Below are 72,089 nucleotides of genomic sequence, written 5' to 3'. Positions count from 1 at the left end.
CTTGTAAAAATTTCACCGTACCACCCTTCCTCAAACAGACTGGTCGAAAGGGCGGTACAAACATTCAAGGCAGGCATGAAAAAGCTAACTGGCAGTTCCTTGGCAACCAAGCTAGCACGCTTTCTTTTTCATTACAGGACTACCCGTCACAACAACAGGTGTCACACCTGCGGAGTTATTGTTGAAACACCGTCTCAGGACGAGATTGAGTTTAATAAAGCCAAATTTAGAGGGGAAGGCAGAAAGGAGTCAGGGAAGCCAGAAAGCTAGACATGACTGGTATAATGGTGAGAGGAAATTTACTGTGGGAGAGCCGGTATACGTGAAGAACTTCACAGAAGGACCAAAGTGGCTACCGGGTGAACTAAGTGAGGTGAGTGGACCTCTATCTTATCACGTGGAGATGGAAGGACGGATCATCCTAAAACATGTGGACCATTTAAGGAAAAGAGAGACAAATCACCAAGATTTGGTTCCACCAGTGATCATGATTGGGTCTGCATTACCTGTTGAGGATATTCAGCCAGGACTGTTATATCTGATGTTTCTGTAAGAGTTGAGGATACAGAACTTCAAGTGCCAAACAAAGCACCTGTGGTTCCTGATAAAGAATCTGAAGTTGTGGAGCTGTGATGTTCCACATGTACCAGGAAACCACCTGAAAGGCTGAACTTGTAAATTCCTTACCCAGTGTAAATATTTTGTTGTCTTGAAAAATATATACTTGTAAATATAATACGTATAGCAGAGTTAAAGGGGGGCGAATGTAATAATTATGGTTTTATTTAGTATAATGTACCTTTAAGAATAATACGGCTAGGGAAGATCTCATGACCTGTGGTAACCAATAGGAGTGTAGCATTGCTATCTCAGTGGTTAGTAGAGCAGAGATAGAGTTTGATGTGAAAGCACATGTTTAGTTGCTGCTGAGTACCTTTGTAAATAAACTAAGAGTTTCCACCTAAGAAGTGTCTGCTGATCAACTCTATCAATCGTACCAACTTGGCCACCTCTCACAACAAACTGCCAACGAGGATCCACAGGATCCAACAGGAGGAAAAAGGAAGAGAATAGAATGGGAAGGAGGGAGAGAAAGGGTGGAGAGGGATTGAGAGAGAGAGAAAAGGAGATAGAGGGAGGGGGAGAACATTAGCAACGAGGGGAGAATGGGTGAGAAAGGAAGGAAGGGAGTGGAGAGAAAGTTTGGGAGGAAGATGAAAGAAAAATGTGGAGGAGAGAGAACAGAAAGGGTGCTGGAAGGGGAGAGAAAGGGAGGTGGGTGAGGGACAGAGTTGTGACAAAAATCAGGGGAGAAAGAAGGGAAATTGGGGGTTGAGGGATATTGGAAAGGAAGGTGGGAGAGAGGTAGAAAGAGGGTTATAATCAGGAGCAAGATTCGGAAGAGGGATATTATATTTTTATGACTTTATTTCCAATTTAAGCTTTTTTCATGTTTCAATTTATTTCGTGATCCTTTTGGTTTTCCTTTTTAAACTATTTTGCCCGGGGTGGATTCATAATTTTTCCTTTAGGGGGCCCTGTCACATTACATTCTGGCTCGGTATTATTTTCATTATGTCACATGCTGTTACAGGGATAGTGCCTCTCTTGCCACCTTGTAATATCTTGTGCCTTCAGAGTTTGGCGAGCACTCACTAATTTTGGTTTAGAGTATTGAGCTCTAGACCTCACAACATAATTTTAAAATCCTGTGCAAATAAAACAGAAAAGAATGTTCTGTACCTTTTAAAAAAGTTAGTTAGGAATAACAGTGAAGTACAATCGGGATTCAGTAGCATGATACAGAAATTAGAGAATTCGTTTTTAAGTGGTTGGGACTTAGAGACAGCGAGTAGGTTGAGGCACATGAGGGCGGGAGGGATTTTTCCCAATATTTTGGAGGTGGGTTTGGAGGGGAGAGCCGGAAAACGCCAAAAGAATTCGTCGGGCCGATTTCCCGACCTGTTACGGCCTCCTCGCATTTTTACCAGAGGCGGCTTCAGAGCGTTGACAACCACCTTGCCCAGCAGTGGTGGGAAGCCAGTTATGGAGGCAATTAGCGGTATTTCTGGAAGACCGTACAATATTCCCGCCGCGCACAGGACCCTCGCTGTATCTGCAGCTCGTCTGCTCACAGAAGGCGAAAGTACAACAGGAGGTCCCAACATGAGATTCATATGCAATGGTCACTTCAAAGGGCAATGTTGGCAACCCTCAGGGCATTCGAAGGCAAACTGGTTGTCGCCTGGCAGAGGGATCCCAGCGGATAGTGCTGGAGTGAAGAGTGGCTACCTGTCCCATCAGCAGTATGACACCTCCAACTTGTGCCACCCCCTCCTCCAATCACCTCAGCAGCACCAACATTCACAATGGGTCCATCGGCCTCCGTTCACTTTAGGCGTTCTGATTGGTCATCCTGTGTCCTTAGTCTTCAAGCTGCCCGCCTTTCCTGGTTGCGTGGTACTCCCGAAGGCAGATCACGCCCAATGTCCCACACGCACAAGTCGGGGTTCGAGTCCCAAACGTCAGTCCGACGTCGGAGACGGGAAAACTCACCCCCTATGGTGTTCCCCAGGGATCAGTTCTGGGACTTCGCACCATCCAGCTTAATGACTTGGATGAAGGAATAGCGAGTTGTGTATCCAAGCTTACAGATGACATTTAAGCGAGGAGGTACAGAAAAGTGTGAATGGGAGAAACACGTCACAAAAGATCATGGATGGACTAAATGAGTAGAGTAAAAACTATAGCTGATACAGTTAAATGTGAGGAAATGTGAAGTCGTGCATTTTGAATCTGAGAAAGAAAAATCAGTATATTTTCCTAATGGTGAGCTAGGGTCATGAAGTTGGACTCCATAGTGCTGCTGCAGAAGCCAAAACTGCAAAAACGTCAGCTGGATTATTTCATAAGAACATAAGAAATAGGAACAGGAGAAGACCATACAGTCCTCTGCCATTTTCAAAATGATCAATGTCACCTTGGGCTTCAACTCCATTTTCCTACACGCTCTTCATATCCCTTGATTTCCAAAGCAACCCAAAATCTGTCTATCCCAGCCTTAAATCTATTCAGTAATGGCACAACCTCTGGGATAGAGAAATCCAAAGATTCCCAACATTTTGAGTGAAGAAATTTCTCCTCATTTCAGTCCTAAATGTTTGGTCTCTTATCCTGAAAATGTGACCCGTTATAGATTCCCCAGCCAGGGAAAACATTAACTCAGTATTTACCCTGTCAAGCTCCTTCATAATCTTGTACGTTTCAATGAGATCACCTCACTCTTCCAAACTCCAGAGAATACAGACCCAAGTTACTCAGCCTCTCATCATAGGCCAGCTCTCTCATCCCAAGGACCAATCTAGTGAACCTTCTCTATACTGCCTCCAATGCCAGTATATCCTTCCTTAGATATGGAGACCAAAATTGAACACAGTATTCCAGATGTGGTCTGGAATTGTCTGGAATGCCCCATACAATTGTAGTAAGACCTCTTTATTCTTGTACTCCAATCCTTTTGAAATAAAGGCCAACATGCCATTTGCATTCCTAATTGCCTGCATGCTAACTTTTTGAGATCCTGGTACAAGTACAGCCAAATCTTTCTGAACATCAACATTTATAAGTTACATGACTTTTAGGAAATATTCTGCTTTTATATTCTTATGAGCAAAGTGAATAACCTCACACTTCGCCACATCATATTCCATCTGCCACCTTGTTGTCCACTCAATTAACCCGTCTCCATCTCTTTGTAGCCTCTTTGTGCCCTCCTCATAACGGACATTCTCACCTAGCTTTGTATCATCAGAAAACTTACACATTACTCTCTGTCTTTTTGTCTAAGTAATTAACATAGATTGTAAAATGCTGAGGCTCCAGCACTGATCTTTGCAGCACTCCACTAGTCACAGCCTGCCAACTTGAAAATGCCCCATTTATCCTTACTTTCTGCTTCCTGTCTGTTAACCAATCCTCTATCCAAGCTAATATATTACCCCCCTCACCATGAGCCCTTATCTTTACCGTATTAGCTACATTCTCAAAAAACTTTGTCAAACAGGATTTCCTTTTCATAAAATTATGTTGATTGTTCTAATCATACTATGCTTTTCTAAGTGCATTGTTAAGACTTCCTTAATAATAGAACCCAGCCCTTTTCTGATGACTGATGTCAAGCTAACTGGCCTGTAGTTCCTTGTTTGCTTTTTCCACCTTTTCTTGAATAGCAAATGTAACTTTCTTGAAGTTACATTTGCTAACTTCCAATCTGCAGGGACCATTCCAGACTATATGGAATTTTGGAAAGTCATAGCCAGCACATCCATTATCTTTGTAGCTATCTCTTTAAGAACTTTAGTATGTGGGCCATTAGCTATTGGGGATTTGTCAGATTTTAGTCCCATGAGCTTTTCCAGTATTTTTCTCTGTTGATATTAATTCCCTTAATTTCTTCACTCTTATCTGCCCCTAGATTGCCTTCTACTGTTTGCAACTTGTGTTTTCTACTGTGAAGACAGACATCAAATATTTGTTCAATGCTTCTGCCATTTCTTCATTCCCCGTGATAATTTCACCTGCCTCTGCTTCTAAGGGACCAATGTTTACTTTAGCCACTCTGTTTCTTTTTGACAAAATGCTCTTACAATCTATTTTTTATATTCCTGGCTAGTTTATACTCATAATCTATATTTTCCCCTTTTAAAAACTTTTTGGTGGCCCTTTACTGGTTTCTAAAACACTCCCAATCCTCAGACTTGCTACTACTCTTTGCAACATTCTAAGCCTCTTCTTTTAATCTACTGCTATCGTTAACCTCCTTTGTAAGCCCCGGAGCAGCCCATGCAACATTCCCTGACTGCCAGTGCACTAACCTGTATGTGCACTGGAAGCATGCAGAGTGGACATTTTGTGATGTCAAACAGCCTCTATCACTGACTCAGTGCATGATCTACCATTTTTGACCACACAGATCCAGTTATAGCCCTCTGTTAATCACTGTAATCACATATGTTCGTCAGCATATGGTATGCCCCATTAGAACTATTTAAAGGGCTAACCATCCAACTTTCAGATTACACACTTTTGACTTTATTTTGCTGGTGCAGAGTTAGTGGGAAGTACTGTGTTTAGTGTTACTGAAGGAGTTTTGCAAACTTTTGGGATTGCAAGGAAGTGGTGCTGAATCTTGACAATGAGATCAGAGGTGGTCTTTCAGGAGAAAGTCTGCTTCAGTAATGAGAACAATTATTGATGTACCTCTGGAGCTGCAGTAGTACTTAGAAATAGAACACAGCCAGCAGAGAAGGGAAACTATGCACTGAAGGAGGAGGAGGGCTCTCAATGGGGCTATCAAAGTCCACTTGGTGTGTAAACATTACCCAGGAGATACTCTGTGAATGCCTGCTACCTTTACAGCAGCCACGATGCATTCATTCTGTGGCAGTTAACTGTACCTGTCATCTTTAGCTCAACATGAAGACCCAGAGATGGCTGGGAATACTCGCTCATCTCCCTACCTGACCATATAAGAACAGTGCATCTATGATAAGGCCATGCAGCAACCAAGAATATCATTAGACCATAAGGAAGAAATAGCAGGAGTAGGCCATTTGGCCCATTGAGCCTGCTTTTCCATTCAATAAGATAACGGCTGATCTGATTGTAGCCTTAACTTCCCTTTCCTTCCTGTTCCGCCACAACCCTTGTAGGTCGAAAATCTGTCTAACTCAGTCTTGAATATATTCAATGACCCAGCCTCCACTGCTGTCTGGGGTACAGAATTCCAATGATTAACAACCCTCTGAGACAAGAAATTTCTCCTCATCTCCATCTTAAATGGAAGACCCTTTATTTTTAAATTGTGCCCCCTAGTTCTAAATTCCCTCATGAGAGGAACATCTTCTCAACATCTACGCTGTCAAGCCCCTGCAGAAGCTTATGTTTTAATATGATCTCTCATTTTTCTAAACTCCAATGAGTAAGGCCCAACCTGCTCAACCTTTCCTCATAAGACAACACCTTTATCTCGGGAACCAGCCTAATGAACCTTCTCTGAACTGCCTCTAATGCAAGTAAATCCCTCCTTAAAAAAGAACAAAACTGTCTGCAGTCCTTTAGGTGAGGTCTCATCGATGCCCTGTACAGTTGAGCAAGACTTCCCTACTTGTACACTTCATCTCCCTTACAATAATGGCCAGTATTCCATTTGCTTTCCTAATCACTTGCTGTACCTGCATGCCAACCTCTTGTGATTCATGTACGAGGACGCCCAGATCCCTCTGCACTGCAGCATGCTGCAGTCTCTCTCTATTTAAATAATATTCTGCTTTTCTATTCTTCCTGCCAAAGTGGACACCCTCACAATTTCCCACATTATACTCCATCTGCCAAATTTTTGCCCAGTCACTTAACCTATCCATATCCTTTTGTAGACTCTTTATATCCTCCTCACAACTTTTTTTCTACCTATCTTTGTATCATCAACAAATTTAGATACAATACAGTTGGTCCCTTCATCCAAATCATTAATATAAATTGTGAATAGTTGAGGACTCAGCATTGATCCCTCTGGAACTCCACGCTTGCCAATTTGAAAATGACCCATTTATCCTGACTCTCTGTTTCCTATTAGTTAGCCAGTCCTCTAGCCATGCTAATATATCATCGGCAACACTGTATGCATATGGGATCCTGAGCTGTATAAATAGGGGCATAGAGTGCAAAAGCAAGGAAGTTATGATAAACCTGTATAAAACATTGTTTTGGCCTCAACTGGATCATTGTATCCACTTCTGGACACCATGCATTAGGAAGGATGTGGAGACCTTAGAGAGGGTCAAGAAAAGATTCACAAGAAATGTTCCAGGGATGAGGGACTTCAGTTACATGGATAGATTGGAGAAACTGGGACTGTTTTCCTTGGAGAAGAGAAGAGGAGGTTTGATAGAGGTGTTCAAAATCATGAGGTGTCTGGACAGAGTTGGTAGGGGGAAAATGTTCCCATTGGTGGAAGGATTGAGAACTGGGAGACCCCAATTTATTGATTGGCAAAAGAAGCTATGGTAACATGAGAAAAAAAATGTACACAGCAAAGTGGAAACTGGAATGCACTGCCTGGGAATCAAATTCTTTAAAAGAGAATTAGATAATTATCTGAAGTGAAAAAATTTGTAGGGTTATGGGGAAAAGGTGGGGAAATGAAACCAGGTGAATTGCTCTTCCTGAAACCATGAACAGACATGACAGTGCAAATGGCCTCCTTCTATGCTATAACCATTCTATGATTCTATAATGAAAGATTGTTTTCTCTATTTGGCAAATTGATAATGAGGAAATATACTTAATATAATTCCTTGAAGGAAAAAGAGAGAAGTTAGAAGAAATGCTTTTACGCAGATGGTTTTTAGAAAGTAGATGGGGAGAAATTCTTTTGAGCGCAGACTTGTGTCAATTCCCTGGGATCAGGTAGCCTCATGGACCACTACCTGTGCAGCCTATGCTGTCTACCCCAGTAAATTAATGTAAGGCTGCATACTGTCACTAAAAGCAAATAATTTCTTGCCCAGAATTTATTTTTAGCTCAAGTGGCTACTGAGATGGAGCGGGTGAATTTTCACACAGTGAGTTGCATTGTTTTTACACCAGTGAAAAATGATTTGTTTCCTTTGGTGGCCAGGAGGGGTATTCTATGGACATCCAATGGAGGAGTCCTTGAGTGTAAATTCTAACTAAAGTAGGTGTAATAAGCAGTGCTGCATGGGCATTAAGACTTACACAGTAACAAGTTTGCACTTTGAGCCTTGCAAAAGCCAGCAATCCTGTAAAACTGGAAGGCCTTATTGTGTGATACCAGAGGTGCTGACTTCCCCAGCTCCCGTGCAAGTTGCTCGATGAATATATGCCAGTTCTGCTATTATAGGCAGCCAGAAATAACCCAGTGTCATAAAAATTGTGTGGTGATTATCTTCATAACCACTGAGATAGCAGTGCAGGCAGATGACCCTGACATTTTTTTAAGCCATTGGATGCGGGCGTCGCTGGCTAGGCCTGCATTTTTTTGCCATCCCTAATTGCCCTTTTATCTGAGGGCATTTTAAGAGTCAACCACAATGCTGTGAGTCACATGTAGGCCAGACCCAGGTAAGGACAGCAGATTTCCTTCCCTAAAGGATATTAGTGAACCAGATGGGTTTTTACAACAATCAACAATGGTTTTGTGTTAATTAATGTAATGTCATCATCAGACTTTTAATTCCAGATTTTTATTGGATTCACGTTCCACTATCTGCTGTGGTAGGATTCAAACCCAGGTCCTCAGAGCATTACCCTGGGTCTCTGGAATACCAGTCCAATGACAATACCACTATGTCACCACCTCACCCAAGAGTTGAGGCTACTGCAAAAAGCTGGAAAATCAGATTAAAGTGAATAACTTGTTCAAGAGCTAGCATTAGCACTTTCTGTGTTGTAATTTCTATAATTTGATGTCAGGAATGAGATACATGGTGCACTTATATTACAACTGTAATATCAGTACAAAGTAGTTTATAGCTTAATCCTATATTGTAATGCAGCCATCATCTTATGTAGATGGAAGGATGCCAACAACGGAAAGTACAGCCAAATCCAGGGTCACAATCTAAGCTGATTCAAGAACGCAGTGGATTAAATTGTCTAGATAAGGATCTCTGCTTTGTTTCAAGATCAGATCAGGCTGTAACTCTGGACTTACACGTCATGGGCAACGTTTTCCACATATGAACTACAGTTCAAGATCCCGCACCTGTTCACCTCAGTGGACAGAAAAATCACAAACATTCGATGAGTAGCAAACCTCAGTTTACTAGTTTAAGTTACACAGATTATAAAGTTGTAGTATAATGAGTTCTAGGCTCTTATAAGTACTGGATCAAAAAATTAGTTTGATAATACATTGAAGCACCACCTTCAGTGTAGCAAAGCATCTTGATAGATGGGGTTGCTTGACTATTAAAATATGTCACATTGAAATTAAACGAAGAATTTCATGTACACGGCCAATTTTATCCTAATATATGTATACGTTCATGTGAATACTTTGGCCCATTGTCTTTCCATTCAAACACCTACTGTATATTTATACTCATTTAATGTAATACATTAGTTGATTTGATCACAGATGCAAAAATGAACCTCGTAGACAAATGGTAGTTTTCAATGGAAATATCTTCACATGGGCCAATTTCACTTGGAGTCCATCTACATAAATTATTTGCATGAAGGCTTTCACAAGTTTATTGAAGACACAAGAATAGAGTTAGGAATTTAAATCAAATACATAGGCTAAACACCAATTTAGAAATAGTAACAGCAGGTTAAAACAATTAAGGGCAAGGAAACCTCCTGCTTATTTCCACTTATTGCCTTCCCTCAGCTGATGAATCAGTATTCTTCCATGTTAAACATTTGGAAGAAGCACTGGGAGTATCAAGGGTATGGAATGTTCTCTGAGTGCGGGAAATCAATGTATATCACCAATATTAGCTTAGTAGCACTACTAACCAAACTGGTCGAGTCCTGAACGACGTAACTCCCAGACAGGGTTTGTGCAGGTGGTGAGAGAACCAACATGAGGGAAAAGCCTACCTGACATCATCTTCACTAATCTATTTATTGCAGAGGCCACAATGTCAGTATTGGTAAGAGTGACAACCTCACAGTCCTTAAGGAGACAATGTCCCATTTTCACACCGAGGACACAATCTATTGTGTTGTGTGGCACTACCACTGTACTAAATGGAACTGAAGCAAAACAAATCTAGCAGTTTAAAACTGGACATCCATGAGGCACTGTCAACCATCATCAACAACAGAATTATATTGCACCCCAACTGTAATCTCAAAGCCTGGCATCTCCCTCAGTCTGACATTACCATCAAGCCAGAAACCAACTTTGGTTCAATGAAGAATATAGGACAGCAAGCCAGCACTAGCACCAGGCATATCTAAAAATGAGGTGCCAATCTGGTAAAGCTACAACACATGACTATATGCATGCTGATAGTGGAAGTAGCATGCTATTGACAGAGCTAAGTGATCCCAAAACCAATGGATCAGGTCAAAGTTCTACAGTCCTACACATCCAGTTGTGAATGGTAAAAACAAAATACTGTGGATGCTGGAAAACTGAAATAAAAACATAAAATGCTGGAAAAACTCAGCAGGTCCTGCAGCATCTTGTGGCGAGAGAGAGAGAGAGTTAACGTTTTGAGTCTGAAGAAGAGTTATACCGACTCAAAATGTTAATTCTTTTTCTCTCTCCAAGGTGCTGACAGACCTGCTGAGTTTTTCCAGTATTTTCTGTTTTTATTTTAGTTACAAATAGTGACGGACACTAAACAACTAATGTGATCAGAAGGCTCCCCAAAACTCATCATTCTCACTAATGGTGGACCCCAGCATGTGAATGCAAATGACAAGGCTGAAGCATTTGCAAACACCTTCAGAGGTGCTGAGTGAACGACCCATCTTGATCTCCTCCTGAGGTCCCCACCATTGCAGCTGTGAGTCTTCATCCAATACAATTCACACCACATGATATCAAGAAACAGCTGAGCACACTGGATAAAACAAAGTTTATGGCCCTGACAACAACTGTCTGTAGAACTGAAGGCTTATGCCCTTCAGGTCAAGCCACATCTCAAACCAAGCTGTTCCAATAGAGCTCCAATAATGGCATATACCTGACAACATAGAAAATTGCCCAGATACGTCCTATCCACGAAAAGCAGGTCAAAGCCTATCTGGCCAATTACCACCCCATCAGTCTACTCTCAATCATCAACAAGGTGTCATCAACAATGCCATCGAGTGGCACTTACTCACCAATAACCTGCTGTACAATGCTCAATTTGGGATCCATCAGGACCACTCAGCTCCAGATCACATCAAAGCCTTGGTCCAAACACGGACAAAAAAATTTGAATCCCAAAGGTGAAGTGAGAGCCATTGCCCTTGAATTCAAGGCAGTATTTGACTGAATGTAAAATCAAGGATCCCTACAAAATTGAAGGCAATAGGGATGATGAGAGATCTCTCCACTGGCTGTGGTTATACCTAGCACAAAAGAAAATGATTGTTGTTGTTGGACGCTATCATCTCAACTTCAGGACATCATTGTAAGAGATCCTCAAGGTAGTATCCTAGGCCCAACAACTTTTAGCTGCTTCATAAATGACCTTCCCTCCATCAGAAGGTCAGAAGTGGGGATATTTACTGATTACTGCACAGCGTTCAGATCCATTTGGAACTCAGATAATGCAATGGTCAATGCCCTCATGCTGCAAGACCTGGGAAATATTCAGGTTTGGATTGATGTGGCATGTAATGTTCACGCCAAATACGTACCTGGCAATGACTATCTTCAACAAGAGTACCCAACCACTTTCCCTTGAAATTCTATGACATTATCATCATTGACTCCCCCACCATCAACATCCTGGGGGGTCACCATTGACAAGAAAATTAATTTGTCTGGCCACATAAATAATTTGGCTACTTGACCAGGTCAGAAGCTGGGTATTCAGTGGTGACGAACTGACCACGTGATTCTCTAAAACCATTCTACCATCGACATGGCACTAGTCAGGCATGTGATGGAATATTCCCCACTTGCCTGGATGAGTGCTGCTCCAACAACATGCAAGAAGTTTGGCCCCATCCAGGACAAAGCAGCTTGCTTGATTGGCACCCCATCCACTACCTAAATGTTCACTCCCTCCATCACCTGCACACAGTGACTGCAGTGTGTAATATCTAGCAAGTTCCAGCAACTCACCAAGGCTTCTTTGACAGCACCCCCCAAACCCATAGTCTCTACCATTTAGAAGAACAAGGGCAGCCAGATGTATGAAACACCACCACCTGCAAATTCCCCTCAAGTCTCATGTCACCTGACTTGAAAATAAATCATCATTCCTTCATCGTTGCTGGATCAACATCCTAGAATTCCCTACCTAACAACACTGTGCATACACCCACACCACAGGGACTATAGCAATTCAAGAAGGTGACTCACTATCACCTTCTCAAAGGTCAATTGAGGATGAACAACAAATGTTGGGTTGGCCAGCAATGCTCACTTCCTATAAATGAATATCAAAAAAATGGCATAGCAGATGAATGGCTGGTGTTTGGTAGATATTTAGCATAATGGAATACATTTGGGTTTGACTAATTTCTGTCATAGTCTACAATGCAGGAATAGCCCCTAAATCTAGTGGGGCCCAGAGATACCTGTTGGTTATGGTGGGTTAAAAAAATGAAGGCCCACATGCTGTATTAAGACCACTAGAACAGCAAAATGTGCTTCAAAGTATATTGCTAGAACATTACAGAATGAAATTACAGTTACCAAAGTTGCACAAGATATTGACACAATCACTTTTAAGGTCCTGTGATGAGCTTTCGGATATAATGTTGGTTGATTGATTTCGGATTGACGAGAAAATCATGGGAAAGGGTTGCTGCAGCTTTGTCAATTGTAGCAGGTGCATTGGAAACAAGGGACGAGGGAACTTTGGGAAGAACACTGCAGAAATCCTCACGTAACCACCTGCAATCTATACCCCCACAATGTTGTAGCCGCGTTCCCAAGATAAGTATTGTTCATTTTGTTTCGACACCACGCGGACTGTATTTACGCTATTGTACATACAGTAATCTCATCCTATGATGTCCAGCATTGACAATTTAGAAAAGATTGAGTTTGTTGATACCTCTTAGAAAGAGTTAAACGAACCGGTTTCCCCTCCCAATTTTTTTTAACTTTCTGTTGTCAACGTGCCGCCCTCCCTTTTGTTCTCGTTGTTTCCCCTGAAGAGCCGATGGCTCAATCGGTGTGAGTTGTGCTTGCAGATGAAAGCGCCGCTCGGCGAAGCCGTAGTCAGTTAACATTCCGCACAGGTTCAGGAATACCGGTTGCGGCACATTTGCGATTCAGTAATGTTAAAAACAATCACCAGTTGAACTTCTATGAGACACCGATAATGATTTGGTACATTTCCCCGCTCCTTTATCCCTTTTATTTGCTTGTACCATAGGCCACGCCTGGATGTAGACATATGGGATGTTTGTGAACATATGCGTTCGTACATGTACCTTAACGAATACGTATAAAACAGATCCCACAGTATGTAATCATATTTTGGATCCAATTTATAAAAGCAATGCATTACAATATTCAGATGTACTTATGAAATAAAAACTTTTAAAGTATATGTTATTCAGAGATTTACTATGCACGATGCGATGCACATAAGTTATATGTGGTCTGATGTAGCAAACTGTTGTGTATGTGATGTCAGCATCTGCAATTGGTAAATGGTGGAATGTTACAACAAGCTCGTACGAGACAAATGCATACATGGACTATAGATCCAAAGTGATGTTTATGCATCCATTCTGCAAATGGATACGATCACCCACATACACATTTCAACCGTTACCGAAGCAATAGTGTAAACAATCGCTTCCCTGGAGAGAATCCCATCCAATCCGCCTGATGTTAACCGTCTTTTCCCTCTTTGTGTAGGGAATGTTTGATGAGGTGGCTGCCGCCTGCCGCAGGACACTGCCATGTGCCGACAAACCGAGGGTGTCTCCGACTCACAACTCCACCTAACAACACGACACAGCCACACACAGCCTCCATCTCCAGCCAAAAAAACAGTGAGTTCAACCACTCCAGCCACTCCGGAAGCGAGATCTGCTATTTTCTCCATAGACAATATACTTTTGTTTTAATTGCCACATGCAAGACAGCCGCCTGCAATTCCTTCTGCACTCTGCAGTGTGAGATCATTCATGTACGAATCGTTTCCGATGTTGCTGAGCCTCAGCTCGGTTTATGAATTTGTCGTTAATATTTTTAAAAAAATCTCATTTTCTTTATTTTCTCGACTGGCTTGGAATAAAACACGTAGACATAAAATGTTGACGCCAAAGGATGGCCGCTCATCTTAAATCCGCGGATTCAGAGTGACTGCATTTTGCGAATGCAAGGAAAGGAAAGGTTTTGGCGATCTAAGATGAAATTTCCAATAGAATCATCAAGAAAACACACTAGTTGTGACCCTCCAGGTTCGTAGCTGTACTGCAGTAAAAAATTGTTTGTGTGTTTGTGTGTTTGTGCTGTTAGTATTTTTGTTCCACGAATTGAACGGTATTTGCCCACGGGATTGATATTCTTAGCATATCATTTAAGATATATATGCATAAACAAAACGATGGTCAATTGTGTGAGCGAGTAACTTGTCCTTCAGTGGGCAAACCTTTCCCTGGTTTCACTAACATTTAATGGAGAGAATTCATTTTAATGGGGTTCCCACTCCAGGTTCTGGCAATACCATTTTGAAACGATTCATTCTCTGCTGCACTATTAACTGAGTGGTTATCCTGGGGTATCGGACCGGACGGCTTTAGAAGGGTTAATTTGAATATGTAAATCTTTATCCATTCCAAAATGCATGGTGGGAATATCATTTATTTCGCTCGCTTTCTTTTTATTTCTTTACCTTTTTTAAAAAATCGATCGTTTCCATTACTCGAGCAGCTGTGTCTGTGTGTGTGTGTGTGGTGGGGCTGCCTGGTGTTTTTTTGCTTTATTGCAAGGACCGGGTTACTCCAGCGAGCACACAGCTGAGCAAAAAACCCGCAGTCTGGTGCGGGAGAAAGCAACAAAAAAGCTTCACTGGGCAGATTATTGCTAAATAGATCTTTTTTTGAGACTCTACTGTATTTCATTGACATGTTAAAATGGGAAATTAATATGCTTACACCTCTTCAGCTTTTAACCGGCTCCCCCATTCGCTATCCCTATTGCTGCCTTGTCATATTCCCGTTGAGGTGTTTGGTGAAAATGGTTCTTCCATCGCAGCACCCAGAGCACACATTACACAATAATTTCAAAACATTCAACAGTAACGCTCCCCCGATGGAAAATTGAAGTCCATTGACCGCTGAACGTGAGGAGGGGCACTGTTTAACCTAGAAACTGCTTTATATTTCGGCTCCACAGTAAATGACATCATTCCAAGTAGCTTTTAATTTCTCGTAACAGACCCGAACTCTTCATCATATTCTCAACGGCTTTAGAAACCGTGTGCACATACCCAAACCGACTTTTTGGATTAAGCTGCTCCCCTGACGGATTGGGCGATGCGCTGTTACAAATGGTTGGTGCCAGGCTACATTTATTGGTCACACCAACAACTACGAGTGGAGTGTTGCCTAGGAGCTATCGTTTCGTTGCATGCAGAATGAATTAGATGCAAAGCGACCCTTTCCCGGCAACCCTACTCAAGATGTCAGTTTCTGCTCATACTTTTAACGATTCTAAGCCACTGCTGCTGGCTCTGAACACCCTCACAGAATGACACCAATGACCCTTAAAACAATACCGAATAGATGTAGCCTTATATATTGAAATAGATTTGAATCCCACCGAAATAGACGCATGGTATCAGTTCATACATATTTGTCATAGTTAGTTTAAGTTAGTATATGTTAATCAACATTATTTTAGCCGAGAATATATAGGTGGGGGTCGGGGACGAATTAAACGACTAAATTTCACAGTAAAGAAGCATTCTCGCCTCAATGTCTGAATTCTGTACACATAGTTGAACGGTTCTATTTACCCCACATGCTGAATGGAGACTGACCCAATGCCCGGAGTTTACTCACGTACTCTGACACGGCTACAAGTAACTTTTTTTTTAATATGAGAAACAGCACGAGGGAGCGCAGCTGGCATTCACCCCTCCCCACACACCCCACCCCCACTGAAAACGATGAAAATACTACTCCGGCATCAGGAACACTTGAGCATGACATGAGCGCACCGAGCAGACTTGGAGAGGCTGACTTACACACAATTTAAACAGAGGGCGTTTCACTCATCCGCACACCTCCTGGAAACATGTGATCACAAGGTCAGACTCGGAAGGAAAATATGAAGTTAGTATGTATCCTTAACTTGATATCAGATTGACAGTTAACGCTGCAAATGTCCTTTCTTGGCGCACAGACCTATTGTTCATTTCCCCCCTCCCCGTCCTGGGGTCGGAGTCATTCTTCATTTATTTTTGTTTCAGTCGCTGTTCAACCCACCGTGCAAGCCTGTGATCCGAAGACCAACGGGCACTACCCCGTGTCCAGGCTGTCCATATCCTCCAGGACCACAGTGGTAGCCAGCATGGACAGTGGCCCCCAGACATCGCCCACAGTCATGAAGTGGAAGACGGTGCTGGCTATCTTCGTGGTGGTCGTGGTTTACCTGGTGATCGGAGGCACGGTCTTCAGAGCTCTGGAGAAACCTTTCGAAAGCAAGCAGAAGACTAAGATCACGACGGAGAAATCCAATTTTCTTCGAAATCACCCCTGTGTGAACCCCGGAGAACTTGACGCGCTTATTGAGGTAAGAAAATGAATTCACAAGCGTGTGCTCAGGTTCAGCTGCTTACATCTCCCACGTGAAAGTGATTGGATAAATAAATAAATGCACTGTGTCGACTCTCCCCACCAAAGGAAGTGTTTAAAGAGTAAGAGCTTGTTCGGTTTTGGTGAAGGGACGTAGTTTGTTTTTAAGAGGGAGACGGGTTTCTTGTCCAGAGTTATGAAGCTCAGTCCTTATTGGCAGGCCATTTCGAGTTGCTTTTTACCCATTAGATCACCTTTATCCACAACTAACCATCAACAGGTTCTTAGACACCAGGAAAGAGTGTCAAATTGTTTCCTGTTACAATAAACCTTTTTTCAAATAAATACCTTTATTTTATTGCTTAACCATTTCAGTCGTCTTAAATTAGGTTGCACGATGCTTATGGTTTAAACTAAGTAAGTTCATGTTATCGTCCGGTCGAAAGGTAATATTTGAACAATATCTCGGCTGCAACTAATAACTCGCGTACATTTCCAGGAGACCGTGGTATTTCAAACACAAGTACACTAATTTCACTTTTGATTTCGACAATAATTTAATGCATCACCATAACATACGCCGATAATCCCCTAGTCTTCAATCAGCCCGTAGACAATGGCATTACCCAAACATTGAAGTGTGCAACGTATTGGGCATTGACATAGAATCATCCATTTCACCAGTCAGATTGTGCTACGTAGGATACAGGAAACAAAATAATGAACACATGCTAAATCGTGCCAATTATTTTTTTAAAGAGCCAACAATTGAACGTAATATATCACATTTAAACCTGGATTAATACACACGTGTGTTATCTTTTGTCCTGAATACAGAGAAAGACTTGCAATTAAATACCCTTTTCACCACCTCAGAATGTTCCAAAGTGCTTTCTAATCCAGTTAAGGGCTTTTGAAGTGTATCACTGCTATAAGGTAGGAAATACAGCAGCCAATTTGCACACAGCAAGGCCCTACAACCAAAAGATAGTGGTCAGATAATCTGTTTTATTTAGTGATGTTGGGTTGAGAGATCATTACTGGTCAGGAATAAATTTTGGCAGCTGTTCTTCATGTTGTGTCATGGGATCTGTTATGTAGTGAAAGTGGGCCATTTCAAAAAAAAAATGACACTGACACCTTGGGATTGTACAGAATCACAATTCTTGAAGAATAGTTCATGAAATAAAGTTGAAAGTTTTACCAGAATTAGTTCCAAAAAAGGCAACTGATTGATACAAAGGAAGCTATTGTAAGATTTGTAACAATTTTTGAGGCATGTTTTTCCATAACTTTGTTACAATTGATTTTGCCAGTTGAACACATATCAAGATTATCTGATGAAAGGTCATCGACCTGAAATGTTAACTCTACCTTCCCCACCGTGTGGTTGCTGCCTGACCCAAGTGTTTCCATAATTTTCTGTTTTTAATATATATATGTTTTAGGATGATCTGAAATATTCAAACTAAAAGTGTCCAAACTTTTTTTAAGCGGACTACTTAACCACGTACCACTTAAATCATTAGTTCTCACAATAACAGTTACGGTATAAAACAGCAAATAAATAAATGCACTTCTTCATTAACTCAGGCAAGAGTTAAAAATGCATAAAAATACTTCCTTCCAAACTAACTACAAAATAACTTTAAATTTAATACTGCAGTTTCAGCTTGCTGCTGGTTTCTGGAATGGCTAGCAGGAGAGTAACTAAAACAACAGCGACAACTTATATACAGCCTTTAACATAATAAAATGTCTCAAGGTGCTTCACAGGGGCATTAGAAATTACACCAAACCATTACACCAAGAGATATTAGGTCAGATGACCAAATGATTGGTCAAAGAGGTGGGCTTTAAATAGTGTGTTAAAGAAGGAAAGCAAGTAGAGGGGTGTAGGGATGGTAATTCAGAGCTTGGGGCCTGGACAACTTCAGGCATTGCTACTAATGGTGGAGTGACTGAAATTGGGGATACAAAAGAACACAGAATTAGATGAGTGTAGAGACCTTGGAGAGTTGTGAGGCTGAAACAAATTACAAAGAAAGGGAAAGGCTATGGAGGAGATTTGAGAACAATGATGAGAATTATAAAATCAAAATGTTTCTTCACTGGGAACCAGTGTAGGTCCACAAGCACTGGGATGATACGTGAATGGGACTTGGTGCGAGTTAAGACACAGCAACAGTGTTTTGAATAACTTCTAGTTTTCGGAGGTTGGAATGTGGGAGACGAGTGTTATGATTCCCATAGAGACAGTAAATGTTGAAAGGGAGATTCAAGCATCCAGTGATTAATTAAAAGAAATAATGCCACAAGATTTCATGCTTTTAAACAAAAACAAATTTTACTGCATATAAAAAAGCAAAACAAGCACTACTAACTTAACACCACAGTTTATTAAGACCTAGAGTATATTAAATTCTCCTTTTGGAACTCAAACTAAGTATGCTACAGCTTTTTAATTTCTTCTCAGTATTCCAGCTATTCTCTGGGGTATGAAATTTCGTGGGGATCCTTCCATTAGCTTTTGGCTAAGCATGCTCCAACTTTTGTTCAAAACCTCACAACTGTGGATTTCTCAGTTCAAGCTAAAGCTTCTCTGCATTCTCTAAGCTAACTGCTAGTTTTCACCATGAGGGTTACTGTACATTTATTCTTCTAGCTCCAAGCTAAGCAAAATTCCAGTCTCTTTTCAAACTGAATTTGATCTCCCACTCACATTCCGCACAATGAATGATAATGTTAGCATTATTTCTGTTTAAGGTGCAGACCTGGCTAACACATCCTTTTTTACCCCTCGGCTCAGTGAGCTGTAACAGTATCTGTCTGTTCCCAAACTGAACTGTTGACTGCCTGCTTCTGTGAGCAAACACATACAGATTAACCCCATACAAAAGGGCAGTTCCCTACAATTTATCTCCACGGCAGTGTGGCATACCAGGGATGTTCCAAACAGTAACTTACATTAATTAACAATTAGATTCAAAACCTTTGATTCTGAGACCCACATACATAATTTAAATTTCTAATTAAGTCAGGGAATTCTCCTTAGAATTAGTGATTCCACCAAGAAACGTTTACAGAGGTGCTTTTAGCTTCTTTTCATCTGGGAGCTACATAAATAATCTAAATCTTTTATTGAAGTAACTGTAGACCTCCTGGTTCTATCACAAGCTTCCAATTGGATCATTCATTGTTTAAGTTTCTCACTTCCAATTCTGACCTCATTAAATAACACACTGAACTGTAATTACCCATGATCTGTTTACCAGTTCCTCAACCAAGTGTTTCCATTTAACTTACATTTAATCCTTTAATCTCCAACCTCAAAGTTATATTCTTAAAATTCAAAGTTATACCTCTAAAATCAAATGAATTTGGAATCAGATATTCACAATACCACCAAAACTGCATTGGAATAGTCAAGTCTAGAGGTAATGAAGGTATGAATGAAGGTTTCAACAGTAGATGAGGCAGGGGCAAGTTGGGCGATGATTGGGAGATGTAAATAGGTGGTCTTAGTAATGACACAAATGTGCGGTTGGAAGCTCATCTTGGGGTTGAATGTGGCACCAAGGTTGTAATTGGACTGGCTTAATCTAAGACTGTTGCCAGGGAAAGGGATGGAGTCAATAGTTAGGGAACAGAGTTTGGAGTGGGGTCTAAAAGCAATGGCATCAGTCTTTCCAATATTTAATTGGAGGAAATTTCTGCTCGTCCAGTACTGGTTGTCTGATAAGCAGTCTGATAATTTAACAATGATGGTGGTGAGGTAGAGCTGGGTGTCATCAGCATACACGTGAAAACTAACAACATGCTTTCATAAGGCTTCGTGGGTCATGTGCTATATATAGCTTACATATAGTATTTTGAACACCTCTGTAAAGCTATTGATCTGTGCTCTCACAAGCAAATGGTTCTATTGCTCTTGTTGTGGACTTTTTAAAAAGTACAATTTATTAATGTACAATTGTTTCTTTCCAGCATGCAATTGAGGCTCTTGGCGCTGGAGTGAATCCTGTAGATAATTCAGCTAACAATACAAGTCACTGGGAACTTGGTAGTGCCTTTTTCTTTGCTGGGACTGTGATAACCACAATAGGTAATTTAAAAAAATATTATTACCAATATTAATATTATATGTGAAAACAGTTTCACTACAATGTAAAGCAGTCCAGAATATCTGTGTGAAGTCTTCCCCTTTTATCTTTTACAATCCTCTTCTCTTCTTACATAAACTAGGTACATACCTTACCAGTGCTGTAACTAGGAATACAAATTTGTATGAGCCCTAACTTATAGTGGACAGGCAATGGCTGAAGTCTGCTGATCCCTCTTCTAGTGTGTATTCGCTTTATTCCCTATTTTGAATATTATCTACTGAATGCACAATTGGAGTAGGTATGATTCAAAATGAAAAAAAAAGGAGTTTTAAAAAATGATCATCTGGTGTGAAGTCTGAATTAAAGTTGAAGTGTGTTTGTGAACCACAAAATATGTTGAATGCAACAGGACTGAAAACACTCTGCTGTTAACTGTTTCCATATACATTGCACAAAAAACTTAGCCCTGATGCTATTTTTTTCTCCTTCTTCCTATTATTCCATTCTTAAAGTTTGTTTCCATTCCTGAATTTGCTACCAATTTGGGGGAAACTCACGATGTAATAATAACAAGCCAACCTTCCTTCACATTGATTACATTGTTCCTGTTCGTGCCTCGGAGCCTAGCTAGTGGCTCTGCTCTCCCCATTGAGTTCTCTTGTTGGCCGCTTGATCTGATCTTCTTCTGTTCTCTGCCTAAGGGCAGGTCTGACCCACAGCGCCACGACCTCCACTTTGGGTAAAAAGGTAAGGAGGCAAGTCCCTAATCCACCCCAGCCAGAATAGGTAGCAAACATGCTGTTGGCGTCATTTTTAAAAAATTCTTTCTTGGGGTGTGGGCGTCGATAGCAAGGCCATCATTTGAAAGTGGCTTGCTAGGCCATTTCGTTGAGGAGTTAACTGCATTGCTGTGGATTTGGAGTCACATGTAGGCCAGACCAAGTAAGGGTGATGATTTAATGGTCACCATTACTGAGACTAGCTTTCCATTCCAGATTTTATTAGTTGAACTTAAATTCTACCAGCCACCATGGTGGATTTGAACCCATGTCCCTAGAGCATTAGTCTGGGCCTCTAGATTAATGGTCCAGTGACATTATCACTGTGCCACTGTCTCCCCACCATATGATCCACATCCAACTGACCCCCAAAAAGGGTCCAAGCTGCTGTTGCAATGTACAAGTCATAGCCTGGAACTATAAATAGTAATGGTAGATATTCCAATTTTCATTCCATCACATGAATGACCAGGAATCTCTCCTACTTTTAGGACCTGTCATTTGTGTATATTGGAAGGATTTACTCAAGTTGATACTTGATACTCAAGTTGATACTCAACCAGTTTGACTGCATATAAACACACCTTCTTTAGGCATCAAGTTCTGGGGTGGGACTTAAACCTAGAGCTTCTGGCTCAGAGGCAGGGATACTACTCATTGTGCCACAAGACCTCATATGCTTTAATCTAATAGCCAAGAGCAATCCATTCCTGAATGATGCCCATGTGTTTAATGAATCTGGAGCATCTCATTAAGGATAAAAAGTGTTGGGTGAATCTGAAGGGACTATAAGGAAAGACTTACATTTATAAAGCACCTTCCACAACAACAGGAGCCCCCAAGTACTTTACAGCCAATGAAATACTGTTGAAATATAGCCACTGTTATAATGTAGAAAATATGACAGCTAATTTACACATAGCTAAAACCCACAAACAGAATTATGATAGGGATCGGCTAATCTATTGTTTGAGGGATGAAAGGGACTTTTTGACTGTATTGTAATTAGGAGTGCCTAGTTGATGTACTCTTGATGGGCTGTGCAAAAAAAAGGATAAAAATGCCACTTTGTAAAAAAACATACACATGCCTTACACCTAGCAAAATCCCCCATCTCCTCTTCATCAAGATAAATTCAACACTTGTCAAAAAGCAGTCATGCAGATTGAGACACCAGCAAGAATAATGACTGTTACTGTTGGTTCCTGCTGGCACAATTGTGATATGAATGGTATAAAATTAGTGAGGCTATTCAGTAATAGTTACAATGATGGTGGAGAATGATATAGATTATACCACAATCAGAAACTCTTCCTCTTCCTGCTTTTCTCCCTCTCGCCCATCAAAAATTTCTCACTTTTCATGCACATCACCTTCCTCAGGTCTTATACTTACAAAACAAACAAAAATAAACAAACACATAGCTGGCATTGGCTAAAGGTGATCTGTGCATCAGATTCCAGCTGCCAGATATCTCCAGCCTCATGCTTTCCTCTTTTTCTTCCCTGTCCTTCACACTCAGTGCACCACTGGTTGCTTCACCAACAAGTCCACATCACACTCACAGGTTGTCTGAGGGTTGGCTCAGCATGACTGGATGTTCATTATTTTTGCTGGCTTTTAAAAAATTTCAAATTGGAACTTTGCTGCCTTTGTTCTTGTTTACTTGGAGTGGAAAACTCCTGACATCACTCACAAAGTGGCTCACAGCTAAAGAGTTACTGGAGATTTTTCCCCTTTTTTCACCTCCCACTACAATAATGGGAGAAAATCTTGCAACATCATCAGTGCAGTTCATTTCCCCACCCAGGCTTTCTCATCCTCCCCACTTCCTCACACACAGGTTTTTTTTGGTTGACTGGAAGGAACTGGGATGCTAAATGCACCAGTGTATGAGAACCAGTTGAGAATCACTTGACTTTGCTGCATTTCTGGCACAGTATTCACATGGGCTTAGATTTGGGTGGGCCTGGTGCTAATTGGGTGGGCCATCTAGAACCCTGAGCTTTATTGCAATATCTTTCAATTAAGGGAGAACAGATTTTAAGATAAGTCCTTTTGAGAAAAAGCACTAGTTGCAAACGTTGGCTTTCCAAAATTATCCATGTTTCCTTCAGCAATTTTAGCCCTGTGGTCTGGAAACTTTTTAACTAAACCACACCATCTTTCTACCACTTTCTTTCTTGAGAAACCTCCTCAAAACCCATCTCTAATTATGCCTTCACTCATCTTTTATTGCTTGGTGGCTGTTTCTTTTCTGTGAAGTTATTTTGGACGCTCATTACATTAAAGGCACTATAAAAATAGAAGTTGTTGCATATGTTGGAAGAAAACTACATCATCCTGGTCTGCTGCACTCCCAAGGAAACATCATGGGTGGAACTTTACAAACACCCTGGGTGCGGGCTGGCAGGCTGGGAGGCTGCTAATTTGGGTGCTATGGTGGCAGTCACATTCCCATTGCTTAACTGCTTCTGCTGTTATTTTACCAGTGGTGAATGTGATGCAGGCCGCCTGCCTGCCCTTGGGCCAGTTGAGACCCTAAGTAGCTAATTAATGGCCACTTCAGGACCTCTTCCTGCTGTTGCTGGTATTTTACCAGCAGCAGCAGGAGGCATCCATGCTACATGACTAGGCTACCAGGCACTCTTGGTGGTGCTGCTGGGACTAGAGAGCTGCCGGGCCTCTGATTGGCTAGCTGCTCTCGGAGGCAGGATGTCTTCCTGGGGAGGGGGTAAGTCCCACTCTGAGCCAAATAGCAGTATGACAGCCGTAAAATCAGGCTAAGTGGAGGTGGGCAATCCTTGACTTAGAAGCTGGAGGGATGGGCCCAATACCTCCACATAAACTTCAACTGCACTCTACAGGTCAGATAAATGTTTTGATTTGTAATCAGCATATGTGAATTAGTGTTGTAAAAGAAAATGCATTTATAATCTGAAATGACAACCCTATCCTTCAATCTTTTAAAGACCCAATGTGAAACATAAGAACCTACAGTGTACAACCAAATCTTTGAAAATGTTTTTCATTACATTATGTAAAGATTCATTTTGAATTCAATGTGTCTCAATTAAAGATTCCATACTTTGCTGTAACTATTATAAGTGATAGTAATGTGGATAGAAGAAATGAATAAGCATGCTCTTTGTTTTTATCTTCTTAGTTAACAAGTAAATCAGCTATTGCTGAATTCTGCAATTATTGTTTAAAATCATTTTAGAGGTAAAATACATTTGATGACAATTGTGTGGAATGTTCAGTAATAATGTACTGAGAGATGGAATGTGGTGTGTTCTGCAAATTTGTAGCATGATTGGTATCTAGAAATGAGAAGAATGCTGTTTTTCTAGCAAGATCACAAACTGGTCTCATAATAAGGGTCCAAAACAAAAACAGAGACAGAAATACCTGGAAAAACTCAGCAGGTCTGGCAGCATCGGCGGAGAAGAGCACAGTTGACGTTTCAAGTCCTCATGACCCTTCAATAGAACTAATTAAAAATAGGAAAGGGGTGAAAATTCATTTTCATTTTTCATTTCATTTTTCACCCCTTTCCTATTTTTACTTAGTTCTGTTGAAGGGTCATGAGGACTCGAAATGTCAACTGTGCTCTTCTCCACCGATGCTGCCAGACCTGCTGAGTTTTTCCAGGTATTTCTGTTTCTGTTTTTGTTTTGGATTTCCAGCATCCACAGTTCTTTGCTTTTATCTCACAGTAAGGGTCTCTAGGTGACTAAAATGTTAGTTTTTTCAGCAGTGTGGTGTATTAGTATATGGTACCATTGTGTTAACAGGTAAGGAATTCTGAAATCCCATACCTTGTGTAGAGACAAGGGGAGTGCACTTAATTTTCAAAAGGCTTTTCTCAGAGTACTAATCAAAAGAGAAATACATTCAAAGTGGGGAGCTGCTCTTACCAAAATACATCAGTATCTGAAAAAAAGAGGTGAAGATCCTTCATCAATACGGTTCTGATGAAGATTTTACACTTGGAAGGTAGGATATTTTGGAAAACCCTGCCACCAAAAAGGCTGGCAGGGAATACACCCCTGTCCCACGGCCATGCAACACTCTGTGGAGTGTTAATTGGCTGGAGGCAGGCCTTCCATCCCCATTTGGAGAGGAAGTCTCAGCTCATTGGCCAGCAGCTCTCTGGGCCCAGCATTATTAGGAAATGAAGAACAGGATTAGGCCATTTAGCCCCTCAAACTTGTTTTGTGCTACAGAGGAAAAACAATTTCATAATTAAGCAAATTTTAATTTACAAATTAAATTCAATGATAATTCATCAACAATCTACTATGATAGTAGAACCCTTACTCAAAGTTCCATTGAGATGTGCCTTGGTAATTAGCTAAACATAGTTACTTTGTGCATGTAGATTAGGTCCAATTAGCATAATATTGAGCTGTTATCTATAATGGCATAACATTTACAACCTTCATGTATTATAAGCAAAGTATGCACAATTAATAACATGGAGAGATAATGCTGGTACCATTCATTTCTCATGCTTATTTTTTCCCTGATATGCAGGCAAAGTAAAAACTACAGAACAAAAATAGATTTATGACACTATATTTCAATCCATCATCTCTGAACTGTTTCTTCTGGGACATCACTGATTTTATCGGTTGAACATTTCTGTTGGGTACTTAGGACATTCAGATTTCAAAATAAGGTATCAAAGCTTCAGAACCTAAACAGAGAAACTGAATATCAGTTTTGGATTGCCATGGTTTCTAAACAGGTCTTTAATCATGGATTCTCTGATAAAACATTATATGCATTTCTTGCATTGCTGCAGTACACTGAACTAATCTACCTTTTTAGCACTGGACGAACTATATAATGGAGAAAAAAATTGTTTTTCAAGTAAGGATTAAGACACCTAGGATAAAAGACAGAGTAATAATTTAATGGTGCAGGTTTATAGCTCACTGACTGAACCCCAGTTGCCACTTCTATGCTATATCTTTTATGCCTTTCTCCAAACTGTTTGATGATCTCGTGTATTAATTCCTGACAACTATCCATTAAGTAGCAGGAGATCAGCATGTCTTTATTGTTATATCCCAAAATATGTTCTTATTTATTTTAATAGGTTATGGGAATATTGCACCCAGTACTGAAGGAGGGAAAATATTCTGCATCTTATATGCATTGTTTGGAATTCCTCTCTTCGGCTTTCTGTTAGCAGGGATTGGGGATCAATTGGGCACAATCTTTGGTAAAAGTATTGCAAGAGTGGAGAAAGTATTCAGAGTAAGTTGACAGATATTCATTATTTTATTATGTAATTTTATGCGCCATGAATTCTTTGGACTACAAGTTGTTCATTCCCAGAAGGTTTTGATATACCAAACAACCAAGAAATTAACAAAGTACAAACTGAATATATATTTAGCAAAGATTACATCATTATAGATTCAAACGTTCACATGTTTCACTCTATTAATATAACATAGTTTTCCCTTCATAGAAAAATTAATAGTTCACACTTCCTTTCGTGCATTATGAGAAAATGATCCACATATGAACAGATATCAAAATAACTATGGCAATCAAAGTAGAAACTTGACCAAAGCATTGTTTTTTTAATGGAACAAACTAACTAGATGCTAAAGGATAAATAATATTATATCAAACCATCCAGGAGCTACATTTAAATTTATTATATATTTTAAATTATTTTTGCATGGTGGACGTCACTGACAAAGCCAGCATTTATTGTCCCTGAGAAGGTAACTGAGCCTTATTCTTGAACTGCCCCATAGTTGTCTTGATAAAACTGAATGGCTTGCTAGGGCACTTTGGTGGGAAGCTAAGAGTCAATCACATTGGTGTTGGACTTGAATAATGTATAGCAGGTAATGACGGCAGACTTCCTTTCCTAAAGGACATTAGTGAACCAATTGGATTTTTACAACTATCTGACAGCTTCATTTTCACTTTTATTGGTACTAGTTATTTATCTCTAGAATTTTTAAAAACTGAACTTAAATTCCCAAATACCCATTGTCTTGTTCTCTAGATTATTAGCCTAGTAACAAACATGTGCACTCCTGTACCCAATGTCATTCTAATTATTTTTCAGCCACTGAAACTATCAAAAGAAAATCCCACTGTCATTGATTAATAATTTAATGTCATGTGGAGTTAAAGTAAAGCACCCTTACAAATACCACATCCAGAACCAAGAATGTTTGTTAGCCTCAAAAATCCATATTCTTGTTTTAAATTAACTTGACATTTTTATAAAGTAGGTGATTATTTCGTTTTTAAGACCCTAAAGTAGACAACAAAAAAACTATTTTATTCTGCATATACCCCCAATTCTGATGAGAGTCAGTTTTGAGATGGACTGGTGCAGGGAAAAAGAGGGACTTGAAAAATAACTATGCCTTGTTAATGTAGGAATGATCTGCAACAAGGTCTTTGTTTAGCATATGTGATGATTTTAGAATTAGTACTGAAACTTGAACATTTAGTATTGTTACAATCTCAGTAGAGATCAGTAACTTTTAAAAACTTTTCTGAACCCTCAGTTATTAACCAAAAGAATTATGCCCCAAGATTCCATGTTTTAAACACAAACATTAACTGTAGAAATTGTAAACAAAGCAAGCATTACTAACTTAACATTATATTTTTATGAACACGTAGGGCAGGATTTTTCGCTGAGCAGGCAGGCACAGGCCCGACCTGCTCGAGCATAAAATGACACGCGATGATGTCGCGCGATACTTTGGTTGGCGGGAGCGTGAGGGAGTTGGCAGCGCGCCTGCCGACAATTAAGTGGCCTATTAAGGCCATTAACAATGTAATTGAATTACATTTTTCGCCTTATGGCTGGCAGGCAGGCAAAAAGGTTTTTTGCGAAACCTCATCCACGGGCGGGATGAGGTTTCGATCTATTGTTAAACAAAAAAAAAAACAATTTCACCCTAATTTCTAACATGTCCTGGCTCATGTGACAGAGTCACACGAGGGGACATGTTTTTTTAACATTTTAAAAATCTTTATTTTTAATTTTCAAAACTCTTCATCTCCCTGAGGCAGCTCTGTGCCTCAGGGAGCTTTTCCTGCGCGAACTTGCACTCTCGCCCTTCTCCCCCACAGGCAGTGCTGAGCACTGAAGCGTGCGTTTCATGCTGGGTGGGCTTTGATTGGCCCACCAGCGTGAATCGTGGTCCAGCCCTGGTTGCGGGCGGTGGTTGGCTGCCCGACTGTTCTCACCTGCTCCTGCGAAGACTGCCCGATGAGGGAAAAATCCTGGCCATACTTTAAACCCAAAGATCTCAGCAGAACATTCCCTGTTCCACTTTTACTTCCACCCAAGATTTCCCCTGTACTTTAAGGGATTGTGAAGGTTCTATCACTTCTCCTGGGATCAAACCAAGGCGTGTCACTGGTGTCAGGAATTCACTTTGATTTTCCTCAGAGCCCCCACAATTTTCCGAGTTATGAGATTTCTTGGGGTTCTTCCACTAGCATCTGGCTAGGCAAACCTCCTAACTTTCCTTCAACGCTCCCCAGTTCAAGGATGGGTCTCACCGCATTCTTGCTCAGTGACTCCAAATCAGAAAAGACCCTTAGTTTCTGATAGCCCTTTGCACCTGGTTCCAGCTCCTTTACAGCTCCTGGCAGATTTTTGCCTCTGCCTGTCTCAAAGCCATTCCCAAGCTGACTGCCTGTTTCTGTGAGAAATCTCCCAAATAAACACAAAAAACAAAAAAATAAACTCCCTGCAATCTATCCCCATGGCAATGTGGTACACCTGGGATGTCTCAGATAGAGATTCATACTAATTGTCTCCAATTCCAAAACTGCTCCGTTGTTCTGGGAAACCATTTAAATAATTTAAACACCTTATTGATATGGCTGTAGCCATCTCCGCCATAAAGCTCAGAGAATTAGCCCATTGTTTAGTCTCCAATACTTCCCACCATGACCTTAATAAACAATTATAGGTCACTCTTGGATTTGCTATCATTTTAAGTTTGCTTACCTGTTTCTCAAAACAAGGGTGGAATCATCCGTGTCCACTGACATTGGGCATGTTTGGTGGTGTGAGCGGACAATATGGTGAGAAGGCCAAAAATCGGTTTCATGATGTTGTGAAACCAGTTTGTGATCATCCGCTCAGTCCGTCAATGGCGGGTTACATCTCTCGCTATCAGACGTCAGGAACTTCACTCTAATACACCTGCATAAGGTTAGCCCGCCGGACTCATCCCCCCATGCTGGATCATCTGCCCATTTCGGCGTGATAGCGCACCTATGTGTTTCACATAAGCGATGTGCACATGCCGACCTACACTTCTCTCGAGAATTTGATGTTTGTTTGCCTAGCTTGCTTCAGGCAGCGCTCGCAATCATCAGCGCCAGGCTTCGCAGATAGCACCACATCATTTTTAGGTGGGCTTACGGGCAGATCTCTACCTACTGGACCAGCCATAAGGTGGGGATGACTTTGTATGGCTGCAGGGCTAAGATTAGCTTGGGGAAGGGGAAGAAGTGGCCTCAGGCAAAGGAAGAAGCTGCAGGATGAAGGCTGTACTAGGGAACTGGGGTGTAACTGGGCTTGTGTGGGGGCACAAGTTGATCTGTGTAAGTGGCCTGAAGATGGCGAGGATTGAGGAGGCAGTCTCCAGAGGAGATGAGGCCACATGGAGATGTGAGGGTGTGTGTGAAAGAATGAGTGGTGATGTCCTGTGAACTGGCAGTGAGTGAGATGCCAGTGCTTATGTGATGGGTCTGAGTGTGGGAATTTAGAGTGATGAGATGATTGCCATACCCTCGCAGCATAGGTGAGGTCATTCATCCTCTATCTGCATTGGATGGCCAACCTCCTCTGTGCAGCTTTGGCACTGATTACCACTGCCATCGCCTACCAAGCCAGAGTGGTAATGTTGCCACCCCTCCTAGGCCAGAGCGGGGCTAGAAGACCATGGCGAGCCTCCACAGCATACAAAAGGTGCTAGAGGGATGTGTCACTATGGCCCCTGGCATGCTGAAGTGGGAAGGTGATGGTGTGGTGGGCGAATGACAGCCTGCCCGCCATGGAAATGGCATGTTTCCCGGGAATGCATAATTAATATGGCGGGTTCGGGATGATGCGGCGTGAAAAGCTGCCATTGTGGCCGGTGCGCAAAACCTCATTTTACCCGCCTACTACAGCACTTAGTGCAAATCTGGGATGATTCCATCTCAAGTGTTTTCATTTGTCCTACATTTTAAAATTTCAATCCCCAACCGTAAATTTATACATTTAAAACATATGAATCATAAAATTAGATATTCATATCAATGTGTGGGATGTGAATTAATTCTCCTGATTTCTACACCAGAACATTTAATGCATATAATAATTTAATTAAGTCACTACAGATGATAAGTAGCAGGAATTTAAACATTTTATGAGAGTAATAATTTTGTTCAATTCAAAGGATCTATCAAAGGTTTTATCAGGCAATGTACAGTTCATGGAATGTAAATCCAAGAGATGTGATTTTGGAAATAACTAATAACAAAAATGTGTTCTGCTGTATCTTAATTTGAGCTATTGCTCACTTAATTTACTTTTCAACAATGAGGAAATAAACATTAGCTGTATTGGCTGTGCATAAAGCAAATTCATAATTCCATAGAACCTTTTCAAAGACTACTTCATGGGAAAACGTGTGTGACAGTACATTATTACAAGCAGTAGAAGGACATATGTTTTCACCTTCTACTCTCTGTGTGGCATTGGTTGTACTATCAGTGGAGTTCAGGCCTTTTTTCATATAGAATACTGGAAAACTTTAGACAGATCACCTTAGGTGACTTAATACATCCTTGCAGATGTTTATAGAGCAGTCTAATTATTTACCAGGTAGCAAAGCTATCATCCTACTGTCTCAACAAAACAATGGTGTGTGACACCTTTAGACTTAAAGAGGGAAGAAAACAAAGTAAAACAAATTTTAAAAATTGCTCCTTTTGCATTATTGTATTAGAAGTATGTTGCAATCTACCTTCTTTAAGGAATTAGACTTTTTGGTAGAATATGAGTAATTCAGGAGACATTGGAGTCACAATCCCCTACATTATATGGCTAAATGTGTGCAATTTTTTTTTTACTTTCAATTATTAATCATTACACAACATCCTAACTTTGAAGGGAACATTGAAAAGTGTAATGCAGCTCTTTCCAGTTAAACGTACCTGCTGAACAGCTGAATTAGATTTGGCATATCACTACAAATGCCATTATCAATAAGTCATTAAAGCTGGTCTCTGGTGTGTAATTTGTAATGGTTGCAATAATTCCAAAACCTAGTGAAATTTCAGCCATAGTTTGTTAATTAACTATATTAAAATGTAAATATATGGATCATTAGACTAAATTTGCTGGATTACCAAGGTTGTCAACAAAGACAGCTTAAAGAATACATTGAAAAGACCTTGCCCAAAGTTGCTTGTGGAGGTTTCAAAGACAAAACAAATCTGCATCTTTAAATCCTGGCTTGATAGTTCATGAAATATCCTACACCACCCAATAGTTCTTCCAAATGATCTATTCCCACTGGAGTTCAGAAACTAACATCCATTAAGGTTCAAATTACTCTTTCTCAGTGGGCATGTTTATCAGGTCCTGGCCTGGCTGCTGGATGGAGTGCTGCATAACAGTGTAACAGTGCACACCAAAATTAGCCCTGCCACATTTTGTCATTCAGTTGTAAAGCTGTACTAATGATGGTGAAGTTTATGATAAAGATGTACTGTTGATGGAAAGTTTATGATAAAGGCTATCATGCCTTTCGGGGAATTTATTAGGTGACATCAGATCTGAAGGAAATGGAGACAGAGTTTGGGTCAAAGTTCCAGTCAGGCTTGAAACAGCTCTGGGGTCAGATTGCCTAACTGGGGGCTGGAAGATTGATTGTTTCTAAAGGGCAGGGTTCATGGGTTGATCTTTGACCTGATTTCACCACCCCCCCCCCCACCCCCCCACAACCCCCCAAACAAAATCAAGAGTGGCTGGCCTGGGGGAGATCCTGAGTTGCCCTGGGAATTTCCCCATTTACACCTTTAAAGGGCTTCATTGGAACTCATGCCAGTTGAAATTTGGGTTGAGTTAAGCTGAGGCCATAGGAAAGGTGCCAGACATTGCCGGATGTAAAATAATAAATCCTGGAGGGGATTGATTATTTTGTGCTGCCAGAGCTATAGCTCCATTGGAATCACAAATATTTCAGTGCTGGTTCCTCTTAACCTGGGACCAGCCTTGTTGCGCAACAGGGATGTGTGTTTGTGCGTGTCCGTCTGTCTCTTCAGTTAGGCAGATTGGGAGTGGGTTCCGCCCTGGCCTTGTGCCACCAGCTCTGAACACACGGATGACCCCACCCCACAATTTGGGATGAAGTTAGTGTCATTTAAAATGGATCCATCAAAAATTTGGCAGCCCCACTTCCTCACATTGATTGAGCCAGCCAAGCAATCTGAATTGGGTTTATTTATTCAGATTTGTCCTGCATCCCATATGTTTTTTTAAAAATTTGATAGTTCTTTCCTTATGCCACATTTGACTGAGATGGCAGTTAATCAACCGGTATTGCTCTTGATTACAGTACTAGGAGGTGTGCAAGAATGCCCTGGTTTGTCGTGCCTTTTCATTTTTCCTCCAGCCTTTGTGGAAATATCTTGCTTTTGCTCTACACCTCACGCTGATAGCATCTGATAGCATGGCTAAGGATAGAAATTCACCATATGGTCAATTGGAAAGGAGAACCCAAATCCTACCATTTTATGGCATAGTGCTTTGAAGTGTCAACATGCTGTGCTACCCATCCTATCCTTCAATGCAGAGTTTCAGATCAGTTTGGACTTCAGATGGCTCTTGCGCACATTTCAGGTAAATGTAGTAATAGGGCACTGTGAGTGGTAACTGCAAACCACATCAAAAAGATGATATTATTTCAATATTCTAATGCAGGCTTTGACTTCATGAATCTAAAAATCAAAGTATGAACTCCACATTCAGTTTTGGGTTAGTATTTGCACAAACTGTTTCGTGGTTTTGGGACCATTAGCAGAACTGCTGGAGAAATGACAAAAACCGCTGGAAATAGCTGTTTAATACAGTTTCTCCAGATATTCCACTAAACTGCTGCTGAAGTTTTGTCAGGCAATCAGGAGGATCTTGTGAAAAAAAATCTCTTAATGGTCTTAAATCCAATTCAGAAACGGGTCAACTGTCTCTGACAGCCATTCAACAACTATTCTTTTAAATTCCTGGCTCAGATGTTTAGAGAGCTTATTTATGAATTTAATTATTTTTCTTTAAATGTTACACTAAATTTTATATTTATGAGTAATATTAATGCTGGCAACTCGGCCCCCAACAATGTCTTGTTACACCACTTCCTACAACAGTCATTTGTGATCTTTCACTTGTTAATTTACTATCAAATTAGAGAAAGTCTTATATCCTGGGCACATGCTCATTGGTGTAAAATCAACAAAGTTCATTTCACATAAAACCCTTACACCAAGCAGAGAGAGGTGACTGTAGGCACACTTACTTTCTAAAAATCAGTCAATGACAAATTCACAGTCCTCCCACTGCTGGCTGTACTAGGAAATGTGAAAGAATGATTTGCTTTCATCTAGCAGCAGCGGCCCACATTTCTGCTGGTCTTGTGAACTGTCACCATACTTGCTGGCGTTACTTCTGGGCAGAGTACAGTGGCAGATGGAAAAGTAAATGAGTGCAGCAATGGGAAGCCAGTACAGTGCTGCTCTTCTCTAACTGGCACAGCAATGTAAATTCCATTTTCCTCTGACCGCTATCTTAAGAGATCCCCCAGAAGCTAAAGAGCAGTATAATAACTACTGCACCCCATCCCTCCATCCCCATAGAATGGAACCCAGGTCTCAGAGGTAAAGGATACAGCAGCATCTGACCCCCACCCGTGCTTTCTGCTAAAACTCATACCCAGAGGCATCACATCATCGAGTAGGAAAAATGTTCTATATACCAACATCATCTGGACTATTCAGATACAATTATTTTTAGCAAACAAAGCATTTTGCCATTTCAATATATAGTATTTAAATTAAATCAATTTCTGTCTTCAGCTGTAGATATAAATAAATATTAATCCCTTATCTCTTCTTTTCAGAAAAAGCAAGTGAGCCAAACTAAAATCCGAGTCATCTCCACAATCCTTTTCATTCTAGCGGGCTGCCTTGTTTTTGTGACTATTCCAGCAATTATTTTCAAGCACATCGAAGGTTGGACAACTCTGGACTCCATCTATTTTGTTGTTATCACCTTAACAACTGTAGGATTTGGTGACTATGTAGCAGGTAAACAGTGTACTGGCCTAAGAACATTTCAGGTACAAATTTAAGGCTTTAATAAATTTGCTTAGTTTATATATTTACTTGAATTGTTTGACAATCAACTTAACATTTATTTTGAAAGCAAAATGTTGCCGATGTTGGAAATCTGAAGTAAAATTGGAAAATGCTGGAAATACCCAACAGGCCAGGCAGCATCTGTGGAGAGAGAAATGTTTCAGGTCTGTGATCTTTCATCAGAGCTGTGAAAAATAATAGGCTTTGATAAAGTGAAAGGGGGGCAGATGGGAAAATGAACCAAAGAGAAAGGGCAGAATTTAGCCCTCAATGGGCGGGCGGGCCCCATCGGCTTGGCGGCGGGCGGGCAGCCGAACTCCGCAGCCGAAACGGGCCCTGCTGCCACTTTGGGTGGATGGGCCAATTAAGGCCCGCTCAGCGGGCCACCCGACAGGAAACACTATGCACTTCCTGTACGTGGGGAGGTTGTGGGTTGAGGGATTCCCCAACCGTCAAAGTGCGCGCATGCGCGTGAAAGAGCACACAGCTCCCTGAGACTAAGTGCATTCTCAGGGAGAGCGCTGACAGTTTGATAAACTTAAAAAATAGAAAAATACAAAAATTATTAACATGTCCCCCTCATGTGACAATGTCACACGAGATGGGACATGTTAATAAATATGACTAAAACTTTATTAAACTTTTTAAAAACTGACATGAAAGGTTTCATGTTTTCTCTATTCCTCGCTGGGGCTCCTGGCCTGCCCACCAACCTTAAGGTTGGACGGGCAGGGCCTTTAATTGCCTTAATTATCCTGTCAATGGCCTCAATTGGCCATTGACAGGTCGGCGTGTGGACAGCTGATTTCGGTGTCTGCCTGCCTTCCTGAATATTTAAGTGGGGCGGGATGACATAGGGGGTTCCCCCTGACATCATCCCGCGTCATTTTTGCATCAGCGAGCAGGCCCCACCCCCAACTCGCTGACAGAAAAATGCTGGCAAAAGTCTCTGATAGGTTGGAGGGCAGGAGAGATTAAATGATAAAAGATCTCATGATGTAAGGACAAAGGGAGTTGTATTGGTACAAGTAAAGAAACAAAATATGTGTCTCTAGGAGGTGTGAATGGCAGGATCATGAATAACTGCCGTCTGAAAGCAAAGAAAAGTAAATATGAAAGAAACGAGAGACTAATAAACTAGAAGTACAAGTAAATCACTGTTTCATCTGGAAGGAGTGTTTGGGGCCTTGGACAGTGAGAAGGGAGCAGATTGCATCCCCCATGCTTGCATGGAAAGGTGCCATAGGAACCGGGGGAGGTGTTGGGAATGTCTGAGGAGTGGACCAGGATATTGCAGATGGAATGTGCTGTTTTGGAATGCTGAAAGGGGAAGGGAGGGGAAGATGTGTTTCGTGGTGTCATCAAGCTGGGGGTGGTGGAAATGGCAGAGGATGATCTGTTGACTATGGTGGCTGGTGAGGTGGAAGGTGAGGACAAAGGGAACTTTATTCTTGTTCTGGGGGAAGGGGAAGAGGTGAGAGCAGAAGTACTTGAAATAGAACAGACACTGTCCAGGGCCCTGTTAACCATGGTGAGGAGGATTCCTCAGTTGAGGAAAAAGGAAGATATTGGAAGTGAACATGGAAGATTGCATCATCAGAATAGATATTTATTTCAGTCTATTATTAGCTCAGATCCAATTTGTATGACTAGAATAAGGGATAAGGATCAGGCTAAAATGTGTCTGACTAGGGATGAATGTAAATGAGTCAAAAATCTGAGCTATCCAAGATATTGTCTGCAAAGTTGGGCAGTATATAAGTCCATGATTAGGAAATAATGACATTCTGAGTTGATCTTTGGCAGGCAAAGCATTGCACTAATGGCTGTCTGAGTGACCCTGGCAATTTAAACATCCTGTCGCATAGATCTTACAAACTGCAGCTCTGCTATGGCTATGTCTAATTACAAGTACATCTGATTATTTCACAATCCAGAAAGGTGTCAACTATTTGTAATGAAAATAAATACATCGAGTGCAAACACAATTTTTAAAAAGTGTTCTCAATGCCCCAAGCATGCCAGGCTGTATATAAAATTCAGCTTTTTGGAACAATTGTACAAACTCTGGTGCATTATCAACTTTATGTTTTTATGCAAAGTTATCGGTCCATCATTTCAACCCAGGGCACAATCAGCAAAATGTGGCCAGAAAGCACTGGATGCCTTGTCTTTTTTGCCAAGGTTAGGTTATGCTGATGTTTCCACACAAACTCATTGGCGTAAATCTGAACAATTATGGCCTGAATCTTCCAATATGGGGAGAGGCAAATCGCTCAACTTAAGTTGCTGATGCATGTCAGGACCCTGAAACTGGCCCCTAACTTCCATGCTCCCCGTGTCGGATTTGGGGGGGGTACCCCAAAGATGCACCGGGGAATCACTCTGGGACGTTCCCAGGAAAGGGTTGGACGGAAATTGCCCAGAAATGCACACTTCCTCTGGAGAATTGTGCTGCACTGGGAACCATCCGAAAATGCGGTTTAAATCGCAAACTTTGCATGGTTCTGCCAGGGTTACACCAATAGTTCCTCAGAAAAACGTTAGAAGAATTAAAACCTCTTCTAACTTCTGAGTAATCATTGTAAAGACCTGGACCGACCCCACGGGACTCCCCCAACACCCCCAGCACCCTCCCCAACAACCACCCGCAACCCACCCACCCGACTTCTGATAATCCACACCCCCTGACTTCCGACACCCCCACCCCCAACTTCCGACAGCCCCCATCCCCCCCAACACTCCCCGAGCTCCGACATCTCCCATCCCCCCGACCTCTGTTACCCCCCACCTCTGACACACCCACCCCCACAGCCCCCAACTCTCATAATCACCGACACTCCACCACACCCTGACACCCACCACCTGCTCACCCCCGACTACCCTCACACCCCACTCCACCCCGCCTGAACTCCAACACCCTCCCAACACGCCCTGATCTTTGACACCCACCACCCGACCTCCCACACCCCCCACCCCCATCCCGACCTCCAACAGCCCACACCCCTCCGACCTCTGACACCCCCCACCCCACAACCTCTAATAGCCCTCAACCCCCACAGCCCCCAAACCCCCCCCAACCTCTTACCCTCCTGACTACCAACACCCCCCCACCACCACCCGACCTCCAACACCCCCCAACCCCCCCGAACTCCGACATCACCTCCAGGCAACCGACAAACCCCACCCCACCCCCGACACCCAACCACTGACATCCCCAACACCCCCGAACTCCTACATCCTCCCCCCTCCGAACTCGGACACCCCCATCACCTCTGAACTCCAACACTCCCCCGATCTCCAACAGCATCCCCTGAACTCCGACAATCCCCACCCAAACGCCCAGATCCCACCCCCGACCCGAACACCCAGGCCCATCCCCAACTGACACCACCCCCCCAGACCTCCAACCCAACACCCCAGATCGCCCCCAGATACCCGCACCCTCCAAATCCTATCCTCTTACCTTAGACACTTACCTTCTCCCTGGTCTGTCAATTTCCCCGGCCCTTTAAACTTACCTGCTTTACGGCAGCAAGTGCTGTAAAAAACGGGGTGTGGCCTCTTTGACTATGTTGGAGCTAGACTTTGCTGGGGCTCTGCGAAGAGTCTTTTGATGTAGGCCCCAAGCAGCTCCAGCGAAGAAGTGTCAATGTTATTTTTAAGACCAGGTAAGCAGGTATTTATTTCTTCTAATTCCTGCAGGCCAGCAGTTTCCAAAGCTAGTCAGAGGTTATGGCTGATGTCTCGCACATGTTTGGTACTGACGCAGGAAATTTGAACTTCACATTGCTGGTTTTACCCGGATTGTTGCATGATTCCCTACAACTGTGGGATCAGAAGGCCAAAACCATGGAGACTTGAGCTGGTGCCCTATATCTACTCTGGTTTTTACACAGATTTACTTAGAGTTTTTCCGAGCAGGTTTAAAGCCTGCTCAGGAGTGGAGCTCCAAGTAAATTAGCTGGGGTGTCAAAACGCTCTAGCACCTTGGCACCCCCCAACAATGATCACTTCCCCCCCACCCCCGACAATGCTCATCCCTCTCACAGCAATGCTCGACCACCACCCAACCCCCCCCTCCTGTAAAGTGCTGTAAAACAATGTTCACTACTCCCTCCTGGCAATGCTCACCACTCGCAACAACGTTCCACTCCTAACAATGTTCATTCCCTCCTGACAATGCTACCCCCCAAACCTGACAGTATTCGCCACCCTTCCTACCCCTCTTCCAACAACGCTCATGCCCCATCCTGACAAAGTTCATCCCAGGCTTGAAAGGAATTTTGTGTGTGTTGGGGGCGGGTGGGGTGAACATTGTCAGGGGTGAAACAAAAACAGTATTACCTGGAAAAACTCAGCAGGTCTGGCAGCATCGGCGGAGAAGAAAAGAGTTGATGTTTCGAGTCCTCATGACCCTTCGACAGAACTTGAGTGAATCCAAGAAAGGGGTGAAATATAAGCTGGTTTAAGGTGTGTGTGGGTGGGGGGGGGATTGGGTAGGGGGAGAGAAGTGGAGGGGGTTGGTGTGGTTGCATGGACAAACAAGCAGTGATAGAAGCAGATCATCAAAAGATGTCACAGACAACAGAACAAAAGAACACATAGGTGTGAATGGATGGTAGGGCACTCAAGGTATAGCTCTAGTGGGGGTGGAGGGAGCATAAAAGATTTAAAAATATTTAAAAATAATGGAAATAGGTGGGAAAAGAAAAATCTATATAATTTATTGGAAAAAACAAAAGGAAGGGGGAAACAGAAAGAGGGTGGGGATGGAGGAGGGAGCTCAAGACCTAAAGTTGTTGAATTCAATATTCAGTCCGGAAGGCTGTAAAGTGCCTAGTCGGAAGATGAGTTGTTGTTCCTCCAGTTTGCGTTGGGCTTCACTGGAACAATGCAGCAAGCCAAGGACAGACATGTGGGCAAGAGAGCAGGGTGGAGTGTTAAAATGGCAAGCGACAGGGAGGTTTGGGTCATTCTTGCGGACAGACCGCAGGTGTTCTGCAAAACTGTCACCCAGTTTACGTTTGGTCTCTCCAATGTAGAGGAGACCACATTGGGAGCAACGAATGCAGTAGACTAAGTTGGGGGAAATGCAAGTGAAATGCTGCTTCACTTGAAAGGAGTGTTTGGGCCCTTGGATGGTGAGGAGAGAGGAAGTGAAGGGGCAGGTGTTGCATCTTTTGCGTGGGCATGGGGTGGTGCCATAGGAGGGGTTTGAGGAGTAGGGAGTGATGGAGGAGTGGACTAGGGTGTCCCAGAGGGAATGATCCCTACGGAATGCCGATAGGGGGGGGTGAAGGGAAGATGTGTTTGGTGGTGGCATCATGCTGGAGTTGGCGGAAATGGCGGAGGATGATCCTTTGAATGCGGAGGCTGGTGGGGTGATAGGTGAGGACAAGGGGGACCCTATCATGTTTCTGGGAGGGAGGAGAAGGCGTGAGGGCGGATGCGTGGGAGATGGGCTGGACACGGTTGAGGACCCTGTCAACGACCGTGGGTGGAAAACCTCGGTTAAGGAAGAAGGAGGACATGTCAGAGGAACTGTTTTTGAAGGTAGTATCATCGGAACAGACGCGACGGAGGCGAAGGAACTGAGAGAATGGTATGGAGTCCTTACAGGAAGCGTGGTGTGAGGAGCTGTAGTCGAGCTAGCTGTGGGAGTCGCTAGGTTTGTAATGGATATTGGTGGACAGTCTATCACCAGAAATTGAGACAGAGAGGTCAAGGAAGGGAAGGGAAGTGTCAGAGATGGACCATGTGAAAATGATGGAGGGGTGGAGATTGGAAGCAAAATTAATAAATTTTTCCAAGTCCCGACGAGAGCATGAAGCAGCACCGAAGTAATCATCGATGTACCGGAGAAAGAGTTGTGGAAGGGGGCCGGAGTAGGACTGGAACAAGGAATGTTCCACATACCCCATAAAGAGACAGGTATAGCTGGGGCCCATGCGGGTACCCATATTAATTTTGCTTCCAATCTCCACCCCTCCATCATTTTCACATGGACCATCTCTGACACTTCCCTTCCCTTCCTTGACCTCTCTGTCTCAATCTCTGGTGATAGACTGTCCACCAATATCCATTACAAACCTACCGACTCCCACAGCTACCTCGACTACAGCTCCTCACACCCCTCTTCCTGTAAGGACTCCATACCATTCTCTCAGTTCCTTCGCCTCCGTCGCGTCTGTTCCGATGATGCTACCTTCAAAAACAGTTCCTCTGACAAGTCCTCCTTCTTCCTCCTTCTTCCTTAACCGAGGTTTACCACCCACGGTCGTTGACAGGGCCCTCAACTGTGTCCGGCCCATCTCCCGCGCATCCGCCCTCACGCCTTCTCCTCCCTCCCAGAAACATGATAGGGTCCCCCTTGTCCTCACTTATCACCCCACCAGCCTCCGCATTCAAAGGATCATCCTCCGCCATTTCCGCCAACTCCAGCATGATGCCACCACCAAACACATCTTCCCTTCACCCCCACTATCGGCATTCCGTAGGGATCGTTCCCTCCGGGACACCCTGGTCCACTCCTCCATCACCCCCTACTCCTCAACCCCTCCTATGGCACCACCCCATGCCCACGCAAAAGATGCAACACCTGCCCCTTCACTTCCTCTCTCCTCACCGTCCAAGGGCCCAAACACTCCTTTCAAGTGAAGCAGCATTTCACTTGCATTTCCCCCAACTTAGTCTACTGCATTCATTGCTCCCAATGTGGTCTCCTCTACACTGGAGAGACCAAACGTAAACTGGGTGACCGCTTTGCAGAACACCTGCGGTCTGTCCGCAAGAATGACCCAAACCTCCCTGTCGCTTGCCATTTTAACACTCCACCCTGCTCTCTTGCCCACATGTCTGTCCTTGGCTTGCTGCATTGTTCCAGTGAAGCCCAACGCAAACTGGAGGAACAACAACTCATCTTCCGACTAGGCACTTTACAGCCTTCCGGACTGAATATTGAATTCAACAACTTTAGGTCTTGAGCTCCCTCCTCCATCCCCACCCTCTTTCTGTTTCCCCCTTCCTTTTGTTTTTTCCAATAAATTATATAGATTTTTCTTTTCCCACCTATTTCCATTATTTTTAAATATTTTTAAATCTTTTATGCTCCCCCCACCCCCACTAGAGCTATACCTTGAGTGCCCTACCATCCATTCACACCTATGTGTTCTTTTGTTCTGTTGTCTGTGACATCTTTTGATGATCTGCTTCTATCACTGCTTGTTTGTCCCTACAACCACACCAACCCTCTCCACTTCTCTCCCCCACCCCAACCACCACCCCCCCGCCCCCCCCACCACCACCACCACCACCACCACCACCACCACCACCACCACACACACACACATTAAACCAGCTTATATTTCACCCATTTCTTGGATTCACTCAAGTTCTGTCGAAGGGTCATGAGGACTCGAAACATCAACTCTTTTCTTCTCCGCCGATGCTGCCAGACCTGCTGAGTTTTTCCAGGTAATTCTGTTTTTGTTTTGCATTTCCAGCATCCGCAGTTGTTTTTGTTTTTATCATTGTCAGGGGTGAACGTTGTTGGGAGTTGAAGCTGTGCAGTTTAGGAGGCTGACAAGTCCATTTAAAAACAGATCTTAAGGGGCATGTCTTCAGTTCCTAATGAAAAAGGGGTGTAGCTTATCTGGAATTACGCTCATCACTTGGTCTCCTGATTCTGCTCATTACTGGATTCAAACTGGAGCCTGGATCGGAAAGTGCAAATGTTCTAGTGTAAAGTGGTAAGGTTGAAGCCCAGTCAGCGGCAGGCACACCTGCTCTGCCACTGACTGGAAGATTGGGCCAATGTTATCAACATCTCTGTATGAGGTACAATCAGCAGAAACTCACCTTTCTAACCTGGGAGCATAGCAGTTTTATGGTAAATGATCTTTTGAACCAATGTAAAAGTTGGTACATACTCAGCACATAAAGTGGTTGTGCACAACTCACGCTTAAAATTCTGCAATCTTTGGCACCTTTTCATTTTCGTCTATATTATTAAGCTGATAGCTAGGAATAAATCATGTGGAGACTCTATGCCAATTTTATGTAATTTATTTTGATTATCCAGTGATTGAGTTTTAAAGCAATGTGCCACTAATGACGAAATCCGCTTCGATCGGATATTCCTCCTGATGCTGCCTTTTAAAAGTTAGCTGCCCACTTTGGCTGAGCTATAGGCACAGTTGAGCAGAACTTACATTAAATAGATAACAGTTCACACTTATGACACCAGGGGTTTCGACATTTGGAGCAACAATTATGTGGTATGTCACATTGTTACTCCATGTATGTGACTTTGCAATGATATTTTTACATGAAAAATTTAGTTTTTTGGTAGTTTGGTGTAATTTTCTCAAATATTTAACTTAAAAATCTGTACTTTACATAAGTTTTTTTCTAAAAATGACTGGGCGTATGGGACTCGAAGTTGGATCTTTGATATTTAATAATTAATTTTACTTCTGCTACAGCCTTTTATGTTGCTTGATCTAAGATTATTTCTGCGGCAACATAACAATCCCAGGGTGGCTACGACGTATGCTTCAATAAAATTCAAACCATAATAATGAGTAATTATTTGCATTCCTATAATGCAAAATATTGATGACTTATAATACAAGAATCTGAAGGCAAGATTCTGCGTATGATTTTGGAATATACATCAATGCAATAGTGGAAGTATTTCAACCACTTGCATTGTGTAGTGAAGACAATCATATGCATATCTGAAGCTTTAGTTGCTAACAAACCAGACGTAATATTCATTTAAGAGAGTTAGATATGGATTGATGTGCATTTGCAAGGCACCTTTCAGTACGATTTTTTTGTAATGCCATTACAGTTGTAATGAAGGGGCAGAAATTTTAGGTCGCTGTGCGGGCACGCACCTGACCCGATTGGACGTGAAATCGCACCAGATGACGTCAGATGAACGTCCCGACGTCATCCCACGCTCATGCGATATTTCGGTCAGCAGGTGCGCGCGATAGTTAGAAGCGCCCCCGCTGACAATTAAGAGGCCTATTAAGGCCATTAAAGTTGTAATTAACTCTGAGTTTTCATGGTCTGTCCAACCTTATGGTTGGTGGACGGTCAAATTGGCCAGCTGGACTTTGCACTTTTCTTGAAAGCTCATCCAAGGGTGGGATGAGGTTTCTGTTATTAAATTTAAAAAAAAAAATAAAAATCTATGGACAGTATTTTTATCATGTTTATGTCCAGGTGACTGATTGTGATGCGTGGACATTTTTTTTTCATGATTTGTAAAACAATTAGTTATTGGTTTTCAAATCTTCAGCTCCCTGGGGCAGCAGTCCGCCTTCAGGGAGCTTTCATTCCCCGCTTGTCCGTGCCCATGCTTACGTCAGTGCCCGCCCTCCTCCTGCCCCCATCCCAGCAGTGCTGAGCATTTTGCTTTGCGCTTCACATTGTCAGTTAATTGGCCAGCCAGGGTGAAGTCATGGTTGGGGGCCGATCGCGGTTGGCGGTCAGTTTCCCGGATGCTCCCGGACCCACCGACCTAAAAATCCTACCCAAAGAAATGCAAAAGCTAATTTGCTTGCTGCAAGTTCTCACCAAGGGCAATGAAATAAATGATCCGATAATCTTTTTTAGATTCTGGTTGAAGGATTAATGTTAGCCAGGATGCAAACAACTACCACAATAACTAAATTGTTGCTATATCAGTTCTATTAGTCTTTTGCGCTGCTGTTGGAGTTTCCTTTTTTATAAGTACCACTCCTTTTGAAAACATCCCCATAAACTGCAGTACAATAATGCCTTGACTTCAATATCAATTTATTAGCTAGTTTTCCTTTGTTGGAGAAATTGTACGATGACCATGTTGCAGTTTTAGTAAGTTTAGAAACGAATGGAGAAAATACAAGAGTGAACTGTTTATTTCAAATGCATTCATTTCTATTATTCTATCCCACCTTGTTTTACACCTGTTTTTCTCTTGCATTATCCTCTGGGGATGCACGCTGCTAGATCACCACCCTGCTCTGTCAGACAGAAAAAATATGAAACTTGATGGACCTAAACAGGCTGAAACTAACAACAAAATTGGGCGAGCTAATGATAAATGAAGCACACATTTCATTTCTAAAAGTGTAAACAGATCACTCAGTTTTAATATTCATCAGAAGGGCTTTCCAATAGTAGCAAATAAACCCATGAGAAAAATGGTCAGTTGTGTTCTCGAAAAATGCACTGAAAAGAATTTGAAAACTTTATTGAAAACAGCATGTATTGTACATGCTACAGGTTGTTGAAAGGATCTGTTCTTTAACTTATTAGTGGTGGATTATTTAAATACATATAAAAATTGTTCTTCCGCATGGACATATTATTCAAATTCACCTAATAACTCAAGCTGCAATTTTCATTTTTACCATTCGGTTATGGGTATCAGTCTCAACTGATAAGTATTCATAATTTTGAAGTTGATTTCAAAAGAAAAATTCAGACCTCACAAAGAACTAAAAAAAAATCAGTGCTGAGTATCAATTTACAGTCTCAGACTCTGTTTCTTTGTTTATCTAAATGTTCTAAATTTTTCCACTAGTTTATTTCGTGCATTTTTGATACTTTGCCAACGGCAGGGCCCTGTTAGACCAACCTCATGCCTTAATGGATTACTCTGTGTAAAGAGATAAATAATTGAAAGAACAGGATGCACAACATAAATTAATGTAAATCTAATGTGGCAATAGAAACAGCAAGGCAGATGTTCCATTTTGAAAACAAGCAAACCAGTGGCTAGTATTGTACCTGAGGTCAGACTGTCAGGAATATATTTGTGTAAATAAAATACTGCTGATATTGACACAGCCTGTGCTTTTCCTTTGATTTTTAATCAGAAATAGTAATTTTAGCTGTTTGTTTCCAACTCTGAGTTTGATTGGCTTAGGCCAGATTCAATCAAACCAAGTATCTGAACCAAGGCCAATTTAGTTAATGCTATTAAGAACTGCTGCTGTTTTGAGTGTTTTATGAATTGGTGAATATTTTTGTGAACTTTAACACTTAGAAGAAATGCTTTACAAATTGTTGGACATCACCTGGTAGTGCTGAATATACATCTTCTGTCACTGAGTGATCACTAGGCGACAGAGGTTAGCAGTTACTGTGTAATTAGATCTTTGAAAATTAAGCAACAGGCCCTCATTTTCCGATATACTGTGCAACATCAAGAAACAATTAAAAGTTTTAAATCCATAAAATGTGTGCACTTAGTTCTGTATAATCTGTTTATTCAGGTGGAAACATAGCTATTCATTATCGGGAATGGTATAAACCATTAGTCTGGTTCTGGATTCTTGTGGGTCTGGCCTACTTTGCAGCTGTCCTCAGCATGATTGGAGACTGGCTACGTGTGATATCCAAGAAAACAAAGGAAGAGGTAAGATGCTGATATAAGCATGCAAACCATTTTTGGAGCTAAAGGCCACCTACTAATTAAATAACAGATCCAGGATGGAGGCTGCAGAGCAGACAAATATAGTATGCCAGATCCTGAGAATAAATATGTAAGAGTTTCAATTGCACCAAGAGAAATACAAAAGATCAGTAAACCCATGTTTGTCCACCTGCTTCTTCCTCATCTGCCCATGGAGCAGGTCTAAAGGCTGGGTGAAAATCCTGGAACACCTTCCCTAACAGCACTGTGGGTGTACCTACACCACATGGACTGCAGTGGTTCAAGAAGGCAGCTCACCACCACCTTCTCAAGGGCAATTAGGGATGGGCAATAAATGCTGGCTGAGCCAGAGATGCCCACATCCTATAAATGAATAAAAATAACTGCTGCACTCTCACAGTGATAGCACGCCAGATTTGGAGATAATATTTGCCCATTTTTTGAGCACATTATTGTTGGAAACAAATTGTAGGACACAAATCTAGTAGAACACATTAATACCTTGCACAGAAGAGTTTAAAGTTCTTCTCCAAGTGAGTATGGTCAACACAAACTGTCTCTGTGCTAAACAAAAATAAAAATACCTGGATAAAGTCAGCAGGTCTAACAGCATCTGCGGAGAGGAACACAGTTAACGTTTCGAGTCCGCATGACTCTTCAACAGAACTAAGGAAAATTGAAAAGAGGTGAAATATAAGCTGGGTTAAGGGGCGGTGGGACAGGTAGAGCTGGATAGAGGGCCAGTAATAGGTGGAGAGAAATGGAAAACAATGAAGGTGAACAAGGCAAAAGAGAGAGATGGAAATCCTGTCGAAGAGAAGAGCAATACTTCTTCAAGGTAGGCATTCCCTGAAGAGAAGTGGCAGTCAATTAAACACTAAGATTGACTGCCACTTCTCTTCAAGGAATGCCTACCTTGAAGAAGTATTGCTCTTTCTGACAGGATTTCCATCTCTCTCTTTTGCCTTGTTCACCTTCATTGCTTTCCATTTCTCTCCACCTATCACTGGCTCTCTATCCAGCTCTACCTGTCCCACCCACCACCCCCCCACCCTTGACCCAGCTTATATTTCACCTCTTTTCTATTTTTCCTTAGTTCGGTTGAAGAGTCATACGGACTCAAAATGTTAACTGTGTTCCTCTCCGCAGATGCTGTCAGACTGAGTTTTTCCAGGTATATTTATTTTTGTTTTGGATTTCCAGCATCCGCAGTTTTTTGCTTTTGTCTCTGTGCTAATTTGCACAGAGAGGGAGGTGGGAGGGAACTTAAAGATGGCAGTTCAGCTTTGGTATAAGGAATGTATGGCATGTTCTTGGGTGGGACAATGAGTGGATTTTCACAGCAAATACAAATTGTTCAGTGGGGTGTATCAATTGCTGGAAGAAGTTCAGGATCACAGAATGCATCACCATTCTCCCTGCCTGTACATCAACTTCTTCCATGTTGATCTCCTCCCCTGCCTCATCCTCTTTCTGTGGTCCTGCAGGCTCATTGGCCTTCTAATCGAGCTGCTGCATGCTCCTTCCTCACTGGATGGCAAATTATATTACAAAATGGTGATGATTTTGGAGACCTTGGCTAAAGTGGAAAGTAACATCCTGTCTGAGTAGCCCAAATAACAGAATTGTTACTTTAGCATTCCTAATGTGTGTTCGACAGTACAAACAGGTGGTGGCATGGAACTTGTACTGGTACTTTGCTGTGTTAGGGTTTCTATCCAGGGACATGAGACAGATGCAATTGTAGATCTGGTCTCCCAACAGTGAGGGTTACAAATAATGTGGTCACCATGGATTGTTACATCGTAAAAGCATCATGGCTGATTCACGTATATTGGACATTACCTTGCAGAAACCATATAAATACTTAAGGGCTGGTATCCCTTCCAGCAGCAGAGATTATGTGTAGAAAATTGATCGTCACACTTATAGCAGCTTAGGCGCTTGGGAAACCTGTCAGTCAAAATATTCTGTGCCTACTCTAGTTTTTACTCATAACATGGCATCAACTACTTTCTTTATACAAATTTGCATTGGCTTGTCTGGCAGGTGTCCCTTGTAGTGACGTGGAAAGATCCCATTGCATAACAATTTGGTGCCATTAAGACCTTTGTAGTTATGTGAGAAGCTATCCCAGACATTGAAGTTGTCTATAAGACAGTTGCAGCAAAATCATTGCCTCTGCAGTTAAGTGGAGACAGCAAAGTTAGGAATCCTATGGCTTAAATCAGAGAGAAATGTTGTAGTATATGAATACAATTCCTTGCATATTGATGGGAATGAGTTTATCTGCTCTTGGTGAAGGTTTGCCCCTCGTGAAACTAATCTCATCAAATTGATTCAGCACAATGGGAACAACAATTGCAAAGACCTTAAGAAACTGAATGCTTTATAACAGAAGGTCAGAAATGCACAGGCCAGAAGGCCATGCAAGAAGTTAAGTGCATAGTTAAATGCTAATTGCCAAGAAAAAGCTACAGTTCATCATCAATTGAAACCTTGCTTCATGGTTTAGTTTCAAGCAAGTTATGCCGTTTAACTTTCATTTGTATGGGCAAGGTGCACAGGGGCAAAGTCATGGGTTGGAATTTACCTCTGGGCATGAGATGGCAAGTTGGGCAGAGGTATGGGCTATGTAAAATTGGCGGCTGCCATTCCTGGAGCCACCCGCCAGCTCCCGCTACAATTTTACCCATGGTGGAGAGGTGTCAGGTGACCTGCTCACCGGTGGACCAATTGAGGCTCTTAAGTGACCAACTAATGGCCACTTAAAGGCCTCCTCCCACCACCACTATGATTTTACCTGTGGCAGGAGAGGCCAACACATGGTCACCAGCTGGCAAACCTGGGCTGGGGGGAGGGTGCCTCATTGAAGAGCAACCTGTGCCCATTGGAAGCCGCCGGCCAAGGTGCAATCCTCCTCCCATGTTTTTCCCCCGTTCCCCTTTCCATGACCTTCACCCCCTCACTGCTGTCTGCCAACCTAGCCCTAGCAGGACCCCAGACATTTACAACCCAACGCCAATGCTGAACGCCTTCCTCTTGACCCTGCTGCAGTCCCGGCAATGACCACCACTCTGATGTCACTGCTGGAACATGAGAGCTGGCAGGCTTCCAATCAGCCAGCAACACTCTGAGGCAAGGCTTCCTCTTGGTGATAGGCAGATGTCCCACCTCTAGCCAATTAAAGGGCCATTGCTTGCTTAATGACTGTGGGGTGAACCGGCCAGGTGGAAGAGGGCTTCCTGACTTTTATGTAAGGGAGTGGAACCATCGCTGCAGTATAAAAATCAGCCTATGAAGCTTAATTAAAATCAGGGTTCTGCTTTATGCTAGCACTGCTTCATTTGGTTCTTAAAATCACATTACAAAATTCAGTACACAAAGTATCAGGTACCTGAATTTGTGACATACCCACCACCCGTGTGCCTCCCTAATGTCAGCAGAGCCTCAGAGTCAGAGTTACAGTGCGAGGCTTCAGTACTAAACCACAAGCAAAAATAGAAAATGCTGGAAAATCTCAGCAGGTCCGACAGCATCTGTGGAGGGAGAAACAGAGTTGATGTTTCGAGTCCGTATGAATATTCTTCAGAGTTACAGAGAAGTAGAAATGTGATGACATTTATACTGTTTAAGGGGGTTGGAGCAGGTGAAGCTGGACAGAAGGCTAGTGATAGGTGGGGGCAAAGGAGGGGTTGACAAAGATGCCATGAACAAAAGGACAAAGGGAGTGTTAATGGTAGTGGTAAGGGCTAAAGGAGGTGCTGATAGTGGCATTAAAATGAGAAAGCAGAATGTGAAAATAGCAGGACAAGGCTAAGCACTCTGAAAAGAACAACATGAACAAGTAAAAGATGGCCCTTGTGGGGTGGGGGTGGGGGTCAGTGGTGGAGGAAAAAAGGGGATGGATCAAACAATGAATAAATGAATTAAAATAAAAGTGAATAAAAAATAAAAATGAATATTGAAAAAGGGATAAAAAAAAGGGGTGTAGATAGAAGAGAGAGCAAAATTGATAAAGTCCAGACCAATGCAGCCTCCTCTACTTTGGGGAGACCAAATGCAGACTGGGTGACCGCTTTGTGGAACACCTTCGGTCTGTCCACAAGCATGACCCAGACCATCCTGGCACTTGCCATTTCAACACTCCACCCTGCTCTCATGCCCACATGTCCATCTTTGGCCTGCTGCAAATGTTCCAGTGAAGCCCAACACAAACTTGAGGAACAGCACCTCATCTTTCGATTAGGCACTTTACAGCCTTCCGGGCCTAACATTGAGTTCAACAGCTTCAGACCATGAACTCTCTCCTCCATCCTCACCCCTTTTTATTTCTTTTTTCAATATTCATTTTTTTTCCCAATTATTTTTCATTTTTATCTTCATTCATTTATTCATTGTTTTATCCCATTTTTGATCCCCTTTTTCCCCCCACCACCGCCGCCTCCCCCCATCCCACCCCCAGAAGGGCTATCTGTCACTTGTTCACGTTGTTCTTTCTAGAGTGCTTACTGTTGTCCTGCTATTATCACATTCTGCTTTCTTACCTTTGTGCCACCATCAGCACCTTTTTTAGCTCTTATCACCACCATTAACACTCCCTTTGTACTTTTGTTCATGACATCTTTGTCAATCTCTCCGCTCCCACCTATCTCTGGCCTTCTATCCAGCTTTACCTGCTCCAATGCACCCTCCTTAAACTGTATAAATTCCATCACCTTGCTACTTCTCTGTAGCTCTGAAGAGGAGTCACACAGACTTGAAATGTCAATTCTGTTTCTGCCTCCATAGATGCTGTCAGATCTGCTGAGTTTTTCCAGCATTTTTTGATTTTGTTTCAGATTTCCAGCATCCGAAGTATTTTGCTTTTATCTTAGTACTAAACCACAAAATATACTTCAAAGGATAAACCCAAGAGCCAAGGATGCTACAGATATTAATGAGGGGCATTATCTGCAAAGACCATAAGACTTAAGAGCAGAAGTAGGCCATTCAGGCCTACGAGTCTGCTCCGCGATTCAGTGAGACCCTCGCTGATCTGATAATCCTCAACTCCACTTTCCTGTCTTTTCCCCATAACCCTTGATTCCCTTACTGATTAAAAATATTTCTATCTCAGCCTTGAATATACGTAACGACCCAGCCTCTGCAGCCCTCTGTGGTAAAGAATTCGACAGATTCACTACCCTCAGAGAAGAAATTCCTCTTTATCTCTGTCTTAAATGGGCAACCCCTTACTCTGAGATTATGCCCTCTGGTCCTAGACTGTCCCACAAGAGGAAACAACCTCTCAGCATCTACCCTGTCAAGCCCTCTAAGAATCTTATATGTTTCAAAAAGGTCACCTCGCATTCTTCTAAACTCCAATGAGTACAGTCCCAACCAACTCATCCTCTCCTTATGAGAAAATTCCTCCATACCAGAGATCAATCTAGTGAACCTCCTTTGGACTGTCTCCAATGCTAGTGCACCTTTCCTTAGATACGGGGACCAAAACGGTTCACAGTACTCTAGGTCTAACTAGTGCCTTGTATAGTTTTAGCAAGACTTCCCTCTTTTTATACACCATTCCCTTGAAATAAAGGCCAACATTCCATTTGACTTCCCTAATACCTGCTGAACTTGTATGTTAGCTTTTTGGGATTCGTGCACGATGACCCCTGAATCCCTCTCTGCTGCAGCTTTCTCAGTCTTTAAAAGCTCATAAGCAGCTTATCAAGGATAATAGTCACCCTCCATTGGCACGGCTGTAGTTTTAAATCGACAGGCTGTGTGGCGTTGGTTCACTCTGCTTTCACCTGTGGGACCTGCTCAGACAGGTGTAATTAAGGTGTTCATTCTAATGGGCTCTCTAGACTGAAATGAAGTCAGGTTGTCTCAATTTATTTCCTGGGGGTTTAGAACCAGCAACAAGGATATTCCCTTAGAAAGCATTAATTGGCTTGCAATCCTGTTTTTTGGGTGATTTTCAGAATCTTGAAACTTTTTGCCAGTAGAATCAGAGATGGTTGTTCAGTTTATAAAATCTAGAGCTTATGACGTTGCAGTCTTGTTTTATTCCGGGAAAAGCTCCATTGTACACATTAATGAGTAGACATTTCAAGAAATGGGTCAAATATCTACAACTCGACCACTAAAAGTAGTGTTTGCTTCTTTGCTTTATCTCTTCGCACTTCATGTGGTCAGGAAATTCAATAATTCTTATCTGAGGGAAGGAAACAAAATGCTCAATGCACTGCTGGGAAAAAAAAATGATTTGGCAATCCATTATCTAAAATAAACGGTGTAATAAAATAAACTTGTTCACACAAGTTGCAACATTTTTCAAACTTTCTAACACGCAAAGATTTAACAATCTTTGTTAAAGTTACATCTGTAACTTCAAGATACCAAAGTGGGCAAGCAAAGAACCTGCGAGTTGACAACACAGCTACCGAGTGGAAACTGACACTGCCGCAAACACACGCAACTTTTGTTTTCTTACCTATTTTTTGTGTGTAAAGTTGCCTTTATTTAACACTGCCGTTGATCTAACATGTTACTGTTGCCCTTACTGAGTCATTCTTTGTTTTGTGTAACAATCAATAATGATTCCCATGTGCCTGCAGGTTGGTGAAATTAAGGCTCACGCCGCTGAATGGAAAGCAAATGTGACAGCAGAGTTCAGGGAAACACGAAGGCGATTAAGTGTAGAAATTCATGACAAACTTCAAAGGGCAGCAACCATCCGAAACATGGAGCGAAGGCGGCTTGGTTTGGACCAACGAGCCCATTCTCTTGACATGCTTTCTCCCGAGAAACGGTTGGCGTTTGCAGGTCTGGAGACGGGTCAATTCAAGGCATCATCTCAGGAAAGTATAAACGGAAACTCTAACAATCTACAGCAGAAAGAAACAAGGCAATATGACAAACACATGCAAGGAGCTTCAGAAGACAACATCATCAATAAAGTTGGATCTTCAGCAAGAGGGCCCAAGCGATACAAAAATAAAGAATTAAAGAGAGAGATACCAGAGAATGTTAGAAAAATATATGAAACATTTGGAAATTGCACACTGGATGAAGAGAAAAAGGAACAGGAAAGAGAGAAAGAAAACAATACAAATATTCCAGCTATAACAAGCTACGTTCAACATTCAGAAGTAGAGGATGACAGAACACCCAATGAAGCCAAAAATCTAGAGAATAGGAAATTACTTGAAAAAAAGATATGAAAGCACCATGGTGAACAATATAAAAAAAATAGTTTGGAGTTTTTTTTAAACTATTGACATGTGCCTTATTTTTAAAATGTGAGAAAACCATTTTCACACATGCATGGTCTACACAAACCTTTAGATTGATTTATTGTGCCACTGTGATATAAGGGTTGAACTACCAAATATCAAACATCGGCTCCAATTAATCTGTTTGAACTATGGGAATGTGTTTGAAGACTATGTTAGGATCAACTTGGGAAAATTATACATGGACCTAGTGCTCATTACCAATGCAGTATATCTTAGGAAAGAAGTGGATGGCTCTGTATCTTATCAGAAGTCCCACTAATCTCCATCATGTTTATTACTGAGAGAATTCAGCTTTGGAATATTTATTTCCACTAATTTATTAGAACTGTTCTACAATTTTTAAACAAACATTAGTTTGTTTTAGGAGCCCTGTGCATCTGCTTGGCGTGTGCTGTACGACCCTTTGAAGTTGTTACATTTCTGATTGGTGTAAGAATTCTGCAGCAGAGCAATGCAGCAGAATTAAAACATTGCAATAGCCGAGTGTAATTGTTGGGGACTGATATAAGCACTGAACAAAAGACTGCGGTCTGCATGTCCTTGTCTTTGTAATTTAATAAGTAACTTCTAAGACTGATCTTGATAAATGTTGATATCCCAGGGCTCTCTTGTCCTGATTTTATGAAGTTTCCTATATTAGGTTTTAAAAAAATATGGGTGTTGGGAATAATATTACACTAAAGTAATAATTCAAAGAAAGCATGTTGGTGTATGGATCTATGATCATTCTCTTGTTGTCTGTGATTCTTCTGCAGTTAATACAATTAATTCATATTGGTTCTTGAAAATTAACATCAATAAAATGAAGACAGAAGCCGATAAAATTAAGCAGGTATTTTTGATCCATGTTGTGCTATTTTTGTTTCTAACCCCTCTATTAAGACAACCGCCCGCAGCCTGCTGTTGAAGCAGCTGGTAAAACCACCCACCCCAATTGCCTAGAATATAAGTGCTGCACTTCAAAAAAGAGCAAGAGGATATTCTCCCCGGGTCAGATATTTCCCTTCTGTAGAATGTCTCATTTAGCAGCCGAATGGGGATTGATGCATGGATTCATATTGCTACCTGGTATTTTTGCAACAGATATTGCTGGGGCATGAATCTACAACCTGAGCAACTTGAAAGGAGTGGTTTAATTGATGCAAAACAAAAAGACCTTGAAAATTCATGGAGTTGAGGACTGCATCCCAGCTTAAGTGCCAGTATCTGCTCTGCCACTTTGGACTCAGCTCACAGATTGGGGAAGGGCTGTAAAATTTGGACCTTTGATGGTTTGAGGAGTATTCTGCCTCCTGCTATAAGAATGTGGAAACACCAGTTAAAGCTTCCAAGTTGCAGGCTGACTGTTTTTAATGTCCTCCTTCAGAAAAGAGGGTCAGGGAGACACTTGTAATACATTGGAAAAATGATGACCCTTCTCCTTTGGGAGCTTAGGCTCTGATCCAAGCCTTAAGCCACAGGTTCACCTGATATTTGTAGGCGCAGGTAATCCCTCTCTCCCTGGGTACCATGCTGACCCTACCTTGAGTCCCAGCTGAGGGTTGGAATGTGGGATATGGGGAATCCCTGCATCAGACTAATACCCAATGTACCTGTATCTGAGGCCTGGCTGATTTTGTGATTGATTGTTCCAGTGGACTCCTCTTAAAGTTACAGGAGGGAGTCTGCCAGATGGGCCAATGAATTTCAAGGCCAAATTGTATGTGTTGAAAACCAAATAATCATTATTTTAAAATAGCACGGGAATAATGTAAGATTTACAGTGAGAAGGATCCAATGTTATTGATGGAGCATTTCTAATGAATAATCCAATTTCCATATCTCTATTTCTCTGAAGTTGTACAATTATTTTCTTACTAAAAAAATTAATAACTTTAAGATGCTTTCTTTCTCTGAATCTTTGATGTCAGTGTTGATGACTGTATTGTGCCAGAACAAATTTATGTCCAGACAGTAGGAGGTAAGTAATGGCTTGGATCTTGCAAGAGTCAGTGATGCATCAGAGGCATGCTGCTGACTGCATTTAAAACGACATTCTTACCTTTCCAATAGTTTGCAACAGGTCCTTGCTCTCCTGGCTTCAGCGTGGTTCCATCAACAAGGTGAGCAGGGAGGCCTTTTGGCGAGGCAATTCCAGTGAGGCCAGGGCCCCTTTTGACTTAATGAGCTGAAGACATGCTCCTTGAAGTCAGTCTTCAAGTCCAAGACAGGTAAATATTTTTAAGCTGTTTTAAAATGTTTTCTTTAATCTACTTTTAATTCCAGCTTCCCCAACCCAGGCCCCCTGGTTGTACCTAACCACCCCTTCCAACCCCTGGTACCCTCTACTCTGCTCCTATTCCCAACCTGTCACCCCCCTACTCTGCTCCCATTCCCACCCTGACACTCCCCCGGCATCCACCCACTCTGCTCCTGTTCCCACCCTGTCACTCCCCCGCCACCCACTCTGCTCCTGTTCCCACCCTGACACTCCCCCGGCACCCACCCACTCTGCTCCTGTTCCCACCCTGTCACTCCCCCCCCCACCCACTCTGCTCCTGTTCCCACCCTGTCACTCCCCCCCCACCCACTCTGTTCCTGTTCCCACCCTGTCACTACCCCCCCACCCACTCTGTTCCTGTTCCCACCCTGTCACTCCCCCCCCCCCACCCACTCTGCTCCTGTTCCCACCCTGTCACTCCCCCCCACCCACTCTGTTCCTGTTCCCACCCTGTCACTCCCCCCCCCCCACCCACTCTGCTCCTGTTCCCACCCTGTCACTCCCCCCCCCCACCCACTCTGTTCCTGTTCCCACCCTGTCACTCCCCCCCCCCACCCACTCTGTTCCTGTTCCCACCCTGTCACTCCCCCCCCACTCACTCTGCTCCTGTTCCCACCCTGTCACTCCCCCCCCACCCACTCTGCTCCTGTTCCCACCCTGTCACTCCCCCGCCACCCACTCTGCTCCTGTTCCCACCCTGTCACTCCCCCCCCACTCACTCTGCTCCTGTTCCCACCCTGTCACTCCCCCCCCACCCACTCTGCTCCTGTTCCCACCCTGTCACTCCCCCGCCACCCACTCTGCTCCTGTTCCCACCCTGTCACTCCCCCCCCACCCACTCTCTCCTGTTCCCACCCTGTCACTCCCCCGCCACCCACTCTGCTCCTGTTCCCACCCTGTCACTCCCCCCCCACCCACTCTCTCCTGTTCCCACCCTGTCACTCCCCCCCCACCCACTCTGCTCCTGTTCCCACCCTGTCACTCCCCCCCCACCCACTCTGTTCCTGTTCCCACCCTGTCACTCCCCCCCCCACCCACTCTGCTCCTGTTCCCACCCTGTCACTCCCCCCACCACCCACTCTGCTCCTGTTCCCACCAGGTCACTCCCCCCCCCCCACCCACTTCTATGTTCCCACCTGTCAATCCCCCCCCCCACCCACTCTGTTCCTGTTTCCCACCCTGTCACTCCCCCCCCCTCCCCCACCCCCTCGGTTCTGTTCCCACCCTGTCACTCCCACCCCACCCACTATCTCCTGTTCCATCCTGTTCATCCCCCCCCCCCATCACACTCTGCCTCCGGTTCCCACCCCCTGTCACTCCCCCCCCCACCCACTATCTCCTGTTCCCACCCGGTCATCCCCCCCCCACCCACCCACTCTGCTCCTGTTACCACCCTGTCACTCCCCCCCCCCACCCACTCTGTTCCTGTCACACCCCTGTCACTCCCCCCCCACCCACTCTCTCCTGTTCCCACCCTGTCACTCCCCCCCCACCCACTCTGCTCCTGTTCCCACCTGTCCACTCCCCCCCACCCACTCTGTTCCTGTTTCCCACCCTGTCACTCCCCCCCCCACCCACTCTGTTCCTGTTCCCACCCTGTCACTCCCCCCCCACCCACTCTGCTCCTGTTCCCACCCTGTCACTCCCCCCCCCACCCACTCTGTTCCTGTTCCCACCCTGTCACTCCCCCCCCCACCCACTCTGCTCCTGTTCCCACCCTGTCACTCCCCCCCGCCCCTCACTCTGCTCCTGTTCCCACCCTGTCACTACCCCCCCCACCCACTCAGTCACTTCCCCCCCCACCCCCCCCCCACCCACTCTCTCCTGTTCCCACCCTGTCACTCCCCCCCACCCACCCACTCTGCTCCTGTTCCCACCCTGTCACTCCCCCCCACCCACTCTGTTCCTGTTCCCACCCTGTCACTCCCCCCCACCCACTCTGTTCCTGTTCCCACCCTGTCACTCCCCCCCCACCCACTCTGCTCCTGTTCCCACCCTGTCACTCCCCCCCACCCACCCACTCTGCTCCTGTTCCCACCCTGTCACTCCCCCCGCCCCTCACTCTGCTCCTGTTCCCACCCTGTCACTCCCCCCCCCACCCACTCTGTTCCTGTTCCCACCCTGTCACTCCCCCCCCACCCACTCTCTCCTGTTCCCACCCTGTCACTCCCCCCCCACCCACTCTCTCCTGTTCCCACCCTGTCACTACCCCCCCCCACCCACTCAGTCACTTCCCCCCCCACCCCCCCCCCCCCCCACCCACCCACTCTGCTCCTGTTCCCACCCTGTCACTCCCCCCGCCCCTCACTCTGCTCCCGTTCCCACCCTGTCACTCCCCCCCCACCCACTCTGCTCCTGTTCCCACCCTGTCACTCCCCCCGCCCCTCACTCTGCTCCTGTTCCCACCCTGTCACTCCCCCCCCACTCACTCTGCTCCTGTTCCCACCCTGTCACTCCCCCCCCACCCACTCTGTTCCTGTTCCCACCCTGTCACTCCCCCCGCCCCTCACTCTGCTCCTGTTCCCACCCTGTCACTCCCCCCCACCCACTCACTCTGCTCCTGTTCCCACCCTGTCACTCCCCCCCACCCACCCACTCTGCTCCTGTTCCCACCCTGTCACTCCCCCCCCACTCACTCTGCTCCTGTTCCCACCCTGTCACTCCCTCCTGCTCCTGTTCCCACCCTGTCACTCCCTCCTGCTCCTGTTCCCACCCTGTCACTCCCTCCTGCTCCTGTTCCCACCCTGTCACTCCCCACTGCTCCTGTTCCCACCCTGTCACTCCCTCCTGCTCCTGTTCCCACCCTGTCACTCCCTCCTGCTCCTGTTCCCACCCTGTCACTCCCCACTGCTCCTGTTCCCACCCTGTCACCCCCTCCCCAAATCAACCACCCATCCACCATTAGCTCTTCTCTGACGTGGTGTAGCGTTAAAACCATTGTTCATACATTGAGGAAAGGATAAATCTGGAGCCAGTTTTTTTATTTCTCTCTTGTCTTTCCCCCCCCCCCCCCAAATCCAGGTTTACTCATAAGACCACACATTACAGGCACAAATTCCCTTTTTCCTTTGTGACACCTGGTGTAAACTGGCTTTTATTCAATTGGAATAATTTCCTAATCTACCCTCAATTGATGGCAGCTGCCCTCAATTGAAATTAAAGCATGCACTCCATGTAGCATGATTTTAACATTGACTTGCAGGGAGGTGGCGGTGACAGGTGAGTGATGGGAACAGAGCTGGTGATGCATGTGCGGGAGGAGGGTTGGGAATGGGAGCGGAACAGGAGTGATAAAGGTAGGAGTGAACGGGGGGCAGCAGAGGGATGCTGCAGTGTCTCGACAACTTGCAGATTTAAAGGGCTGCAGTCCTGAGCAGTCTTGAACCTGCTACGAGTGGACCCAAATAAAGCAGCGTAACTCACAGCATGTGTAGGCTAATCGGCTTAAATTTAGATGCTGACAGGTCCTGGTAGGACTATTAGCATAGTCTCCCCAGGGCCATTTCTGGTGAAACAACTTCTGTATTTGAGCATTAGTTGGCTCGCTGTGTTCTACTCTGACCCTCAGTTGCAGTAAATGTCTCAGTATGTCCCACTATTGGGAGCACAAGATCCGACGCAATAGCATACCCATATGTTAGTTTGTTGTGATAGGGCAATTCTTCAAAAGTAAAAGGTGAATTCCATTGAGCTAAAAGTGGAATTTTCTGCTGGAGCATCAGAGACAATCAACAACTCACAGTGCAGGGTGTCAAAACTCAGATAGACGGGTGGTGAAGCAGAAAATACTGAAGCCTCACCTTTGTTCTTCTACCTGGTTTTATTTACAGAGATACACAATGCGTACCATGCACCTCTGACAAAAATAAACCCTCCTTCAGCCTACTGTATGAGCACAGCTAGGTGAGTCCCTAGTTAAGACCCACCACCTAAATATATTAACAACCAACTGGTATACAATTAATACAAGAAGGGGCAAGTTATGCCAACATATTTTAAACAGATTTTTTTCAAAATGGTATTATGCTACCATGCCATTTTACAGAAAAGGAGTAGATTATTGACTATTAAAAGAAGTTACTTTAAAGTTGCATATAATGCTGGACTACAGGTGATTTCCACAACCCCTCCCCCAAAATGTTCAAACAGCTTTAGTTTCATTGGCTGAGGAATCAGTGTGAACATGTATCAATTTAAGCTTGTCACTAAGACGAGAAGTTAGGAGAAATTCTCTCCGCAGAGAATGGTATGCTTTTTCACAGGATGTGACACCATTGCATCTTTTAAAGGGAAAGTAGATAGATTTTTGAAGTGGAGCAACATACATGGCTATGTGGGGAGGTCAGGACAATGGGATTTGGATTGCTGTAACAAAGATCCGGCACAATTATTACCTGGAAAAACTCAGCAGGTCTGGCAGCATCGGCGGAGAAGAAAAGAGTTGACGTTTCAAGTCCTCATGACCCTTCAAAACGTCATCTCTTTTCTTCTCTGCCAATGCTGCCAGACCTGCTGAGTTTTTCCAGGTAATTCTGTTTTTGTTTTGGATTTCCAGCATCCGCAGTTTTTTGATTTTATCCGGCACAATTATGCTAGGCTAAATGTGTGGTAAACTTTCATGGTTCTGTAGTGCCACAGTTCTCTATTTTCAAAAGTTGAGCCCTGTATCACTATTTTATTTTCAAAAACCCTTGTTTATCTCAGGCGTTAAAGTTGGCTTGATTTCTGCTTGCCAGTTTTGAGCTGTGTATTCAAAGGTATTCATGTTTGCCCTTTACAAATTCCTTTCCTGAAATTGAACCCAAATCTAGTGTTTGAATTGATCTTTCATACTCTGTTTGCACTGGTGCTGATCACATTCCTGGCATAGGTAGTGGAGCAGGATTGATTTAAATTTTGCAACCTGTCCAAAAAAGCCCAGCTCATAGTATTGTATTTTAACCACCAGAAGTTTGTTATTCTTGCCTTTCGAATTCTGTAAACATTGTGTACAGTATAAAAATTTATCTGTGCTCAAGAAGAGGGGCACACCTGAATGGATAGGTCTAGAAGGCACAACTTAAATTAGGCTTCAGATCTTATTATTGAACTGAAAAGCTGTGGGCACTTAGAGGGTGGCCACAGGCAATTTATCAAATAGACCTTGAGGATCAGGTGGCTGCACTGCTGGTAATGGCCCTTGGGTAAGTACCCAAAGGGGACAATGAAAGGGGGATGGCATGGATCAGGGAATGATCAGAGGGGGTTGAGGTTGTATTTGGAAATGGACAAGTAGTGGTCAAAAATGGCCTAAGATTCTAATGTTGGTTCCGGAGGAGCATTCCTGCTGCACCCAGATCTACATTTAGGTAAATAATTTTAACAAAGTTACCTTATTGGCGGTGGCTGGCCCTCCAACATTCATTTTAAGAACCACCTATTAAGGCATATGTAGGCCTGGCACTGGCTGTTTTGGGCAAACTGACATTACAGAGGCATCTTAAACAGGCATTGGGCCTTTTATTTGCGTGTAGACACCTATTTTGTTTGTTTACAAATGTGGCGAGCTGTGCACTTCTGGCTCAAAGTAAGTCTGCAGTTCTGGTCTGCCATTTTGGATCCTTATTTCAAAAGAGGGCATGATGGCATTGAACATTTGGCCCTAAACATTTCTTGATGATTAAGAAAGGTAGTTGTGTAATCTGTCCTTTTAAAATAGTTCAGCAAAATCTCGGTATTGTATGTGGCGGTAATTACTCAATTCCCAGGAGACCCAGAAGGTATGTGGCATTCTGGGTAGAATGACATCATGTGTCTAATTTATGTTTTGTTGCATTACACAATTTTCCATTAAATTCTGACTCATAAGATGACTTCTCCCAGATGGGTCCCTTTGTTTGTGAGACAAAATTCGATGGAAAATTTTACTGTGTGACTGCAGAGTCATGATAATTCACTGACAATCACCAATGGTAGCATCAAAATGCTGCAACACTGAAAGTATACAGTTGAGATCATTCAGCAAAGGTCAGTGATTGTAAATGATTTACATTTATTATTACGAGCAAGGATTCTTCAGTATTTTCAAACAACGTCAAAACTTAAAACCGCTGCCAAAAACACTGCACAGCTACTGAGTAGAACATGTAGTGTGATCACTGATCTCCATAAGAAAATCATATGTTTCTACCTCGCTTTGGCACACATTGATATTCTTTTGTGTAAAATATCAGGAAAAGAATAAAAGAATTGTAGAAGCATAGGAATCACATTTGAATGAGGCGGGTGGAATTATATAAATCAGCTACTGAAGATAAGTGTCAAAGACTGGGCAGAAAAGAAAAATGTGGACTGACAACATATGACGCATGAAGTCCTAAACTGAAGTCCTCCTGCCACAACCCAAAAGAAATAAGAAAGGCTTTTGGGAGTGGAGAGGGAGATAGCCGTCCTTACTCCTCTGAAACTGACTGGAATTTCTGGAGTTCATACACGGACAGCCAAACATGGAAGTTCAAAAGTTTCTGTCAGAGATTCTATGCTTCTCAAATTGGATGCATTGTTAAAGTCACTGCACACTAGAATCGATTGGAAATCACTGAACTGACAAAAACTTTGCCTTTTAAGTTATAATATCACTGTTGAAAGCCCTTGGAAAAAGTGACACTTTGTTACTGAGGTGCAGCTGGGTTTTTAGCAGTATAATAAGTGATAACTACTGCTGAACAACCTAATTGTTTATGATATTTCAACTTTTAATGTGTTTGTCAAAAGTAAGACTGGTTAGTACAGTTGGTTAGAGTGCGGTGCTTAATAATGTTGACAGTATGGCTTCAATCCCTATGTGGGCTGAAGTAGTTCTTGGCACCTACCTCTTCTCCTTCCCCATTGTGATATCATAGCATTATTGAGCCATGATTAACAACCCTTGGACAATGAAGATGCTACATGAGGAGAGAGAGAGAGAGAGAGAATGTGTATGTCCCAATCATTTATTTTTCTCTCTGAAAACTTTATAAGAGTGAAGGTTAAACAGGTAATTTAATTTCCTGGTTTGCTGTCAGTAAGAATACTTCAATGTGATTGGCTGCTTATCCTGCTTGTTGACATTACTGTTGCTGGAAGCCTGGAGATCCCCTCTTCTTAGTGACAGATTCAAATTGACTCCGGGACAGGGGGAACCCAGACAACAGAGATCACTATATCTTTGTGGGCAGCGATGAGTGCCATTGCTTCATTCCTGACTACAAAATCTAGGGCTAGATATTTTCTCAGATCAAGAGAGATTTAGAGGAGTGTCGCACTAGATGAAATGATGGCTTCAGGTAGATTTTAGGATGGAATACTGTGTATGCTGGATTCTAGGGGCTGAACTGTCATGCGTTGGGCCATTTCCCAATTTTGGAAACCTGAGCCTGTCACCTCTGCCAATACCTGTCATATTTTCATTATCTGGAGATGTAGGTGGGCATGGTTCAGGTTTCCCAACTCCTGAGGCAGTGTTGTGGGGTGCGGGTGACCAGGTGGTCTGGTCAGAAGGCCCACTGTGGCTTGCTGGCCCAGCTCTCCAACATAGATTTTATTCCCTCTCATAGTTATCCCCCCATGCCCCTCATATCCTCCAGGTCCACTCATATTCCCCATGCCCCCATCCATGCTGCCCATCTATGCTCTATAGCCACTCATCTAGTATCCACTATGTGGATACATGTGGATACATATCAAGAGCCATGTAGTCTCAATGGGAAGTCTTTGTACAGAAAAATACATTAAAACTCTGTTAATCTAATAGAGCGGTCACTGAAAAACACAACTAGTCATATATTTTTAAAAATCCAGACTTAATGAAAAAAAAGTAAATCACCTCAAGCGATTATTCAGCTTTAATAACAAACAAACATCTATTCACTAACCACATCAAAGACAGATAAACCTTTACTAAGATAAAAGCAAGCTGCTGCAGATGCTAGAAACCTGAAGCAAAAACAGAAAGTGCTGGTAAAACTCAACAGGTTTGATAGCATCTGTGGAGAGAGAAACAGGCGATGTTTTGAATCCATATGGCTCTTCAGAGCTCTGAAGAAGAGTCATATAGACTTGAAATACTTCAACTCTATTTCGCTCTCCACAAATGCTGTCAGACCTGCTGAGTTTTTCCAACATTTTCTGTTTTTTTTGTAACCCTTATTAACCTCTTAAAACTGTCAATCAAACTATGAACAGGACATCTATTGAGATTGGTCCTGAAACTTTTGAAACTCAGCCAAGCATTTGTAATGGACTCAATTGTCAAACCAATCAATCACAGCTCTAAACAATAAAGTCTATCGAGATGGCTTTTTTTTCTAAGCCACTCCAGATGGGTTGTCAATCGATAGCTAGTCGCTGTTTTCCTTCTCTAAGTGAAAATTTTAGACCCGTTTATTTTACAAATTTAAAGCACTGTGGAGATTTAAATCACTTCAGGCCATGAGTTTAGAATTCCAAGGCACTGTTTTCTTCAGTTTTGAATGCACTTTTACCGTTGGGAGAAGTGCTGTAATGCATCTCAACACTTAAACAATGAAATGGTCAACATATCTTTGCAGGACAGTGCCCTACAATCAATCACTGCAGTAAAAACACATCTACGTTATAATACAGCATCTAATAATGACATTTGAAGCTGTTAAACTATTTAACAGTTAACCGTCAGAATGTTCCCAACTCCTCATCTGGCTTCCCCCGTTGTTCACAAACTGTCAAACAGGCAGATTTTCAGAAGCCTTCCAAAACCCACTCAGCCCATAAAAAATAAATTTCCCATGGGGCTGTCAATGGTGACCTTGATGTCAGAGGACATGTGTGTGGGATCCCAACCTGAACCTAAACCACACTTCTCCCTGCCTACAGGATGTTTGTGAGAGTTGCTTTTCCAATGGGAAGTGCAAAATTGCTGCCTGCAGGCTTCTTTTTTTTTGCTAAATCCACCCTTCCCAACTTTTTCAGGACACAAAAATTCAGTCCCAAGAAACTAACATCTCCTGACTGCTGAGGACTTTGTTGGGTAGGGAGCAGCAAGATGATGTTTGAAGTTAGTACCTTAGAAGTTATTTATATACTTTTACAACTAGTACAAATCACAGGAAAATTCTTAACAGTGTCTGAAATGTACAGATGTTCCCTTTTCGTATCATCAACTCCCTCTGCTCATTATCCAATCCTATCCATTTTTTACTGATGATTGCACTCACGGGCTTCCTTCAGATTTCAGTCTTCAACATTGCGTTATGATCTCCTTTATGCCTTCTAGCAAGGCAATGAAAATTGTCTTTCCTTCAGTTCGGCTCTCAATCTATTTAACTTGAGTCAGGTAGAATTGGCTTTCCCATCAACAATTTCCAGTCAGAAGAAACAGAATGGTTCTGCAAGAGGTGGTGTAAATCTCAAAGTGAGTGCATCAGACTGTTCATCTACAGAGGTCTAGAGAGTTTTAGTTCACGGCCTCTTAATCACAGAGGTGTAAACATCAACATACCTTGGCGCTCCGCTCCCTTGGAAATGGATCTAATGCTGTAATATTTGGCTGAATCTTAACTCCCAAAAACAGATGGTGGGTTCATGTCAGAGGTTAAAATACAAAAGGAAGGCTTGAAGGGGGTTAAATCATGAGATAAGTCGCTTTGTAGCACTGTTTATGGGCCAGGAAAAGCACGAGTGCTTCCACAAGACCCAACAATCTAACCTAGTAAATGTTACCCCTGTGATCTGACTGTTCTATGCTGCGACAACCCCGCCCCCCTCCACCATCCCATGAGGCATCCCCACTCCCACACAACCACAATCTGGATCACACCATTGCAATGTGAAACCCACCCAACCCCAAAATCGGACCCCTCCCATGATCTTCCTAACTCTCGCAATATTGCTACCCTCTCTGCAGCTTTATGAAACAGGCTTCCCACCTGACTGAAATGCCTCCAGCCAGCCTACGGAGAGAAAAAAATAAAGCAGCGCTGCGGTTAAATTCTGCAGGACATTTGAGAAACCTGTTTTTCAGGATTTCCTGATCTCACAATAGCGGCAACGGAACCCCACACACAGAACTCACTAAAATCCGGGTATTGGTAAACTCAGTATAATGCATCATTTTCAGCACTGTGTTCAGTTAATTTCCTTGTAGTACTTAGAAAAAAGTAAAGCATCAGTCTTTCTGGCAGCACAGCTAATTTAGTTGAGTGATAACACATAGTTACTGTTTCATTTTCCTTTTTCTTTCTCCCCAACAGTCCTTAGTTGCCCATAACATTGGGCACCAGGAGATGAGGTACATTCACAGTCACTAGTTCCCTGCTATTCATTGTACCAGACCCAGGTTATGTGTTTTCTCTGGGCCCAGGCATTTCAGCATATACTATTCAAGAATATTTTTTTTCAAAAAAAGACTTTTTTTAAATAGCCAGGAGTTCCAAGTAAATTAAAGTATTTGAAGGTTGATAAAACAAACAAAATCTGAAACTGTTTTCCCCTGTATACCAGGCTTGCTTATCATTCGTGTCCATTAATATTATTACAGAATGTTTTCATATATATAGTATATATAGCTTCTAGCTTCTTAAGCTTAACTTTATCATTTCAGTGGGAATATCATGTAATGTCCTTAAGAGAAGGAATCTGCTGTCCTTACCTAGTCTGGCCTAAACCTGACTCGAGACCCACAGCAATGTGGTTGATTGTTAAATGCCATCTGAACAAGGGCAATTAGGGATGGGCAATAATACCGGCCCAGCCAACAACACCCACATCCCATGAACAAATAAAAAACACAGGTGGAAAAGTAGAAAACTAAAATGTTAATTCAGAAGAAATAAATAGTCCTGGCGGAAAAGCAGAACCAGGAAATAGCAAGTTAAAGGCAGCATGTATAAAGAGGGGCTAATTTCGGCCAACATACATTGAACAAAGTTGGCTTCAAAGGAGGATCGTGACTGTCGTGTTAACACTAACATTTCAGTCACCATTAATTTTAAAGGGGCCTACAGCTGAGCATCAGAGGTACCCCCTGTTTTATGCAGTTGGGCACTTACAAAAAGCAAATAGAGCACCAATGACATAGCTAAGACTGTGATTGCCATACTTGGGAGGCATCTGGAGGACCTCACCTCTGGGATCATGCAGAAGCAGCTGAGAGAGTGGGGCAGCAGCACGTCCCCTTCCACCACCGTAATCAAATTCATTAACATAGGGTTAGCTGTAAATGAGCGACCTTCAAAATCACTACAGCTCGGATGTACTCGAACAACAAGGAATCTAACACTACTATAACTACTAGGTGGGAGGTATGCTTTGCACGCCTCGCTCATTTTCTCTGGTGGTACAGTTGAGGAAGATTTAAAAAGATACATTTAGAATGACTTTTGTGAACCCAGGAAGAGCAAAGGTTTTTTTTTGCCCTTTCCAGTCATGAAAAGAGCAACATCTGCTTCCCAGGCTGTCCTGACAACAGCCTCCAGCACATCCAACATTTTGTCAGCCCAAACCTGGCAAGCTGCACCACGATACCCGTTGGTGACAGGCGGCTCTCATTTAAATGAGTCCCAAGTCTCAAAATGGTTCTGGCATCTTTGTCTCCAGCAGGGTGAGTAGCAGACATGCTCCACCAATTAGCCAACTAAAATTTAACTGTTAACTACAATGTATGCGAGACAAATCTGGGCAGAGGAGGTGGGAGGAGATTTTCAAATTTGCCTGATTCAGACCGACACAATATTGGACAGCCCAAAAGCTGCTAGTCCAGGGATGGGGAGGTTCATGGTCATGTAAGGGAAGACTGGAGATGCTCTGGCAGCTGAATATATTTAAGGGACCCAGTGGGACTCTTCTGTTCATCCTGGTCCCATGAAAATAATTTAAATGTGCTTTGAGGCCTCTTTGGCAGTATCACCAGTAAAACTGGTCAGAGAGTGTGGGACAGGATATGGGCAACTACTTTTTGGGCATTGTAAAGGGAGGAAGATCAGAGGCCAGAAAATAGAGAATTGGAATAGTCGTGTCTGGAGGTGAGTAAGCAAGGAAGAGGGTTTCCATAGGAAGGAGCTGGCAGAATGGGCAATATTGAATAGGTGGAAAAAAGTAGTCTTGGCAATGGATTGAAAAGGAATTGAACAGGTAGTCAAAGTTTTTTACAGTCAAGTTCATCCCAAATATTTGGCTGGGAAGGCGAATGGAGCTGAAACTGGTGACTTTGATCTACCCAATGTAAAGTTGGTGGAATTGTGGCTTACCAAATGGGCAGTCTGACAGTGGAGTTGGTTGTTGGATTGTGGAGGTGATGAAGAGGTAGAGCAGGTGTAACATCTATTTTGAAGCTGACCCATGCCTGTGGATGATGATTAACAAAGAAACATTTCACTTTAACTGAACATTGCTATTAAGCAAACACTATTAAAAGTACTCTGTGTGTATTGGTCTTGATTGATTGTTGATAATGTCTCCTGTAAATCCCCACAAATGTTACTAGCTCATTTATAAAAGCAGATGGTATAATGATAAAACAGTGTAAGAGTGCCTCATAGGAATCCCATAGGAACTGATTCAACTGTGCAGTAGGTGAGGTGGATATGCAAAATCTATTAGCCAAATTTCTAACCACACCTTGTTCTTTTCGCTGTGTACTCAGATCCCAGCATTGGATGAGTTGCAGAGCCACCTTCGAATTGTGCAGCAATCACTTCCTCCTCAAATTTAAATTATTCTTGATTAAGTATGCCAGGAGTTTTCTGTAGGAACATTTCAAAGGTTGATAATGTGATGTAATCACACATATGGTGGACCACTGCCTTCTGGGTACTGTGGCCTCTGCAGTATTCTTATCTAGAATTAGATAGCACATAAACAGGCCCCTCAGTCCCACTGGTCCATGCTGGTGTTTATGCTCCACATGAGCTTTCTCCCACTATATTTCATCTAATGCTTAGCTGACTCCATGATATAACGTGACTATCTTGTTCATGTAATATGGTTACACCTCAGGAACACAGAACATGATGCATTGGAAGAACATTAGGGTCTGAGGCAGGCTATTTGATACCAGCAACTATTAAGTTGCTGCTGAGTGCTCTTAAAGTCATTCTACTTCGAGAAGATCAAATGGCTGGAACAAGGCTTTGGAGATCCTGCTGCAGGAAATCCTACAGAGTAATGCACTTTCGTCTGTATGCAGGCTGTGAAAGGATGAATGCATCCCCAAATGTGCATTGGTCCTGTGGGTAGCTGAGGAAGAAATTTGCTTGCTTTCATTAGATTGGCAAATGTGCTAACACTGCTTAATTTTACAATCTAACTTACCGTCAGCACTTAAGTATATGCCTGGTGAACATCACAGAGGCAGAATGAACAAGCAAGCCTATGGCTTTGCAGAATGCTCTCTATTAACTGTCTGTTAAGCTAAAACATTTGGGCTGTGGATCATTGTGGTGCATAAAATGTGACAAGCTATAAATTTGGATTAACTAGTATCCTAGTAGTTTGGGCCAAGTCTTCAGATGCCAACAATGGTGAACTTTGAGGTGTTCACCACTGTTGCACTTTAGGACCCATCGGAAATCCTAACACATGCACAGGCAGTGTAACCACCTGGGAAAGATAAAGTTCCAATGGGCTGATTTGCATTGCCCGGGATGCTCAGTGTCAAAGACTTGGGATAGATATGTGCTAATTACCATAGAAATGTTACACTCAGATTAACAGCATAACACAACCCACTGAACCAGCTGCACCCCCACTGACCTGACTGCCCACTCCTCAATCCCACCGACACAACTACCCACCTTCCTGACCCAACAATGCACCTCCGCCAACCTGACTGCCCATTCCCTGACTCTCCACTGAACTGACGACTCACTCATCACCCTTATGACCTGACTGTCTACTCAACCCCGACTCCGCCCACCAGTCTGACTATTTACCTGCAGCGACCAGACTGCACATCCCACCAAACCTCTGACCCAGCTATCCGGCCCCTCAACCCTGCTGACCTGACTGCCCGGCCCAACTACCCATCCATTCACTCACCCACCCACTCCCACCCACCCAGCCACCCATTTACACGGATTCACTCACCCACTCACTCACCCATTCACTCACCGAAAATCTTTGAGAACCTTTAAACACTTAGTTGAATAAGGCTGCTGATGTAAAACGTGGGTGCATCCTCTGCACTGCTCCTCTTCGCCAGTGCTCCCCATTGATGGCTGCATCTAACCATCGCTGCTGTAGCCAGGACAGGGAGTCCCAGCCTGAAGGATGCAAAAAATGTCAGGGCACAGCAATCTTCACAGTCAGCGGCAATCGCCTACAACATTGCCGCTGTCCGGAAGATCTGGGCCAATGTGACGATTTTATTTGAATGAGGTAAAATAAGAAAGTTGTGATATGCACGGGTCTTGATAGAAAGATAATTAAGAGCAATGTTGGACATCCTTTTTATTGCCAAGGTATTGGTCTGAATTTTATCAGCACTTTGGAGACAGGCTGGGAGGTCTGAGGGCTCATAAAATAGCGGCAGAAGGTATCGGGAGGGAAGACTGACAACTTCCCATGGCCACAGGGTATTCTCAGAAGCGGGAATGGCAGTGGCTCGGATGGCCACCACCAGAGGAGAATGGCCAATTCATTCAATTAACTTGCCAGTTAACAGTCATTTTATGATGATGCTGGTTTGTTTACACTACCCTCTCAATCCTAGCTTGGCCTAAATAGCCAAGTGGTTATGGTACTGGGCTTGTAACCCCAAGATCAAGAGTTCAAATCTCACAATGGCAAACTATGAAACAATGTAACTTCATCTGAAACAGATGGAAATGGGTTTGTACTCGAAAGAGTTACCCTCCCAATCCTATAGGGAGACCACCTTCCACATTGAGGCAGCTTCCCAACAGTTTCCTGGGGCAGAGGGGGACCTTTCTTGATGGCTGCTCCATGGCCCACATAGGGGCCCACCAGTGGCAATGGTTACCCCCCTCATCTCCTACACCCTTGCTGGAGGGCACACCCCTCCGATCGCCAGAGCCTGCCTGCCTGCCTGGTCCTAGCACATTGAAAAAAATCCTTACCTACCCTTTGAGGGTACGTTGACATGGAGGTGCTGTCTCCTTCTCCCCGCAGTCTCATTGAGGCCACTTGTATTATTGTTGGCGATGCCAAGGTTGCCAATTTCCCAGCCCTGTGATTGATCTCTGATTTGCCCACGTGAGCTCGAGATGCACTTTCAGTCCCATTACCAGACTTCCTTCTTCGAGGTAAAATTCAGCCCATTGAGTATTCATATGGATGGCAGTTTTGCAATACGTGGCATTGGTACTTAAACTAAAGAATGGGGCATCTTGCAGTAAACTGAGTGAAGTGGATTTTTTACCTCATCCATAGATTATGTGATTTTTTTGCAGCACACCATTGGAAGTGTGAATTGATGCAAAGTCAACAGGGAATCTGGGACCACATGAATGTCGGATTCAATGATCCCAATCAATTAAATTTAAGGATAGAGAAAGAAACAGGGCAAAGGACAGGGAAAGAAATGGGGCTGAATTAGAGTCAATTTAGGTACACAATGAGAAATAAGGAGAAGGAAACAAAGATTAGAAAATGGAATCACTGCAGGAGGAGGCCATTCAGCCCTTTGAGTCTGCTCGCGATCTTTGGAAGAGTAATCAAGTTAGTTCCACTCCCCTGCTCTTTCTACATATACTTGCAATTTTTTTCTCCTTCAAATTTATATATAATTCCATTTTGAACATTTCTACTGCATCTATATCCATTACCTTACCAGGGAGTGTAATCCAATTCCTAATTATTTGTTGCAGAAGATGTTTTTCATCTAATAAAACTACTTTGATATTCTTCTTAGTTGTGTATGTTTCATTGTGTAGTCAGGGTCTAGATGGGGTTTTGGGAATTGTCTATTCTCCCAAAGTATGCTGCTTGAGTCTGGAGTTTCTCAAAACCATTACTCTTTATTTACAGCAAGCATTTACACATTTGGATCTTGACACGAGGTTGGAGCTTCTCCTCCTTCCAGATCACTCTTACTTTTCAGTCATGTGATCTGACAGTATGCTTCTGATGTTAACCTTTTACAGTGTAAGCATTCCTGCTGGTTCCGCCTGGTCCACAAGGAACCTTTAAATGTTTTTCTTTTAAAAAGTTAGACTTACCTGGGCCTCCTGAAGCCAAGGTCTTCGCTGGAGTTACAATAGAGCTGGATATTTGGCATTACGTATAACAGGTGGCTGATTTAATATCACCAGTTTTGTGCCTCTGCCCAGTGTGAATTCTACCATAGAAAGTATATCAAGAGTAGGATGAAATAAAAAGATTGTGGTAGTA

At 43.0% G+C, this 72,089-nt stretch overlaps 1 protein-coding gene across 1 annotated transcript; it reads left to right on the top strand.

The window, feature by feature from the left end:
* Positions 1–16,222: 16,222 nt before the first annotated feature.
* On the top strand, positions 16,223–53,469 carry LOC121292644 (potassium channel subfamily K member 10-like). The gene is made up of 7 exons (XM_041214885.1): positions 16,223–16,459; positions 20,449–20,566; positions 26,454–26,614; positions 33,896–33,901; positions 34,522–34,708; positions 46,036–46,178; positions 52,805–53,469. The coding sequence occupies exons 1-7, from the start codon at positions 16,238–16,240 to the stop codon at positions 53,408–53,410; spliced, it is 1,443 nt and encodes a 480-aa protein (XP_041070819.1). The 5' UTR covers positions 16,223–16,237; the 3' UTR covers positions 53,411–53,469.
* Positions 53,470–72,089: the final 18,620 nt, after the last annotated feature.

This window comes from Carcharodon carcharias, chromosome 20 (genome assembly GCF_017639515.1).
Source record: "Carcharodon carcharias isolate sCarCar2 chromosome 20, sCarCar2.pri, whole genome shotgun sequence".
Taxonomy (NCBI): domain Eukaryota; kingdom Metazoa; phylum Chordata; class Chondrichthyes; order Lamniformes; family Lamnidae; genus Carcharodon; species Carcharodon carcharias.
The sequence above is the reverse complement of the archived record's forward strand: the minus strand, read 5'-3'. Positions and strand labels throughout refer to the sequence as shown.

Coding starts and splice junctions, on each gene's coding strand:
- LOC121292644 (XM_041214885.1), top strand. CDS start 16,238: ATGGACAGTGGCCCCCAGACATCGCCCACAGTCATGAAGTGGAAGACG. Junction 20,567..26,453: donor GACTGTGATAACCACAATAG/GTAATTTAAAAA, acceptor TTATTTTAATAG/GTTATGGGAATATTGCACCC. Junction 34,709..46,035: donor ATTTGGTGACTATGTAGCAG/GTAAACAGTGTA, acceptor CTGTTTATTCAG/GTGGAAACATAGCTATTCAT.